General features: G+C 50.2%; 1 protein-coding gene and 1 long non-coding RNA gene across 2 annotated transcripts; one reads left to right on the top strand and one right to left on the bottom strand.

The window, feature by feature from the left end:
* Positions 1–16,793: 16,793 nt before the first annotated feature.
* On the bottom strand, positions 16,794–67,687 carry TSPAN15 (tetraspanin 15). Its single transcript, XM_072823400.1, has 8 exons — positions 67,487–67,687; positions 38,885–39,070; positions 37,505–37,579; positions 27,782–27,877; positions 25,132–25,248; positions 19,884–19,931; positions 18,140–18,256; positions 16,794–17,610 (listed from the first exon to the last, which is right to left on the bottom strand). Exons 1-8 carry the CDS (start codon positions 67,580–67,582, stop codon positions 17,461–17,463), a joined length of 885 nt encoding a protein of 294 aa, XP_072679501.1. The 5' UTR covers positions 67,583–67,687; the 3' UTR covers positions 16,794–17,460.
* Positions 50,397–52,059, top strand: LOC140631957 (uncharacterized). The gene is made up of 3 exons (XR_012029490.1): positions 50,397–50,675; positions 50,822–50,886; positions 51,891–52,059. It is a non-coding gene; the product is annotated as an uncharacterized lncRNA (long non-coding RNA).
* Positions 67,688–71,060: the final 3,373 nt, after the last annotated feature.

The raw sequence follows: 71,060 nt of genomic DNA, 5'->3' as shown, positions 1-71,060 counted from the left end.
ATCACAACAGATATTCTCTCTTATCAACTGAAATAAGTTTAGAAAGCAATAGTTCCTTTCATTTATTGTTTGGTTACTCCATGGTACTTTTCATATAAGGAAATTAGTATAAATGCTTGATTATTTCCATTTATTTATCAGATTTTAAGACAATGAATTGCTTTTCTGTTCCTTCAAAAGAAACAAATTAATTTTGTGGGGTTTTTTTTCTTTCAGTATCATTATGAACTCATGAGTCAAGCATCTGATAGATTTCAATCTGCTATCTTTATTGTCCTCACTGAAGCTCAAATTGTCCCGTTTTGGCCAGTGGAGGACTCTTTAAGTTGGCTCCTGGGTTCTTTTGACATGGCCTCTCAGTAGCTTGATAAATTTCTATCTGGTATAACAAGATGCTCCAGACTCATCTTAGATGTTTCCTGTCCCAAACTAGGAATCTTCTATCATCTCAAAAACCCTGATTTCCTTTCATGGGAAATGGGAAATGTTGTTACCTGGGTCCTAGGAATACTCATTGCTGCTGGGTTAGAAGAAAATGAGGGAGAGAAAATGTAAATTAAAAATACAAATATATAAATATTTTAAGATAAAATATTTCAACAGTTTTGTACTGGCTCTTCTGATTCAAATCCAGCATAACAGAAGTGTTATTTAACCTCTACTGTATTACACCTGTATCTCCTTTTTCCATATCAAGATTTCTAGTTCCCAATACCCAGATGATGAAGGATTAGAATAGCCCATAAACATTGGCTATACCACACTCTGCATACACAACAGTATCAGAAGAGCAGTACTAATATTACCACCACCAATAAGATGATTGATGGTCTATCTTTGCATATGGTCTCACAGTCTCTTCCTGCCCCTGTGATCTGTTGTAGATGGTGGAAGGAACATAGAACCTTAAAGTACCCCTGGGAATCAGCCACCCACCAATGAGGAACATCTGTTTGGGTCTTTTTGTGAGTAAAAACCAAACTTCTATTGTGTTAAACCCCTGAGATTTAAGGAGGGAGTTTACAGGAGGTAGTATTACCGTATAAATACTGTAATTAACTGTAAAATTATCTAGACTTGATGCATTGCTAAGTCATACATCTTCTAGTAGTTTATTGAGATATAATTCACATACTATATGAGTTACCCATTTAAAGCACACAATTCAATTGTTCTCTGTACATTCGCAGATATGTGCAACATACCATCACAATTTAAAACATTTTTGTCACCTCAAAGAGAAACCTCCTATCTGTAGCTATCACTACCTTAATTCCTCTGCCCTCACCCCTAATTCTCAGCAACCTCAAATCTACTTTCTGTTTCTGTAGATTTTCCTATTCTGGACATTCCGTATTAATCAAATCACGTAATTATGTGGTCTTCTGGGACTGGCTTCTTTCATACAATGTAATGCTTTAAAGGTTTATCCATATTGTGACCTGTATCAAAATTTCATTATGGTTTATGGCCAAATAACATTCCATTACACGGATGTAACACATTTTATATATCCATTCATCCATTGATGGACATTTGGGTTGTTTCCACCTGTTAGCTATTATGAATAATGTTCCCATAAACATTCATATACAAATTCCTGTGTGGACATATGTTTTTATTTCTCTAGAGTATACATGCAAGAGTAACATTGCTGTGTCATGTTATTCTATATTAATATTAATTCATGTGAAGAACTGCCAAACTATTTTCCAAAGTGGCTGCAGCATTTTCCATTCCCACCAGGAATGCATAAAGGTTCCAATTTCTCCATATCCTCACCAACAAATGTTATCAGCTGGCTTTTTGATTGTAACCATCCTAGTGTGTGTGACATGGCATCTCATTGCCATTTTGATTTGCACTTCCCTGATGGCTAACGACCTTGAGCATCTTTTTGTATGCTCTTTGGCCGTTTGCAGATCTTCCTTGGAGAAGTGTCTATTCAATTCTTTGACTGTTTTTATTTTTTTTTTATTTTTATTTATTTATTTTTTTTATTTATTTATGATAGTCACAGAGAGAGAGAGAGAGAGAGAGAGAGAGGCAGAGACACAGGCAGAGGGAGAAGCAGGCTCCATGCACTGGGAGCCTGATGTGGGATTCGATCCCGGGTCTCCAGGATCGCGCCCTGGGCCAAAGGCAGGCGCCAAACCGCTGCGCCACCCAGGGATCCCCCTTTGACTGTTTTTAAATGGGGCTATTTGTCTTTCTATTATTGAGTTGTGTTAGTCATAGAACTTAATTACCTTTTTAAAAATATTTATTTATTTATATAATTTCTACACTCAATGTGGGGCTCTAATTCGCCATCCTGAGATTAAGAGTCACATGCTTCTCTGACTGAGTCAGTCAGGTGCCCCAGTCTTTTAATCTTACATATTGTTGTAGGCCTATTCAGTTTTGGGGAAGGGATGAATCTGGGTAATTTATCTTCTTTTTAAAAAATATTTTGATTTATTTATTCATGAGAGAGAGAGACACACACACACACAGGCAGAGGGAGAAGCAGGCTCCATGCAGGGAGCCCGATGTGGGACTCGATCCCAGGTCTCCAGGATCACGCCCTGGGCCGAAGGCAGGCGCTAAACCATTGAGCCACCCAGGGATCCCAGTAATTTATCTTTTAAAAAATTATGCATTTCCCTAGTTCTTTTTTTTTTTTTTTTTTGCATTTCCCTAGTTCTTTAAATTTATTGCCGTAGAGGACACCTGGGTGGCTTCATATTGCCATGCAGTTGGGTATCATATTCATTTGTAATTCTTTTCATCTCTTTCATATGTGTGATTATATCATTTTTCTTGCTCCTAATAGTATGCATTTTAGCTTTTCTTCCACTCCTCCCCAGTCTGATTTAGGCTTGTAAGAGGTTAGATTTTTCATCTTTCATAAAAGCCAACGTTTCATTTTATTAATTCATTTTTTTACTCATTTCAATTTTTGCTTTTTAGAAATTCCATATACTAGCTTTGCGTTTTATTTCTTTCATTGTTATTTATGTTGGCTTAAGTCATTTATTCTGAAAAACAAAAACAGTAAGTCTATATATTTTCTTTTGTGAAAAGTTTTGAATGTATCCGGAAAGTTTTATATAATTTGTTAATAATTAAACATTTCAGTTTTGATCTCCTCTTTGACACAGTGGTTATGTAAAAAGTGTTTGTTCAATTGGTTACAATCTTTTTAAAATAATTTTTGCATCATTAGGGCAAAAAAATTTTAAATATTTTCACAGAATATTTTTTTATTACTCTACTCCTTGTACTATGTATAGAAACAGTATTTTTTTAAGTCCAAGAGAAAAAAATAATTCACAGATTGCTGGAATTCACTGACAGAATTAAACATCTAAATTTCTTAATTTAAATTAAAAAGTACTTTAACCATAGGTAGACCATCAGGTAGACCAGACTCCTATACTGAACTCCTATAAAATTAGGTTTTCATTGATCAGAAGTCTCTTCTTCCCAGAACTGGTTTTCCTGCTCAGTAGGTTCTGGAGTGGGTTACCACATTCCTCACTGGACCCCTGACAATCGCCTGTGGGTGACTAAGTGACAGTTCAATCAGCAGAGTGTGCAAGTCTTGGTCTTGAGGTCATGAGTTCAAGCCCCATGTTAGGTATGGAGATTACTTTAAAAAAATGTTTAAAAAAATTAAGAATAAAAATAAAAATAATCTTTTTATCATCCCAATGAATTAAGAATAAGTGAATATGGACTATAAAATCTCTACTTTTTGAAATTTAATATCTTTGTGACCAAGAATACATTTTTGTTAATGTTTCATATAGTTTTATATGAGACAAAACGATTACAGATGCATATATATGTACATATAAGATGCATTTATGTATGATCTTGTTGTAATTATTCAGATCCTCCACTTACTTGCATAATTTTGTCTACTGAATTGTCAAATTCTGAAAGCTTTGTATTTAGATCACCAGCGTGACTATGGGGTTTTTTTCAGTTCCTTATTTTTCAGTTCTATTTGTATTTCTAGAAGTCTCTGCTTATTTAACTGCCATGTAGTTTAGCACATAAAGGTTTACGACCTTTTTAATTCATGAGGAGGGAGTTTCTCTTTTAGAAATGGGTGTTGAGAGATGCCTGGTGGGCTTAGTGGTTGGGCATCTGCCTTCAGCTCAGGTCGTGATCCCGGGGTCCTGGGATCGAGTCCCGCATCAGGATCCCCATGGAGATCCTGCTTCTCTCTCTATGTCTCTGCCTCTCTCTCCGTGTCTCTCATGAATAAATAATAAAATCTTTTTTAAAAAAGATAAAGAAATCGGTGTTGAAATTCATCTATTGTTACACTGTAGCTAAATCTCCTAACACTGAACTATCAAATGAAGCTGTTCTGAGCTCTAATACATGAGCTTTGGTTCCTTAATTTTCAGTGCAAGTGTAATATTCCACTGCAGGACCATAGCATCAAGTGTCTTCTTACTCTCTTTTGGTAAACACTCAGGATTTTCCTCATTTTTCACTATTACAAACAGTGCTGCAAGGAATGTCCTTGTAAGTGCTCCCAGGACACATATGTGAGTGTCTCCAAGGTGCACAAGCAGGCCTGGGGTGGGAGGCACAGGCAACTGGGATTCTGGTCCCTGAAGCCCAAGGGCCTGGGTGTCTTTACCCCTTACCCAGGGAACTCATAAATATTATAACTCTCTCTATAAGCAGTGAGGAAAGTTAGGAAGAATTGCCATACAGCTTACACATTTTTTTTTTAAAGATTTTATTTATTCATGAGAGACACAGAGAGAGGCAGAGACAGAGGAGGAAGCAGGCTCCTCGCAGGAAGCCCAATGTGGGACTCGATCCCCGGAGTATGGGATCACTCCCTGAGCCGAAGGCAGACGCTCAACCGCTGAGCCACCCAGGCATCCCCGGCTTACACATTTTAACTCTACTGGGTTTTCTCTTTTTTCAATCAAGAGTTTACTTTTTTTTTATAACTTTATTGCCTGTTTCCTTTATTCCCCCCTCCCACCCCATCCTCTGTGTGCACATGCTTGTGTATGTGCCCATGCAAGCATGTCTGGTGAAAGGCAGAGAATGCCTGTCACTCAGGTGAGCCTTCTGTGGCCCTCATCCTTGTCTTCTCAGTAATGCTCTGTCCTTAGGCTTTTTCTTTGCATCCTGGAAATGTTTCTCCATCAGTCCTTTGTATCTTTCATTGGAATTTTATGCTTTCTGTTTGACCCACTATTGCATCCAGTTCAAATCTAATCCAGCCACCATATTTTTGTTCATCACAGTCTCTTACCATGAATTGCCCTTACTTCATAGAAGAAGTATTCTCTTGCACCTTACATGGAGCCTGAATATTAGAATATTAGAATATTACAAATATTCCAATTTTGCCAGTAAAATCTGTTGCTGCGGAAGATTATCCTCTGGGTTATGCATTTATTTTCCATCTTTATTGAGCACCTACTATGAGTTTGTGAGGTGTTAGAGCTACAGTGATGATACGATATTGCCTTCACCCTCCTGTCCCCTTTCCTCTCTGCTGAATCCTTTTCTATGGGCCCATATTTTCCCCCTGAGGACTCTTCCTCTAACAAAGAGTTCTTTCTCGGGATCCCTGGGTGGCGCAGCGGTTTGGCGCCTGCCTTTGGCCCAGGGCGCGATCCTGGAGACCCGGGATCAAATCCCACATCAGGCTCCCGGTGCATGGAGCCTGCTTCTCCCTCTGCCTATGTCTCTGTGCCCCTCTCTCTCTCTCTCTGTGACTATCATAAATAAATAAAAATTAAAAAAAAAAAAAAAAAAGAGTTCTTTCTCAGTCCTTGTCAGATGCTTGGATTGCCCCAACTTCCATACAGGACCCTCAGACCCTGATGGAATCTTCCTCACTGATCTAAGGTGGGAGATGTTGGGGTGTGTGGTACTCAATCATGCCCTGGTCAGTATTCTCCACATGCTGGTTCCCTTTCTGGGTGTGATACCTCGTGCTAATCCTCCCGGCAACATGAGCTGGGAGCCTTTGCATGAGAGCGTCTCCTGCTCCCACTCTCCCCTCTCTGATTGGGCAGCTCTTCCCATTGCAGTTGGTTCTGAGACCCACTTTTGCTGCCACAGGGTCCAAATGGGTCTGAAGGGACCTCTACTGCCTTGCTCCAGAGGCTCCCCAGCATTGCCCAGGTCAGCATCAGGAAGATGGCTAAGCCAGTCAAAAAACTCCATCCAGGTGGCCCAGCCCCAACCAGCCCCTCACTAATGGCAACTTAATCTGGGTCCTTGCTAGAAGCTGCTACAAGATCTGTCTCTGGCACAGGCTCAATTTCTTAAGTTGATACAGGTACTGTTTTTATTTGTAGCCACCCAGGTTTTTCATTAGGTATTGGAAAGGGGAGAGGAAGCTATGAAATATTTACTTTGGACATGTAGGGAAGGACACAGGAGCAGGGAGTGGGAGGCAACAGTGCAGCCATCGGCAGGGTGATAGGTGGGGTTAAAGAGCATCCTTACATCTGGCAGGTACCTTAGATGTTCCCTCTGGAGAGGAGAGAGAGAAGCCCTAAGAGGGACGTAGATTTGACCAGGCTGACAGCCCTTGGCCCTGTGGGGCTCGCGTGTGGAATGCCCAGGGCCCACTGAGTCCTAGGAGCTTGTCCAGCACAGATGCCCTATGCTCCTGGCCATTTCCCTTCTCTCAGCCAGCACCTGCTGACAGAGCACCCTCCGTGCATGAGGCACCATTGGCTAAGCACTGGGGGAGACAGCAGTGCAGGAAACAGAGCAAAATCCAGCCCGTGAGCCGAAGAGACTGCAGATAAAAAAATAAATCAGTAAAATAGGTAACACACTCAGTGACCACTATGTTATGACTGTCGCTTGTTAGCCTAGCATGCTCAGTACAAGGGGCAAGGGTTTGACCCCAAACCCGGTTGGGTGCCGAGCCCTCACAGGGCAGCGACTTCACACGAATGGTTTCATGTGACCTGGTGACAGTGACCTGGTCACCCTCCCCAGGCTCATTCCAGGCCCTTCCGTGGCCATCTAAAGGCAGAGGCTTCCCTCTGGTGGTTGCAATGCGAGGGGTGCTCAGGCCCTGCTGCTTGGGCAGGGGAGGGGTCCTTCACCTGGGGTCCTGTTCGGGTTGGAGGAGGAAGAGGCACTGGAACCAGCAGGTGGCCCTGCTCTGACGCAGGCAGCCCTTCAAACCCTGGCTCTTCCCCTTATTCCACTACCAGGTCTCTCTAAGCCCCGGTGTCCTCATCTGCAAATCGGGAGACAACTAAACAGGATGAAGAAGAAGATACACTAAGCATGTGGACAACAATAACCAATTACTAGGGTTGGCATCGGGCCTCTGTTCCCTAGTCTATAAAACAGGGTTGGAAAATCTCGTCTATGCCAGCCTCACAGAATGTCACTTAACGACCGTTTATTTATTGACCGCCTGCTCTATGCGGGCACCTATGGCATTTTAGGCTCCCTCACCCTGAGGCTCGCTCCTGGGACCGGGGAGGGGGCGCCCTGGCTGCAGCCCCAGCTCCCCAGCTGGGCCACTCAGGCTGGGAGGGGTGCACCGGGTGGAGGGCGAGGGCTGGGCTCAAGCAGCGGCCGGCGGCGCCACCTGGTGGCCACACGCAGCCCTGCCAGGTGACACAAGACGTGCTTTCGGCCTTTCTGGGGCTCTCAGGACTGCAAAACAGGCTTCCTTCAGGGGCTCGCAGACTGTGGGGAGCCAGGACCCGGTGCCAGAGCCAGCGACCCCATATTATTTCTGGGCACTTCCCAGGCCCCAAGAGGGTGGTAGGCAGAGCAGGGACTTGGAAGGAGCCAGGCTTTGGGGTTGCTGGCAGTGCATCTTGGCATACAACCTACTAAACTAGTCTTGGTTTCCTTCAGGCTGGCACAGTGTGTGGATGAAGGGGATGCTTGGGGTTTATCTCCCCGTGGAGCATATGTCCCCAGCTCCTCCTTTCTTCCCCCTCCTTTAACCACTCTGAGCTGCTACTGTGTGTCAGGAGTTGGGCTGGGTGCTAGAAATACAGTGGAGCCCAGAAGTCCCCCCACCCCCCTGGTGCTGTGTTCTGTCCAGAACTACCTTACCTCCAGCCTGCTCTGGGGCCATGGGCCTAAAATGCCTGCTTGGACTCAGGTGTGCACAATCTAATGTGCAGGGGAGCTCATCCCTGTGGGCCGCTCTTGACTATTGGGAGCTGATGGGGAAATATCTCTCGCTTTCATCCCCAGGTGGAGAATTTATTCCCAAGCCTTTTGACGGGGTCCCAAGGGAGTTAGCAACCCCACCACCATGGGAGGCAATTACACATTCTGGCATTAGCTTTCTCTACTTCCTTGCCTTTTTTCCCCTTGTTCCTCACCCCTGTTCCCAAAGAAATTACCTGTATGAGGCATTTGTCTCAGCATCAGCCTTCAGGAGAACCCAAACTAAGACAAGTGGTGAACAAAACACACAAACATCCCCACCTTCACGGAGCTTTCACTCCAGTCGGAGACAGGAAATAAGGCCGAAAGGCGCAGAGCAGCTCCACCGTGGAAAGGGCTGGGAAGAGGACGAAGCCAGGCAGGGGGGCAGAGAATTCAGGAGGGAGACAGCCGTTTTATCAAGGGTGGCCGTGGACCTCTCACCAAGCAGGCAACATTTGACCAGATGAAACCGAGAGCAGGTCTTGTTGACATCTGAGCACAGAGCCTCCAAGGCAGAGGAAGAGCAAATGCAGAGGCTGGGTGCATTCCAGGAACAGTCAAGTCTGACTCCAAGGTCTTTGGTCTAAGCAACTGGAAAGATGGAGTGGTCAGTCCCTGAGATGCAGGTATGGGAATGTCTGCATGTGTATGTGTGTGTGTGTGTGTGTGTGTGTGTTGGTGTGCGTGCATATGTATGTGGGTATGGGAGTATGCATATACATGTATGTATGTTTGTGTGTACATATGTGTATATATCTGTGTGTGTATATATGTATTGTGTGTGTATATATATATGTGTGTGTATATATGTATACACATACACACACAATGAAACATTATTCAGCCATAAACAAAGGAGGGGTACCTGGCTGGCTCAGTCAGAAGAATGACTCTTGATCTCGGGGTTGTGAGCCCGAGTCCCATGTGGAGTATAAAGATTACTTTTTAAAAAAATCTTAAAAAAAAAAAAAAAAGGAAGGCAATCTTGCCATTTGCAAAAAAACATAGACCTTGAGGGCATTATGCTAAGTGAAATAAAGCAGAGAAACACAAATACTTTATGATCTTACTTATATGTGGAATCTTTTTTTAAAAAACCCAATTTAGGGATGCCTGGGTGGCTCAGCAGTTGAGGGTCTGCCTTTGGCTCAGGGTGTGATCTGGGAATTCCAGGATCGAGTCCCACATCAGGCTCCTGCAGGGAGCCTGCCTGCTTCTCCCTCTGCCTCTCTCTCTATGTCGCTCTTGAATAAATAAATAAATCTTTTTTAAAAATTAAAAGTAATTTAAAAATTAAAAACCCAATTTATAGAAACAGATTGGTGATTGACAAAGGTGAGGGTGGGAGTGGGCAAAAGGAGTGAAGGGGGTCAAGAGGTAAAAACTCCAGTTAACTATGTCCTGGGCAACATACTGTACAGCACAGTGACTATAGTTAATAATACTGTATTGTTTGAAAGTTGCTAAGAGAGTGGATCTTAAAAGTTCTCATTACAAGAAAAAAAAATGTGACTATGGGGTGTTATGGATGTTAACTAGATTTATTGAGGTGATCATTTTGCAATGTATACAAATAGCAAATCACCTTGTACCTCTGAAAATAATGTTAGGTATTGCTGTGTATATGGAATATAATGCTAATATAATGTTAAATGTCAATTATATCTCAATTTTTAAAAAACGATAAGTGAGGTGATGGATGTGTTAATTAACTCAATGGTGGGGATCTTATCATGGTGTATATCAAATTATCACACTGCACACTTTCAACATATTAGAATTTGTACATGTACATGTATGTACATACACAAATTAGACAATAAACTTTGTCAATCATACTTCAATACAGTTGGAAAGTAAAGTTATTAATAGAATGAAGAAATAAAGAAGTGAATCTGAAAAAAAAAAAGTGAGAGGAGAGGAATCAGAGTATGGACACTCTTTCAAAGTGGTTGTGGTAGAGAGAAAGCCAGATATCGAGGGGTGGCTACAGGGGAAGTAAGATCAAGAGAGGTTTGCTTGTTTGTTTCCAGATAGGAAGAGCATAGCTTGTTTACACACTCATGAGAATGATCCAGCTGGTTCTTTGAGAAGATAAAACTGACAGACAGACCCTGGCTAGACTCATTAGAGAAGAGAGAGAAAAAGTCAAATTACAAATACCAGAAATAAGAAAACTGTGATCAATATGTATTATGCAGATATTAAAAGGATAATAAGAGAAAGTTCTGAACAATTTTATGCCAATAAGTTTGATATCTTAGATGAAATGGAAAAATTCCTTGAAGGACTAAACTGCCAAGTTCTCCAAAAAAAAAAAAAAAAGAAGGAAAAAAGAACCTAAATAGCCTGATATCCATTAAAGAAAGTGGAATTATTATTATTTTTTTAAAGCTTTTATTTCTAAGTAATCTCTACATCCAACATGGGGTTCAAACTAACAACCCCAAGATCAAGAGTTGTATTCTCTGCAGAAGGAGCCAGGCAGGCATCCTGAGAAATTGGAATTATTATGTAAAATTCTTCTACAAAGAAACTTCCAAGTCCAAGTAGCTTCCCTGGTGAATCCTATCAAACTTTTAAGGAAGAAATAACACCAACTCCACACAAACTCTCCCAGAAAGTTGAAAAGGAAGGAATACTTCCCAACAAATTCTATGAAGCCAGCTTTCCTTTGATACCAAAACCAGACAAAGACATTACAAGAAAATTACAGCCCAACATCCCTCCTGAATTTTAGTGCAAAAACCCTAAACAAAATTCTAGCAAATCAAACCCAATAATTATTAAAAAGTGAGTGGAGCTTATTTGAAGAATGTGAGGTTGATTTAACATTTGAAAATCAGTTGGGGTAATTTGCCATGTTAAGAAATTTTAAAAGATGCAGCAAAAGTGTTTAACAAAATGCAACATCCATTCTTGATAAAATTCTCAGTAACCTAGAAATACAACAGAATTTCCTCAACCTGATAAAGGACATCCATGAAAAACCCACATCTAACATTATATTTAATGATGAAAGACTGAACACTTTCCCTATAAGATCAGGAGTAAGACAAGAACATCTGTTTTCACACTTTCTATTCAGCAATGAATGAAACAGGACAGAAAATCCAGAACAAACTCACACATATGTGGACAACTGACTTCCAGCAAAGGCAGGTTGGGGGAGAAAGGACCATCTCTCCACAAGTGGTTCTGGATCAACTGGATATGCATCCACCAAATAAATGAATTTTGATCGATACCTCACACCATATCAAACAATTAACTCAAAATGGGCCAATGGTTTAAATGGAAGAGTTTTACATAATTATAAAACTGCCAAAAGAAAATATAAGAGAAAACCTTTGTGACCCTGGGTTTGGCAAAGATTTCTTAAATGTGATATCAAAAGCACAATGTACGAAAGAAAAAAATTAATAATTGGATTTCATTGAGTTGAAAACTTCTACTTTTTGAAAAACACTGTTCAGAGAATGCAAAAATGAGCCATAGATGGGGAGAAAATACTTGCAAATCATCTATCTGGTAAAGAACATGTATCTAAAATATAGAAAGAATACTCAAACCTCAATAAGAAAACAACACAATTTTTAAATAAAGATTGATGTTGTTGGGACAATTGGACAGTCACTTGAAGAAGAATGAGACTGGACCATTTCCTTACACCACACACACAAAAATAGACTCAAAATGGATAAAAGACCTAAATGTGAGACAGGAATCCACCAAAATCCTAGAGGAGAACAAAGGCAGCAACCTTTGTGACCTCTGCCACAGCAGCTTCTTGCTAAACATGTTCTCCAAAGGCAAGGGAAACAAAAGGAAAAATGAACTATTGGGACTTCATCAAGATAAAAAGCTTTTGCCCAGCAAAGGAAACAGTCAACAAGACAAGAATGCAAGCTACAGAATGGGAGAAGATATTTGCAAATGTCTTATCAAATAAAGGGCTAGTATCAAAAATCTATAAAGAATTTATCAAACTCAACACCAAAGAACAAATCATCCAGTCAAGAGTTGGGCAGAAGACATGAACAGACATTTCTCCAAAGGAGACATACAAATGGCCAATAGACACATGAAAAAATGCTCAACATCACTCGGCATCAGGGAAATGCAAATCAAAACCACAATGAGATACCAACTCACACTAGTCAGAATGACTAAAATTAACAAGTCAGGAAACAACAGATATTGGTGAGGATGTGGAGAAAGGGGAACCCTCTTACACTGCTGGTGGGAATACAAACTGGTACAGCCACTCTGGAAAACAGTATGGAGGTTCCTCAAAAAGTTGAAAATAGAGCTACCCTATGAAACGGCAATTGCACTACCGGGTATTTACCCCAAAGATACAAGTAGAGTGATCCGAAGAGGCACCTGCACCCTGATGCTTATAGCAGCAATGTCCACAATAGCCAAACTATGGAAAGAACCCAGGTGTCGATGGACAGGTGAATGGATAAAGAAGATGTGGTGTATATATACAATGGAATACTACTCAGCCATCAAAAATGAAATCTTGGGATGCCTGGGTGGCTCAGCGGTTGAGCAAGTGCCTTCGGCCCAGGTTGTGATTCTGGAGACACGGAATCGAGTCCCACATTGGGCTCCCTGCATGGAGCCTGCTTCTCCCTCTGCCTGTGTCTCTGCCTCTGTGTGTGTGTCTCTCATGAATAAATAAATTAAATCTTTAAAAAAAATGAAATCTTGCCATTTGCAATGACATGGATAGAACTAGAGAGTATTATGCTAAGTGAAATAAGTCAATCAGAGAAAGACAATTATCATATGATCTCACTCTTATGTGGAATTTAAGAAACAAAACAGAAGACCATAGGGGAAGAGAGGAAAAAATAAAACAAGATAATTTCAGAGAGGGAGACAAACCATAAGAGACTCTTAAACATGGGAAACACACTGAAGGTTGCTAGAGGGGAGGAGGTGGGGGGACAGGATAACTGGGTGATGGGCATTCAGGAGGGGGTGTGATGTAATGAACACTGGGTGTTATATAAGACTGATGAATCACTGACCTCTACCTCTGAACCAGTAATACATTATATGTTTTTATTTTTTAAAGGTTTTATTTATTTGTTCATGAGAGACACACAGGAAGAGACAGAGACAGAGGCTGAGGGAGAAGCAGGCTCCCTGCGAGGAGCCCAATGCGGGACTTGATCCCAGGACCCTGGGATCACACCCCAAGCTGAAGGCGATGCTCAACCACTGAGCCACTCAGGCGTCCCACATTATATGTTAATTAATTGAATTTAAATTTTTTAAATGTTGGCAGAAAAAAAAGGAAGATTTGAACAGGTACTTTAAATAAATTCGTGAATAGTGAATACATCCGTGAAAAGATATTTAACATGATTAGTTATTAAGGAAATGCAAAGTAAAACCACGATGAGGTATCACCACCACCACCCCACACACACAACAAGTACTGGCCAGGACATGGAGCAATGGGATCTCTCCATGGCTGGCGAGGTATAAAATCATACAACCACTTGGGGAAAATACTTTGCATTTATAAATAAAGCTAAACATCACTTATAATAAAGTAATGTTTCTTATAAACATCACTTATAATAAACTGATGTTTCTTATAAAGCTAAACATCACTTACCATATGATCTGGCTTTTCCACTCCCAGGAGTTTACTCAAGAGAAACCAACGTGTATGTCTATATGAAGACATGTACCTGAATGCTCATAGCTGCTTTATGTGTAATACCAACCACCACCAAAACCTGGAAGCAACATAAATTCCCATCGATGGGTGGATTGATAAATAAACCCTGGCATGTCCATTCAATGGAATATTGCTGAGTGGTTAAAAAGGAATGTACTACTGATGCATGTTACAAAGTGAGCAAACCTCAAGGTAATCATGTTGAGTAAAAGAAGCACAACAAGAAGAAGAGTATATGCCATATAAATTCACAGATGTAAAATGTTAGAATACACAAAATAATGTATGGAAATGGAAAGCAGACCCATGATGGCCTGGAGATGGAGCAGGGGCATGGTGGGGAGGGCTGTCAAGAAGGGATTCCCTAAAAGTCCAGTTACAAAGAAAAAAAAAAAGGGATTCCCAAGGGGCAAGAGGAAACTTTTTTTAGTGTGATGAAAATGTTCATTATCTTGATTGTGGTGATGGTTTCCTTAATGATAGGTTTGTCCCTTTAAACATGTGCAGTTTAGGGCAGCCCGGGTGGCTCAGTGGTTTAGCGCCGCCTTCAGCCCAGGGTGTGATCCTGGAGTCCTGAGATCGAGTCCCATGTCATGCTCCCTGCTTGGAGCCTCCTTCTCCCTCTGCCTGTGTCTCTGCCTCTCTCTCTGTCCCTGTGTCTCTCATGAATAAATAAATAAAATCTCTTTTAAAAATGTGCAGTTTAGGAGCACCTGGGTGGCTGAGTCGGTTAAGTGTCTGCCTTTGGCTCAGGCCATGATCTTGGGGTCGTGGGAATCAAGCCCCACGATGGGCTCCTTGCTCAGTGGGGAGTCTGCTTCTCCCTCTTCCTCTGTGTACTCTCTCTCTCTCCCTCTCTCATTCTCTCTCAAATAAATAATAATCTTTTACAAATGTGTGGTTTGTTTTACACTGAGTACATCTCAAAAATAATTTTGGGGGAATATTATATTTGGAAATTGCCTTCAAAGCCCGCCTTCCCAAAGGCATTTGAATGTTCTGTTTTTCTTATAATTGCATAACAACAAAAAAGTCCAAAATTAAAGTCTACACATCTCCTCCAGTTCCACAACTGTTTTGGGCTGCGACAATATGGCCATTTTCTTTTATGTGCCGTGGTGAGGGAAAAGGATTCATCTCGAAGGTCATTCTTCCATTCCTGTGAGTTGAGGGGTCCAGGGGCCCCCTTTGGCTTTGAGCACCAACAAGTGCAAGATGAGGAGCATCCCAACCACAGGACCGAAAAAGTCCTGTGTGTCCTCCCCACTGTGCTTTCTAGAGCTCAGCCATCTGTAGCCACCCACCCAGGACCCCTGCCCCACACCAGCAGCAGTGTCAGGTAGAGGGCTGTCTGCACAGGTGGCACAAAGAGGGAGGATAAGGTGACCAGAGGTGTTCAGGTTACAGGGTGACAGGACCTGGGATGAGCACACTCAGCAGTCCCACAGCTGCTCGGTGCCTTGCCAGCTTGCTGCCCCTAGATAGCTGCCCGGAGACAATCCTCGGAGAATTAGCTGGAGCCGGAGAGTCCAGAGGCCCCCAGCCGGATGCGAGTATGACCTGGGCTCACGTGCAGAGGTCAGAACGGGGACCAGGCAGAGAGCAGCAGCTGCCGTGTCCACCCCGTGGGGGCAGCTGCACTAGTAGCCATCGGTGCTTTGCACACCCACCCGGTAGCATGCCCGTGTGCACACCCAGTGGCAGAGGCAGTGAAACACAGGGGCCTGGGCCCCCATGAGATTCCTCCCGGGTTCCCAGCATGGCTTGGCCGCCTGCCGGCTGGGTGCACAAATGACTCAACATGCCCTGGTTTCTCCATCAATATAATGGACATAGCAAGAGGGACCCCACGCGATCTTGTGACTTCCAGGGGCCGGTAGCTGTGAAGTGCTCACATGGGCTCGGCACCGAGGATGTTCGCGGCGTGATTGCTGTTGTTAGCTAGTCTGTGCTTTCACAAGGCCGCTCTTGCCCTTTATTTTTTGTTTTTTTTAGATTTTATTTGTTTTATTCATGGGAGACACAGAGACAGAGAGAGAGGCAGAGACACAGGCAGAGAGAGAAGCAGGCTCCATGCAGGGAGCCCGACGTGGGACTCGATCCTGGGACTCCAGGATCACGACCTGGGCCCAAGGCGGCACTAAACCGCTGCCCGGCTCCTGCCCTTCACCACACCCACCAGACCACTCAAGCCTCCAACCTCTTGACTTCTGGGCGTGCGTGCGGCTCCCTGGCTGGCACCCGCAGACTGCGTTCTTCAGGCGTGGGGCTCGCCCCGCTGCAGTCTATTGCTCTAACTGCTAAGACCCTCTTGGGAAATCTGGAACCCAGGTCTTGGAGCAGGAAGGGGGGTGGGGGCTGGCCCCTGCAGGTCCTGCCATCTCCAGCAGAGGGCGACGGGCACCAAGCTTTGCCAGGCAGGGAGCCACCGGCCTGCCCCGGCCCCCTTACTGCTGTAGGGTGGGGCTCTCAGGATTCAGGGCTGCTGGTGGGTTTGCAGGTGCAGCTCCTCGCCAGACCCCTAACTTTCCTAGTTCCCACATGCCTGGCTTCCCGGAGGAAGAGGAGCCTCTTGCCAGGAGTGGTTTTGCCTCAGTTTCCCAGCGTGGTCATCTCTGCCTCCCCCCACAGGCAGATCCCTAGCAGGAAGGCCAGGCAGGGGAGGCCCCAGGCCCAGCCCACAAGCACAGCTGGGAAAAGCCATTCCTGTAAGAAGCTGCTCGGAAGATTGGGACAGGCCATCCCAAACCCAGAGCTGCTGTCTCCAGGCAGCTGCTAATCCCCCAGGGCCACAGGGTCACTAACTTTCCCAGAGCTTGGCCCCAGAGTGCCCCCTTCAGTCCTTGCTTCCAGGCCCAAGCGGAGGACTTCCCCACCCCCTCCTGACCCAAACAGCACAAATGAAACATTAAAAAAAAAAAAAAATCACATCTTTATTGTTTGATTAATAAACGGGCTTGGAGGGGCAAGAGTGGGGCGTGTGGGCAACACCCAGCTCTGATTAGTCAGAAACTCCTGTTAACTGTGTACAAAATGAATGTTACAAAAATCACGTAAAAAACGGGGTCAGCAAAGCAGCAGCCTTGGGGAGGGCTCAAGGCCCCTGGGAGGCTGTGAAATGCGCCCAATCTGGCCTCTGGGTCGTGGCCGAGGGACTCCAGGGACCCTGGGGCCCACACACCTGCCACCACACGTGCTCTCCTCCGTGCTCACTTTTTACTACAAGATTGCCCTCACGGGGGCCGAAACACCACAGGCCACGGCACTGCCAGAAACCAGATGGGCCCTGGGCTGAGCGCTCGGCACCCCCTTCCCGGGGGCCCAGGCCTGCTGAAGGGGCGTCCTTGCTCCCCACGCCCAGGAGGCCGGGCAGGTGCAGGACCCGGCCCCGGGGAGGGCCTCGGCTCCCCCGAGAGGCAGCGGCCGCGGGAGGCCTGAGCAGGCCCCCCAAACTCGGCTGGGGCTTTGGTCAGTGCCCAGTGTGGGGAGAGGACCCACAGTCCCGTCCAGCCACCGTGATGTGGCCCGAGCGGTGCTGTCGCGGCACGGTCCTGCCTGAGCTGCTGGCCCAGACGGGGGCGCTAGTTGGGGTAGCACATGCAGCATCCTGTGCCTGCCGCCTCCACGCTGGGCTTGGTGCCAGGCCCCAAGAGCCCATCGGTGACCGAGTGCTCCATGATGATGTCCTCCACCCGGGTGATGTACAGGAATGTCAGCAGCACCCCCAGGAACTGAGGAGAAAGGGCAGGGTGGGTGCGAGCCTGCTGGGGACCCAGGTGGCTCTCCCTGGCGGCCCCCAGCCCGGGCCCTTCTGTACACGTCCCAGGAAATCCCAGAGACCCTCCCTTGGGAGGAGGCCCCTCCATCCTGGGACTCCTGTCTCCATGCCAGCAATGCCGCTCCCTGTCTAGGGGACCTTGGGCGAGACACTGAACCTTGCCAAGCCTCAGTTTCCTCCTCTGTGAAATGGGCATGATGATGGTATCTACTCTCAGAATGAAGAAGACCGTGCCTGTGAAGCACTTGGAAGAGCTTCACAAGCAAACCTCTTGCCAGTTGCCCTCTCTTGCCAGCCCTCCCGCCCTCCCGCCCTCCACCCCTCCCACGGTGAGCCCAGATGGTACAAGAGCCTTCTTCACCCCACCCCTTTGTACCTCTTCTGCTCTCTGTAATCCCCAAGCCACACTCTGAACCGGCACCCTGCCCACCATTCCACTTCCAGCTCCCCTCCCTGGGTGAGGGGAGGGGAGACCAGCCCACCTGGGGGAGCAGGATGCCCAGCAGGAGGCCTGCCATGATGGTGTAGTTGTCCATGAACCAGATGAGCACGGCGTTGGTGCAGCCCCGCACGTAGATGACGTCCTGCACGCTGAGGCGCTGCACGAGGAGGAGCCTGGCTGACACCTCGCCTCGCAGAGCCCCGGTGCCAACTCTGCTGCTCACTCGAGGTCCAGGCAAGGCCCTCCACCTCCCTGAGCCTCCAGTGTCTCACATGCTATAGGAGCAGGTGGCTCTAGACCATTGGGTCTCCGCGGGCAGTACTGTTCCCTAGAGAGCACTAAGGACAGGCTGGTGGCACTTCTGGTTGTCACAGCAGTTGGGCTTGGGGACTTGAGGGACCGTGGAGCTAAGGGCAATCCTACTTCACAGGCAACTGCCCTGTCTACCTGCCTACCTGCCCCCTGGGGGCACCTAGACGGCTGAAAACCCATCCAGAATTAGCTGAACCAAAAGGCCAACTCCAGGGGCTTATAAAAACCAAAGTGTTTTCTGCGTGGTTTTCCCGTGCACAAAAACACGGCACACACACATATCTACTGCATATAACTTTGCAGAAATACTACTAAATTAAAGAATGTAAATTAAAGAATGATTATATTGCAGTTTGCTTGGAATTTTATCAACAATTGTCCACCATTTTTAAAGACTATGTCCATGGCAAAAATAATACCCATGAGGGAGGCAAACCATAAACGACTCCTAACTCTAGGAAACAAACTGAGGGTTACTGGAGGGGGGATGAGGTAACTGGGTGATGGGTACATGATGGAATGAGCACCAGGTATTCTTTGCAACTGATGAGTCACTGAACTCTACCTCTGGAACTAATGATACCCTATATGTTAATTAATTGAATTTGAATAAAAATTTTTTTTAAATAATGCCCATGGTATTCATGTTGTCAACACAACTCCCCCCCTCCCAACCCCAGCCAACCAGGTGTCAGCTACATCTTGTGGTACAAACACCTAACTGCTTCGATGTGTCTCCTGTTGCATCTAATGCCTGAGCATTTCCACATGAAATGTTATATGATAGTAAATTGTTCTATTTCTCTTTCTACTTCAGCTCTGTCACTTGTTCTGAAGTTAGGTGTGTGGGTAGATTATATTGTCTGTGAATTTCATTTCGAGATATCACTAAGGCATTACTAGATGATCATTATAAAACCTGGCCATTGGGTCTGATGGCTTGAGAACCCCCGCCAGTCTATGGCTCTCCAACCAGAATGTGTGTCAGAAGCACCTGCTGGGCTCCACCCCCCAAAACGTGCATTTCTAATACGTTCCCAGGGTTGCTGTCACTGTTGGTCCAGGGGCCTCACTTTGAGACTCAAAACTCACAGGCATCTCAAGTCATCATGATTTTTAGCTCCCTTCTCAGCATCACCCTAGCGTCACTCCTAGCCCAGCAGAGCCCCAAGGCAAGCTGGTGTGGGCACAGCTGGGCACACAGGCATGCTGGGGGCACCGGCAAGGGCTTGGTGGCCTCACACAGAGAAGCCCTCGTAGGTGCTCAGCAAATGCAGGCGGGCAGGCTCTCCCAGCCTGGGGGACTCTTGGCTCCCTGAGTCCTTCGGTGTCTGGGCACAGTTGGAAAACTCTGGCAGTCCCTGACTCCTGTTCCGAGCCAGGGGCCCCACCCCAGAGAATCCCGCCCATCACTCTGGTGATGGGACAGGAAGAGCGACCCTTCTCAAGGAAAGAGATTTCAAAGACATTACCTCCTTGTCAATAGTTCTGTAGCCGCACATGGTGTTGATCACTTCTGTCTGAAACAAAAATGTGTATTAGCTGCCGCCTTACACAGGGCTTCCCATGAAGGACTAGTATTCCCCCCTTTTTCCTGACGTAAGAATTGGGGCACAGAGTGGCACTGCCAGTATGGATGGAGCTGAGACTCCCACCCAGGCAGTCTGGCTGGAGTCTGCATCTTAACCTCCCTCTCCCAGCACCCCCCTCCTCACCTAAAAAATGCCCAGGAGGAAAGATGGGGAGGCTAGGTCTGTGGCATTTGGGTGGGAGGACCACTCCTGCACCAGCAGCAGCCCAGGACCCCAGAGCAAAGCGCGCTGTCCCAGGCTCCCCCGCTGCAGGCGCCCCAGGGCCGGGGCTCTGCTGACAGGGTGATGCACAGTCTCAGAGGTCGGGGCCCGGCTGTTCTTGCTCCGCTGGCTCTTATGAAGGAAAACCCCAGACCACAGCCGGGCCCCCAGCCAGCTGTGGTTTCCCTGAGGACAAGGCCGGGGCCTCCGACCACACTTCCCGCCCCGGCAGACTGCCATCCTACTGGTCCAAGTGCCACCCATAGCCTTCCTGGGAAGAGCTGCTCTCAGGAGCGCCCGGCTGCTGCCTGCCCTCGGTGCGGGGAAAGCTGTGGTCGGCCCTGGACGCCCTGGACGCCGTCAAATCCCTTCCCAGCAGGCCTAAGTCGGGGGCGGGGGGCAGGGGATGGTACTTCCCCTCACTGTCCGTGCCCTGTATGGTCTCCCCCTCCTCCTACAAAGTGAGAGGAAGCTAGATGCCCCAGTCCCACCCTCCCACATGCAACTGGAAGCCGCTGTGGGGTGGGTGCCCCGGGTGCCAGCAGCGATGCAGGAGCAGCAGAGTGGCCAGCGCGGCCTCTGGTATCATGTTGCCTGCTCTGGATCCTGCTCTGCTACTCAGGAGCTCAGTGGCCAATCCCAGATGTGCTGTCCCAGGACACTAGATAAGTATTTGTTGAATGAATGAAAGAATGAATGAATGAATGAATGAATTCCTCGGCCTCTTCCATAAAGCAGTGGTGCTCAGCGAACCCACATCATGGGGCTGTCTTGAACATACAGTGAGATATACTCATCGAGGCCTTATCTCAGGGCTGGACACAGAGGAACACAGGGGCGCCGGCTGGAGGGACTCTGGACATGATCCTGGCCCCTGGAGGGCAAGGAAGGCGGTCTACTCTCCTTCCAAAAGAGTGAGTTGGACCTCAGGCCTCAGCTCAGTTGTCAGGACCTGGCTTGCGGGCAAAATAAACTCCCTCAGTCTAGACTGTGCCCCAGGTAGACCCAAATACACCCAGCATCCGCTTAACATGGGCCGACTTTTGTGACTCCTCTAGGTGGTGAACCCGACCCCCACGGAGAGGGTCAGGCCTGGGAAGCAGGTGCATGACAGCAGGACGGGAACGGTGTTTTCTACCTTTCGTGTTTGTTCTTTCAGTCGTTCCCTGAACAAATATTAACCGAACACCTGTTATGTGCCAATCACTGTTCTAGGTGTTGGGAATGTAGGGGAACGAAGAATGTCTTTGCCTTCATGGAACTGACATTCTAGAAAGGGAAACACACAATGAACCTAATAAGTGAGTCAACCACATGGTACATAGAAGGTGACAAGAGTAACTACTCTGCACTGTGCTTCCAGTTCTGGGGACAGAGCCCCAGGTGGGTTCTCCTTAGAAAAGAGGGTGTTCCTCTTGCCTTCAGGGAGCAGACGTGCAGCTGGCAGAGGCCTCCTTGCCACTGCCCAGAGCCCGGACCCCTCCTCCGGACTCGCCTCCCCTTCCAGGAGAGTCCCCTCTAAGGAGGGCGGGACGAGGCATCCATGCTCTTTCCTAAAGGTAAAGCCTGCTTAGGTTTGATCACAGAACCGCTCTTCTCCAGAGGCTCTGCTGATGGTGCACAGGTCCTGAGAGCCGCTCTGCGGTGGCCTCTTCCACCTGGGACAGGGCCACGGACAGGCGGTCAGGAAGGGGACTCCCAAGCATCCCAAAGCTGGACATGGCAAAGTTCACAAGGGTTCTTCATGTGTGCTTCCTCTCACTCTGGCACAGGCCTGATGAGCTGGGTTGTCTGAGGTCTGAGAAGCCAGGGGGAAGGGAAAGAGAGGTCTGCAGGGACAGGCCCCCAAAGGGTAACCAAAAATGAGAGGGTGGATAGCTCTAAAAATTGGACACAAGAGCTCAACAGGCATGGCTGTCAGAGGCCGTTCAATGTAGAGGCAAACTGCCCTCCACACCAGCGAGTCTTGGGGACATCCTGCAGGATAAGCACATTTCGCAAGCCTGTGTGAACTCTGTTGCTTCAAATCCTCTGCAGGAGACGAGCAGAGACATTCCTTTTAAAGCTGAGAGCTAGGGGGAAAAGTGACTTTCCCTGAAGAACGGGTCTGCTTTCTTCTGTTGAACAGTAGCAACGTAACCGACCATGTGTCCCCTTTTCCTCTGGCTACCAGGAAGCTCTAAACCACCAAGCACAAGGCTCTATTTCTAATTTTTTTTTATTTTTTTTCTCTTGTGTGTTCATTCAGATCTGTGGCTAAATGAAAAGAGTGTACAATAAATAGATTGGTATACAAATTCACGCACAGATTCACAAAGGGAGGAAACACCCTCTTTTCTAAGGAGAACCCACGGTGGTTTTGTAGTACAGGACCACAGGTACCCCAGTAGGTGAGCATCGCGTCTCCACCTCGGGTTCCCACCCAGATGCCGGCTCTATAGTCCATTTCTCTGCGGGTGGCATCCGTGTTGATACTCCCCGCCTGGACTTGTCTCCCAAACACCCTAGATCCAAGTGCCTCTTTGACATCACACACAGTCTACCTGTCCACACTGAGCTCATCCCTGCTGTCCTCCCCTTTCAGGCAGTGGCAGCCCCATGTTTCCTTGTGGCTCAGGCCAAAATCTGGGAGCCCTCCTTGATTTCTCTTTCTCCTACTTCCCGCATCTGATCCGTCGGCAAATCCTGTTGCCTTATATATAAAACAGAGCCAGAATCTGACCAAGTTTTACTACCTCTGCTAAAGCCTCTGTCTTCTCTGGCCTGATGCGATGGACTTCCAGTTGCTTCCTGGACCCCCCGCAATGGTGGGAGCACATTCAGCAGGAGACTTGGCTGCCAGTCTCCTGTGGTGATTGTCACATGCGGTTAATTTTATGTGTCAACTAACCTGGGCCTTGGGGTGCCTAGATATTTAGTCAAACATTATTCTGGGTATTTCTGCGAAGGTGTCTTTCAATGAGATTGACATTTGAATCAGTAGACTGAGTTAGGCAGATGGTTCTCCCTATAGTGGGTGGGCCTCACCCAATCAGTGGAAGGTCTGAATAGAACAAAAGGGCTGTCCGTCCCCTAGGGAATCCTTCCTTTCTTGCTGCCTGCCTGATGCAGACCTGAGCCGCCACACTGGCTCTTCCTGGCTCTTGAACCTGCCAGCCACATCTGCTCTCCTGGTTCTCGGGCTGTTGTACCCAGCCTGGAACTAAACCCCTGGCCCTCCTCGATGCCCAGCTTGCTGACTCAACCTGCAGATCTTGCTTGCCAACCAGAATCTCAGGGCCTGCTTCCCTGACAGCCTGGGACCTGTGACACATGGACCGCTGCAGACTCCCCATGTCCACCTCTGGCCCCCACAGCAGTCAGAGGGACCCTGGTAAAGCCTGAGTCAGATCCGCCACCGCTCAGCTACTAAAGCCCTTCAATGGACACCTCACCACTCATGGGAATACCAAAGTCCTGACCATGGCCTTCAGGAACCCGTCATCTCCCTGACTTCATCTGCTACTGTTCTCCGTGACGCCCGCTCTGCTCCAGCCACATTGGTCTCTGTGCTTTTTCTCAAATGCACCAGGGCAATTCCCACCTGAGGGCCTTTGCACTTGCTGTTCCCTTTGCCAGGAATGTCCATCCCCCAGATATGCATGGCCCACTCCTTCACTTCCTTCGGGGTTTTACTGAGAACCTACTTTTTCGGTATCTAAAATTGCAATCCTCCACCCCCCTGCTTTATTTTTCTCCTTAACATTTACCACCTTCAAGCATACTGCCTCTCACTCGTGTATTTTGTCAGTCTTCCTGACTAGAACACCAGTTCCATGCAGGCAGAGAGTTTTCCAGGTGTTTTCTGTACGTACCCCCAGAACCTAGAATCACATCTGGCATGGATGGCCTCGATGAATATCTGTTGAATGAATGAATACATGTAGGCTTGGAGAGCTTGACATGGACATTCAGGTGCCACTGTCCTAGGGGCTGAAGTTCAGGATCACACCCCACAGGCTTCTCTGAAAACGCCAGGCTCTTACCCAGCACTCCCCCTTCCCAGAAAGTTATCCTAAAATGGCAGCTAAAATTTCTAAACAAATCTTCCCTCCTGGTCCAGGCTTTTTTAGGGCTTGTGCACTTGGCACCGGCTCCCTGACTCATGGCCGAGGCCTGCACCCCCACTGGCAGCTGCGTGGTTTACAGAATCCAGGAGTGGGCACAGAAGGGTAGAGATGTTCGAAAAGAAATTTTCCATGACTCTTCAGGGCATGAGTAATTGCAAAGCTCGCCACCTCATTCCAATCCAGAGACGAGGCAGTTTTTGGACACATGAGTCCAACAACACAGAGGTCTGACGAAGCCACTCATCAGTAAGTGGGGACTCCGTGGGACAGCCCCCCAAGTGGTCATGGAGGTGAAGAGCTGAGTGGGGATCCTGCTGGGGAGAGGCAGGGCTGGCATGTACATCGCCAGACCCCTTCCCAGGTGCCCTCCAGCGAAGGCTGCGAGCCGGCTCCCTGCTAAGCTCCCTCTGGCCTGGACCCTCTCCATGCCTCACCCGACCCAGGTAGGAGTCCAGAGCCCAGGTGCCACGATGGTGGCCTGCATTTCATCCCAGCCCCGCCAACCCTGGGCGAGGCAGGCACCTGACGCTCTGGTGTCCCCACTTCTTCATCTGTGCGGGGGGCAAAGCAACAGGCCCCACCCCACGGTGCTGTGGAAGGAGCTGAATGTGTGATGCTGCTGGAGAGCCCAGGACGGGCCTGCGCGTGGCAAGTGTTCAAAGACCATTAATGGCCACTCCTGGCAAAGCCGGCCTTCCCCGCCCGCACCCCCGCCCCCACATGTAGCCCTTCCCACGGCCTGAGTCTCCAGGGCCACCGCCTCCTGCCCCCCCATCCCACTTCCCGATGGGCCGGGTGGCCCCAGGAGCGGCAGGTACCGTGTTTCTGACGCAGCAGGTGTAGGGCACCCCGCAGGCCAGGGGTCCGGGGGCGTTGCAGTCGTGGTACTGGTTTTTGCTCCAATCCCGGTAGTCTTCCCCACCACAGCACTTAAACTGAGAGGAAGGCAAGTGGGGAGAGGGCTGCTGTCACCATGGGGTCCCAGGCCCACGCCAGGAAGGGGCTCCACCGGGACACCCTGGGGTTTACGCTCGGGTCACCCGGGGGCAGGGGGGCCCCCAAGGCTGCAGGTGTCAGATACTCCTGTGCTTCCTGGCCCAGCTGCCTGGGAGGTAATGAGCACCCTGTCACTGGAGAGGCGTGCAAGCCAAGGCTGGGCAGCCTCTTGGGCAGGGGGCAGCTACCAGCAGGACTAGATACTGGAGGGAAAGTCTCCCTTGATGCCTCCATCTCCACGTCCCAGGGCAGTGGCTCAACCCTCGAAGGTCTCAGAGAGAAGGAGTCTATGGATGCCCCCACAGCCCAGGAGGCATCCCCAGGGGCCCCTAGCACCCCCTGCCCCTGCCCCCAGCCCAGCTCTGTCTATCAGCCCTTAGCAAAGGGGCACGCACCCTCCTCACGTCCTGCCTCGGGGTCAGGGCCAAAGGGGCAGCAAGGTGGGCCTCATTCCCCCCTTAGCTTAGCTTCTCCCCACGCTGCCCCTCTGCCCAGGGAAGCAGTGACTCCATTGAGAGGTGGGTGTGTGCCAGTCGTGCTTGTGGGCACTGTGCTGGGGAGTCAGCGAGTAACTGCTGCATGGAAAGGCCAGTGGGTAATGCTGTGTGCCAGGGGCGCAGGAAAGGGGAGAAGGGAACTGGGGGGGCAGCTGTATGTTGGGAGGTCAGGAGAGGCCCCCCTGAAGAGATGACATTTAATCTGAAACACGAATAGCAGGAAAAAGCCAGGCAACAGTGCACAGGCCCCGCATAGGATGAGTGAGCTGTGCGTTGGTGGCAGGCACGGAGGCCAGGGTGTCTGGAGCGGGGCGAGCAGGAGGGGAGGGATGAGGTGGGGCGGCCGGCCTAGGCCACACCATGCCAAAGTCTAGCCGGTCAGAATGGGTGGGGAGCTGGGATCATATTCTGTGATTGGGGGGTCACTGGAGGGTTAGCTACGGGAGTGAGAGGGTCAGAGGTCCCTGCAGAAACACAGAGCCCTTCAGGCTGTCAGCTTCTGAGACCTGGAAGCTCCCGCCCCCCGCCCCCCAGCCCAGCTGGGTGCAGTTCCAAGGGCATTGGCTTTGCAGTCCATTCAATTCCTCATGCTACCATCCGTCGCCATGTGACTCTGGGCAAGTCGACCAGCCTCTCTGGGCTTCACGGCCTCATCTGCAAAGCAGGAGGAGCACTGCCAGCTTTGCACAGCTGAGCCGAGGATTACCAAGTCAGGCCACGCATGATGCACTCAGCCTGGGGCTTGGCACCAAGCATGAGTCACCCCCCATCCCACCCCAGGAGAAATGAAATCCCAAGCCACTGGAAGGCCGGTTCCAATAAAAACATCACATTTCACCCGATGGCCAGAGCTGGCCGACACACCCCTGGCAGAGAGGGGCCTCCCGGAGGCTGCACCTGTTGTGACTACAGCGAGGACCTGAGCCAAGGGAGTGGCCACCACGGGTGGCCCTGGGCGCGGTGAGGTTTGGTTCTCACTGAGGGCTAGCACGGGAACCAGGCCAGCCGAAGCCCCCAAAGCCATGTCCCAGGAAGCACTGTCAGGGCCGAGTGGGCCCACGGCCCTCACCTTCTGCTTGCCACCCCTAGAACGCGGCAGCGGTACTCAGGACAGGTCTTCCCTGTCACTGTTCTAAGGTGCCTGGCACTGCTCTAAGGACTTCCCTGTCACCGCTCTAAGGTGCCTGGCACTGCTCTAAGGACTTCCACGTTGAGTCAAGGCAATGTCACAACGACATCAAGACATCAAGAGGAAGGGACCACCTGTACCCCCCCGCTGCAGTTGAGAACCTGAGGCTCAGGACTAAGTGAGATCGATGTGTAGACGCCATCCCGGGCAGTGCTGGCCTGCCACTGCTATTATTATAACACCAACAGACATGGGTGGACCTTAGTGGGGAGGGTCAGTGTCCCCAAATGATAATCACTGTATTCAAAAAATGCTATGGAGGAAAAGGAGAAGTCATGTTTTGTTCCTCTATGCAGGGGGAAGCAGAATCAGGAAAGAGTGCTCTCTACCTCAGGGCTGTCCCTGACTTGGCAGGGAGTGAGCTCCCTGTCACTGAAGAGATTCAGCAGAACGGTGTCTGAACTGAGCACCTTGGAGGTCTTTCCCACCCCAAGGAAGAAGTATCTCTGCCCCTTGGAGAAGGGTACCCTGGGATCCTGCAAAGTGGCTTGTGGCTAGAGCTGATATTCTTTTTTTTTTTTTTTTTTGGATGGGGGAATAGCTAAGTAACTAAAGAGGGACACAGACGGTAAGGATATTCTGGGCAGAAGAGTGGTTAAGAAGGTCAGGCCCCGGCCTTCACACCCATCCACGGCCCGCCATTGCCTCCCAACTTGGCCAGCCACTTGCTTTGGGAATGGATAAGCCACTGCTCCCTCACCCTCACCCTCGCCCTCTTGAGCAGTGTCCCGAGCCAGGGGCAAAGGGCTCGGCAGGTGCACCTCTGACCCACGGCACCTATCTCACCTCCTTCTGAACAAAGTCCATGATGTTTTTGAAGTCCAGATCATCGTAGTAGTTCTCGATTCCTCTTCGAATGTTGTCATTCAGAAGGTCGATGGTCTATTTTGAATGGAGACATTACAAAAAAACCCAGGCCACACCCCACCCCCTCAAAGTCCAACCCAAGATCTCCCAGAACTCGGGCCTGGAACAGGGTGCCCACATGGCCAAGTAGCCCCCACCCCACCTGCAGGAACACCCCACCGCCTCCCTGCCCACACACCCTCTCCCCGCCCCGGTGCCCCTCTGAGGCCTGGGTCCCTTTGCCATGTCTGAGCAGGAGTGATTCACCCCCTTTCCTATACAGATCAGAGAGCCCAGGCCCCAAGAGATGGCACCCGGCCAGAACTGGGCAGATTCCGGCCTGGTGCCCTTTCCTCCGCCCAGAGACAGGCCCCAGCTGAGTCTCTGTGCTCCAGACCCCTCTGCACTTTTCTCTGCCCGAGCTCTTGTGCTACGCATAAGGACACTGAGGCCCAGAGAGGGCGGCTGACTCTCCTGGGGCCCAGAGCAGGCTGGGGGGGGGGGGGGTGTCTGGCCAGGACTGGGAATCAGCTCTCCTGATTACCCCATGGGCCATGCTTCATCGCTGCAGGGCCCTGGCCAGGCCCCCCTCCGAGCTCAGGCGGGGCCCAGCCCCATGGGGAGCAGCGCTGGCACATCGCCCTCTCCCGGTCACGCTGGGCCTTCTGGATCAACAGCCCGGCTGTTGTGCTGAAATCCAGGAGCACAAAAGGCCCCACAGCGGGAAGGGGCGGGGGCGGGAGTGTGGGCGGCCCAACCCCACACTCTGAGCCACAATCAGGGCTTTCAGAGCAGGGAGGCCCTCGGATCACCAGAGATTGTGCTGGCACAAAGGGGGCATTCTTGGCTCTGGAGCCAGACGATCCCCTGGGGAGGCGCCTGCAGGCGCTGCTGGGCAAACAGGGCCCTGGGTCCCAGGCCTGGTCCTGCCACTGCAGGCTCCACCCCAGCTATTTGCCCTCTCTGAGCCTCAGTTTCTCACTTGTGAACCACACCTGCAGGTCTATCCTTGAAATAACCTCCAGCTATGAGGATCAGACTAGGCTGAGAAGGACCATCAAGCCTCATGGTCAAGAACATTTCCAGCAGCCACCCGGGCCTCAGATGTCCAAGCCTTTACTTCCTCACCTGCCAGGTGGAAGCCTCTACTTCCTTTAGCATCCAAGCCTCTACTTTAGCATCCAAGCCTCTACTTCCTCACCTGCCAGGTGGAGAGGACAACCTCTACCTCGTAGGGATTTGAGTCTAGATAGACTAAAGCTACAAATGTGCTCAGCAAGGTGCCAGGCACATAGTAGGCCATGGTATTATTATAGGTCTTTCTCTCCTTTTCCAGGAGGCACACACCCTATAGCATTGCATCATGAGTGGAAACGGCTAATCCCAAGGTTCAATTTGGGGTAATCTCCCCCAAACCACGTCCAGTATCAGGAAGAGGGGGACAGTGTATCAGCTGCCTCCTTCCCAACACTCACAGTGCTCACAGTCAAGGCAACAAAGGAAACCAGCTCAGGGAAATCTGTCTCCGTGGCCAGGAGAAAACCTTCTGCTCAGGAAGATCAGCCACTCAGAGGTGGACAGGGGAGCCAAGAACCTAACAGCAGCCCCGGGGGGCAGAGGGTAGGCCCTGTCACGTGTGAAAGACCATGCACACACTTGCTGGCCTCAGTCCTATATTGACCCCAGGGCAGGGGCTTGCTGGTCACATAACCTGAGCAGAGCAGGGACCCCGTGGCCTCAGGGCCACCCTTCTCAGAGGCCCCCAGGTCATGAAACTTTTCCAATCTGGGGTTCCTGCTCCTCCAGGGGATGAAGGGACAGGCCAGCCAGCTGGGGCATGGTTGGAGGCACCTAAGAAACAAGATGCTAGGGTGGGGTCAGTCCACTCCCCAGGACAGGGCAAGGGAATGAGCTCATGGCACTGAATGGTATGGGAGGGGGTCATCAGCTGAGCACAGGTGCAGGGGGGTGATCCAGGAGCACACGCATAGGGCTGTGTCAACTTCTTGCAGTCCACTCTCAGGGCCCTGCAGACACAGTCCTGGTCTTCCATGTCCCTCTGCACCCCAGCCCAATGGTCACCTCTCAGCCCCTCCCCTGGGTCACATATTGTTTGGACTCCCCCAGGCCTGGAGATAAGGAGTCAGGGAATGAGGGCAGGAGGCCAGGGCAGGGTCAGCAGAGGGGATCCCCAGTGGCCTGATGGGGAAAGGCTCTTCCTCCCTCTTCAGTAAGCAGCTCTGACCTTTCTCTCCAAACTTACTCAGTCTCTGGGTACTTTCCAAACATGCTAAGCCCAAAAAAGGCCTCTGTGACAATCAGGCCTTCCATCTGGTAAGCTGAGCTGGGCCCCCACAGGGAAGGGAGGCCCCGCTGGAGGCCCCTCGAAACGGGCAGGAGGAACAGATGGTCCCAGGCTGCGTGGACAGCAGCTGCCCCCGGCCCCTCGGGGACCTCTTTGGATCATGCTGGCTCTTGTGCTCTTTTGTGTGTGCACTGCCTTTGGCACCATGCATGTGCGTGTGTGTGTGTGTGTGTGTGTGTGTGTGTGTGAGGGGGGTATATACCAGAGATGTAAGGATACTTCAACGGTCCTTTTGCCATGATAAGGCTGCAGATGAACGAGTGAGACAAGCTGGTTGCATGGCTCATGAATTTAACTGTGAAGTGCTCTGCTGTGTTCAGCTACGTTCTGCGGGACTGGGGGAGCCACTCTGAGGATGTGTTTTGTGGACCCCAGCAGGGAATCCTGACTCCTCTGCTGCTCTCAGAGACCAAGCACCCAGTGCCCGCCCCCCACCCCCAGCCCCCCAATCCAGCTCACAGCAGCAAAAGCAGCTCCAACTAGGGCGAGAAAACCCACCTCGCATGCAAGGCTGGTGTGGCCTCAGGGGCCACAAGGCCTGGGCTAAACCAGGCAAAGAGTAAGCAAACATCAAAGGCCACAGGATTTTCAGAGCACATTGTTTAAACCACCAGAAGCAAGCTACAAAGAGCTGTCCTTTCTAGTTTGTTCTTTTAAATCTAGTTTTAAAGCTATCCAAAGCCTCCACAGCAGGGCTTCCAGTAAAGGTGCTCAAGGGGGTGGGGTAGGTGGCCAGGCTGGGAGGCTGAGGAGCAGGGGGAGGAGAGGGGGGTGGAAGGGCAGCAGGGGGAACCTCCCTCTTGGCCTCCCTGGAAGGAGCTTCCGGGGCTTTCCCCCTGAGACCCAGGCTGCAGAGGCCCGGCTGTCAGCAGCCCCGCTGACACTAATACCAATCAGCCCAGTTCTCACGGTGTACAGGGGGTGCTTGGCCTAGGACTTCCTTCCTTCCCTTGCACGTGAACCAAACAAGCATCTCTGGGCTTCCCTCAGTGCCCCAGACTGTGGGGATGGGTCCTATTGCCTCCAGTACCGAGACGGACTCAATCTAACAACCAAGGCCTAAAGAGAACCCAGGGAGCAAGAAAAAAGGAAGAGAGAAAGCTACAAGGTTCTTTGGAATATTTGCTAGACCCTTCCTCCAACCTGGCCGCAAGTCACAGATTTAATCCTGGCGGGGAGAAGAGGTCTGCTTCAGCTTCGCAGGTACCTGGGGCTCCAGCTCTCACTCCCACATGCTGTCCATGGTGGAGCACACGAGCTGGGAGAGGCTGCCCAGATCTCAGTGCAAAACCTCCTCTACTTTGCTGCATCGAGTGGCAGGATATATGTGTGTCCTGTGCTCCACTGAAGGGGCCACAGTGTCATCTTTTTCCTATCTCTGGCTTCAAGGATATGTCCAGAACCATCTAGTGCCAGGCTGGGTGCTGTCCACTGTTCCCTGGTTCCATGTTGGGGGATCAGCAACCTCTGATCAAGGCCAGGAAAGAGACCACTCCTCACCCTTGCCTTGGCAGTAGAGGAAAGATAGAGGCCAGGAGGCCAGGGCTGGGGTACAATGTACCAGCTACAGCCTAACACCCTCTGGGTGTCCCGCTCAGCTCTGCCTAACTGGGAACACATGGGCAGGAGCTGCCCTCCCCCAACACCCCTGGTACCCTCAAGAGAGGCCCCAGAACAAGCTGGAGAGTACTGGTCAGTCAAGGTGAGACCCAGACAGTTGTGGAAGTCACTCAGGTTCACCTCGTACCATCAGGACACTGCCCTTCTGATGCCCGGGCCCTTGGGGCTCCATGGCGGGCTCCCCAGAGCACAGCCAGTAGACTCCCTACAAATAGAGAAGCCACTTGAGTCTGACCATTGAGTCAGGCCTCCTAGCAGAAACCTTGCCAAGGGTCAGGGATGGAGAATCTCTTCTTTATGTCCAGGCACCTGTTGATGTTTTGCTGCCAGTGGTGGCCATGGCCAGTGCCCCTTCCTGAGAACCGAGCATGAGGTCATTAGCCTAATTTGTCCTCATCTGACACCACGAGTGGATTTGTAGACTTAACAGGTAGCCTATGGGGCCACCCCTGTTATAGTATGGCTCAGAGAAATGCTTCTCCTCCTCTTGGCAAGGAGGAAATGGAACTGGGAACTCACCTCCCCCTGGCAGCTGACCTTCATTACCTCCCGCCTTTTCTCTCCACGCTGCCCCTTCCTGCTGCCATCAACAGCCAGGCTGCTCCCCTAGCCTCAGCATTGGCCAGTCTTATAGTTTGCATTAGAGTTGGAAAGGACATTATTTTTCCTTATATGGTATTTTCCTCCATGATTATAAGGAAATGAAAATTGGAGAGCTAAGGAAAAAAATATCAAAAAGAAAATAAAAAGCACAGCCTGGGTGGCTCAGCAGTTTAGCACTGCTGTCAGCCCAGGGTGTGATCCTGGAGACCCGGGATCGAGTCCCACGTCAGCCTCCCTGCATGGAGCCTGCTTCTCCCTCTGCCTGTCTCTCTCTCTCTCTCTGTCTCTTCCAGGCCGATTTTTTTTTTTTTTTTTTTTTTTTTTTTTTTAGGATAGAGCTGTTACCACATTTATAGTTTTATATATCATTTTCCAGTTATTTTGAATTATGCACCATGGACATATGAGAACATGGCTTCCATGTTCTCATGGAAAAGCCGAGAGGCCTGATGGTGAGAGTCCTTCCTGGGCTGCACACAGAGATCCTCCCCTGACAGGACCCCATGAGGGGGACACCCCATCCAATCCTCAGGGTTTGGGGTTAATGAGATAATGAGAAATTCTCAGCCCTGACCTCAGCCCACAGCATCCTCCAGTGAAGACTAGAGAGCTGACCACCCCCACTCCACCCACCATGACTACAAGAAGGAGTGGTGGGTGTCCTGGCCCCTACTGACCCAGGGGCACTGGAAAGTGACAAATCAGCCCACCTTTGTGGAAACCAGACTGCTGCTCATTTAGGGGATTGTTCACCAACACAATCAATGCTGCTGACCAACCTGGGGCTGGGCTCTAGCTAGGAAAGCACTAATCCATAACCTCTGCAAAGCCACAGGCTGGCTGGGAGCCAATGGCTGCCCAGAAATGCGGCCCCATGAACAAATGGAATGAACATCTCTCTCCCCTCAGGCTGCCGAGACATGAACCAATACCCTGACCTTCCAGCTTGGAAAGGATGATCTGAAAGGAGAAAAGGGGAAAAGGGAGGAGAAGGTAGTGACACTAGATTGAAAAGACAGCTACAGGGCTAAGAAAAAAGGAAATAAAAGAATATTTTGAAACAAACAAAAATGGAAACACAACATACCAAAACTTGGGGAATGCAGCAAAAGCAGTTCTCAGAAGGAAGCTTATAGTAATAAATATCTCCTTTAAGAAAAAAAAAGAAAAGAAAAAGAAAAAGAAAAGGACCTCAAATTAAAAAAAATCTCACTTTGCACCTCAAGAAAGCAGAAAAAGAAGAGCCAATTAAGCTCAAAGTTAGCAGAGGGAAGGTAATAACAAAGATCTGAGCAGAAATAAACAAAATAGAGACTAGAAAGACAATAGAAAATATCTGTAAAACTAAGAGTTGATTTTTTTAAGAAATAAATAAAACTGACAATGTTTAGTTAGACTAGGAAAGAGATAATTCTAATAAACAAAAGCAGATATGAAAGAGGAGATGCCATGACCAAAATCTCAGAAATATAAAGGGTCATAAGAAACTATGATGAACAATTATCCACCAACAAACCGGGTAACAAAAAAGAAATAGAGAAATTTCTGGAAACATACAACCTGCAAAGACTGAGTCATGAAGACAGAAAATCTGAACAGAACAATAACAGGTAAAGAGCTAGTAAACTAGTAAAACTCCAGGGCCAGATGGCTTCACTGGTGAATTCTACCAAACATTGAAGGAATAATTAATAGTAATCTTTCTCAAATTCTTCCAAGATATTGAAGAGGAAGAAACACTTCCAAAGTCATTATGAAGCCAGCATTCTTCTGATACCAAAGCCAAATGAGGACACTGTAGGAAAAGAAAATTATAGGCTAATATCTCTGATGAACATCGCTGTAAAAATCCTCAATAAAATATTAGCAGACCAAATTTAACAGCACATTAAAAAGATCATACACCATGATCAAGCAGGATTTATCCCTGAGATGCAAGGATGGTTCAACATCTGTGAATCAATCAGTGAGATACACCATATTAACAATGAAGGATATAAATCAAACGATCCTTTCAGCAAGTGCAGAAAAAGCATTTGACAAAATTTGGTATACTTTCTGATAAAAATGCTCAACAAATTAGGTATAGAAAGAATGTACCACAACACAACAAAGGTCATACATAATAAGCCCACAGCTGACATCATTCTTAATGGTGAAAAGAGAAAGCTTTTCCTTTAAGATCAAGAAGAGACAAGTGTCCACTCTCGTTACTTCTATGCAACATAGTCCTGGATGTCCTAAGCCAGAGCAAGTAAATTAGGTAAGAAAAAGAACTAAAAGTCACCCAAATTAGAAAGGAAGTAAAATTTTCTGTTTGTATGACATGATCTTATATATAGAAATCTTAAAGACTCCTGGGGTGCCTAGGTGTTTTAGTTGGCTGAGGTTCCGACTCTTGATCTTGGCTCAGGTCTTGATCTCAGGGTTGTGAGTTCAAGCCCCATGTTGGGCTCCATGCTGGCCATGGAGCCTACTTAAAAATGAAAAGGAAAGGAATGATAAAGATCCCAGCAAAACTGTTAAAACTAATAAACGAATTCAGTAAAGTTGCTGAATACAAAAATCAACATACAAAAATCAGTTGCATTTCTACACACCAACCATGAACTATTCAAAAAATAAATTAACAAACCCATTTACGGGATCCCTGGGTGGCGCAGTGGTTTAGCGCCTGTCTTTGGCCCAGGGCGCAATCCTGGAGACCCGGGATCAAATCCCACGTCTGGCTCCCGGTGCATGGAGCCTGCTTCTCCCTCTGCCTATGTCTCTGCCTCTCTTTCTCTCTCTGTGTGTGACTATCATTAAAAAAAAAAAAAACCATTTACTATGGCATCAGATAGAATAAATTATTTAGAGATAAATCTAACCAAAGAAGTGAAGGATCTATATACCGAAAAGCATAAAAACACTGATGAAAGAAATTGAAGACAACACAAATAAATGGAAAGATAGCCCTCATTTACGGACTGGAAGAATTATTACTGAACTATTCATACTATCCAAAGTGATCTGCAGATTTAATACAATACCTATCAAAATTCCAATAGCATTTTTTCACAGAAACAGAAGAAAATCTTAAAATTTGTATGGAACCCAAGAGATTCCAAAAAGCTAAAACAATCTTAAGCACAAAAAACAAAGCTGGAGGCATCACATTTTCTGATTTCAACCTATATTAGAAAACTATAGGGATCCCTGGGTGGCGCAGCGGGTTAGCGCCTGCCTTTGGCCCAGGGCACGATCCTGGAGACCCGGGATTGAATCCCACTTCGGGCTCTCGGTGCATGGAGCCTGCTTCTCCCTCTGCCTATGTCTCTGCCTCTCTCTCTCTCTCTCTCTCTCTCTCTCTCTCTCTCTGTGATTATCATAAATAAATAAAAAAACTAAAAAAAAAAAATAATAAGAAAACTATAGTTATCAAGATAGTGTGGTATTGACCAAAAAAAAAAAACCCCAGACATACAGATCAATAGAACAGGATAGAGAACCTAGAAGTAAACCCAGTCCTACCCACTAATTTTCTATTAAAATGCCAAGAATACATAATGGGAAAATGTATGCTTAAATGGTGCTAGGAAAACTGGATATCCATGTGCAAAAGAATGAATTGGACCATTATCTTACATCATAAACTAAAATCAACTCAAAATGGATAAAAGACATAAACATAAGACCTGAAATCGTAAGACTCTTAAAAGGAAAGCATACAGGGGAAAGAAATCCTAGACATAGGTCATGACAATAATTTTTTCTTTTTTTTTTATTTATTTACGAGAGAGAGAGGCAGAGACACAGGCAGAGGGAGAAGCAGGCATCATACAGAGAGCCTGACATGGGACTTGATCCAGGGTCTCCAGGATCACGCCCCGGGCTGCAGGCAGCGCTAAACCGCTGCACCACCGGGGCTGCCCCGACAATAATTTTTTCAAACTTGACACCAAAACCACAGGCGATAAAGGTAAAAATAAGCATTATTATCATTACATTAAACTAAAAAGTTTTCGGACAGCAAAGAAACAAAAAAATTAAAAGGCCACTTACAGAACAAGAGAAAATATTTGTAAACTGCATATCTGATAAGAATATCCAAAATGTGTAAGGAAAAAAAATGTAGAAGGAAACTTTACAACTGAATACCAATGACAATGACAACAACAAATAATCTGATTAAAAATGGGCAGAGGGAACTATTAAATAGATATTTTTCCAAAGGAGACATACAGATGGCCAAGAGGGATATGAAAATATGCTCAACATCACTCATCAAATGCAAATCAAAACCACAATGAGATATTACCTAATGCCTATTTGGATGGCTATTACCAAAAAGGTAGGAGATAACAAATATTAGCAAGGAGAAAAGGAAACTTTGGACACTATTGGTGAGAATGTAAATTGGTCCAGCCATTATGGAAAACACTATGAAAGTTCCCCCAAAATTTCAAAATTGAACCATACAGTCAATCCAGCAGTCCTACCTGCGGGAATATATCCAAAGGGTATACTGCAGCATTACTCAGAATAGCCAAGATATAGAAACAACCTAAGTGTCCATGGACAGATGAATGGATAAAGAAATGGAAAAATATATCTGTTTATTTAATATATTTATATATTTTTATTTTTATGTTGTATTTATATATATCTATTACAAACACACACGTGCAATGGAATATTCGCCATAAACAAAGGAAATCCTGCCACTTGTAACAACGTGGATGAATCCTGAGGGCATTGGGCTGAGTGAAATAAGGTAGACAAACCTGGTCCACAAACCTGCCAAGCTCCCTTCTGCCTCAGTGATTCCCTCTGCCTGGACCTTCGTTTCCCCTGAGCCTCATCTGGGAGGTTCCTTTTCATTCCTTCCTCCTTCCCTCATCTGCCCCAGACGCTCACCTGTCACCTCTTCTTGTTCTCTGGTTTACTTGTTCAATGCCCAGCTCCCCAGCAGAATGGACCTTCCACAGGGAATTATCGACCCCGCCCTCTGCACACCCCTAGTTTTCAGCCTAGGGCACACACAGTGGGTGCTCAGCATACGCACGCGGCTGTCGCACGCGCCAGAGGCCCACCTGGTTCCGGAAGATCAAGGCCACCACACCACCAATGAGCTCAATTATGAGGCAAATCCCAAGGATGTACATAAACTGAAAAACAAAATTCAGAGATTCGCCTAGAGGGGCAAGAGAAGCGCCATTTGCTCTGAGGTCAAGTATGATAAGGAGGATCGTCTCTGCTGGAGCTCTTACTGGCTCCTGGGCCTTTTGCTCTTTCCTCCTGTGAGGACACAGGATGTGACAGATATTCCCCGGGAAAACCCATCTCTGGGGCCAGTCAGTGGTCAGGAAGGGTGACTCAGCTGTCCAGGCCAGATTGTTACTGAGGTGTGTCCGGGGGGTCCTCAGCAGAGTCTGGGTAGGAAACCCCCCCTCCCAGCACCACCACCGCCACAAGGAGAGCTGGTCCTCACTGCAGCTGACCCAGAGCGGGCAGGCCTGGCCTGATGGGCGGGCTGGGCCAGCATCTCCAGGTCTGCCTGCAGAACCCCTCAGAAGTGGCTTCCCAGAGCCCCCAGAGTGGGTGAGGGGATGTCTGAGGCTTGAAGGATATATACCCCCACCTTTACCCCTTATCATAGGGCAGGCATTGTCCAAACCAAGGCCAGCAACTTCCAGCCTCAGGCAGCACCAATGCTCTGCTTGTGAGGGCTTTGAGGAGCTTCCCACATGAGGGGTGACAGTGAGATCAAACACACATGTGGGTGCAGAGTGAATGGATCTGCCTACCCAGTACCCCCAGCTTTGGGGAGCCATTTCTCACTTCACAGAAAGGAGGTCAGGTGGGGCTGACCCCACCTCCTGATCCCAGACCAGGCAATTGACCCAAGTAGGCCCATCAGAGTCCTGGGACTTGGTCACAGGTTGCCAGTTAAGATTCCCTGGATCAGGAGCTGAAAAGGCCCTGTTGGCTTGAGACTGCTGGGACCACTGCAAAGATAGCGTGAGGACAAAGCCCAGTGTCCAGCCGGGAGGTGGCAAAAGAGAGAGAGCCCAAGGGCACCATCTAAACCCCAGGTCCCAGTGTGGGTTTGCTGATTACATGAGCCAAAGACTCACCACCAGTGATTTTTGGGTTTGTTTGCTCTCATTTGAGTGTGGTCCCTCCCACTGGCAACTTGAGATCCAGACCAACGCAGGGTTTAAATATAAAGGATTGTATTCAAATCAGCCTCTGCACCAAAAGTGGAGGTGGCTTGATCTCTCCTGGGCCAGCATGAATCAGGTAGGTTGATCCAGAGAACCTTCTAGAAAGTCTGGTTTGAGGCAAGAACTGAAAAAATTGGGCTGCCTAAGGGTCCAGGGCCAGTCTCTCCAGCTCTCCTGGGGACTCCAAGGACCCCCCCCCCCCCCCCCCCCCCCCCCCCCGCCTACTGGTACATGGGGCCAACTCACCGCTTGGAGAAGGCACAGGTTGTCACGGAGGGAAGCCAGCACGCCAATGAAGGAGACGATGAACATGATGACTCCCAGGAGGATGAGGATGATGGCTGGGGCCAGAAAGGCACTTTCAAGGGTTTTATATTTCTGCCGTTCCACCTCTGCGTAGATCCCCACGGACAGGACCAGGGCTCCGATCAGCTGCAGCAAGAAAGCAGGGAGTGAGAGAGGAGGACTGGCAGTCACTTGCGTTTCCTACAAAGAGTTCATCTGGGAGCTATGGTGCCTGCCTTTGGGGGGTTCACCCCCAGGTGATCATACATGAGGGAACCTGCTCTAGGCTGAACTGTACTCCCCCAAAGTTCATACGCTGCACCCCTAACCCCCGGCACCTCAGAATGTGACTATATTTGGAGACAGAGTCTTTAAAGAGGTAATTAAGTTAAAATGAGGTCATATGGGTGGGTCTTTATCCAGTATGACTGGTGTCCTTATAAGAAGAGATTAGGGCACAGACACACACAGAGGGAAGACCCTGTGAGGACACCGGGAGAAGGAAGCCATCTACAAACCGAAGAGAGAAGCCTCAGGAGAAACCAACTCTGCCAAACCTTAATCCTGGACTTCTAGTCCCCAGAGTCATGAAGAAGTAAATCTCTGTGGTTGAAGCCACAGCATCTGTGGCACTTCGTTAGGGCAGCCCTAGAAAACTGGCACAGACCCTATTTGGAAATGCCCCTTTAGAGGACACTACTGGTGAGTCAGGGGAAATGCCACTGGTTGGAGGGTCTCAGAGGACCTGGGTGTGAGTCCCAGATCCGCCACTTGCTAACCGTGGGCCTCAGACAGGTGTTGGACACAGGTCTACATTGTCATCTGAAAAATGGTATGAAGATGCTTGTTTCTGCCCTGCTCACACCCTAGGTTTTGGCAAGGCATTTGTGAGATAAGGAAAGTGGAAACGCTATAAACCCCAAAGCTTGGGGCCACTGTGATGCCTACTGCACAGGCAGGTCACCCCAAGGACATTTCAGAGCTGCTCAGAGAGACGGGCACTGTGCACAGCGTCCATACGCATGGCATGTATTTGCAGGAGGACCATTGGGAGGGTGGAGAGGTTGGAGCAGGAGGGATTTGGAGGGGATTTTTAAGTTGAATTCCTTGTTAATCAACTTTCCCAACAGTAGAAACATGACTGTTGTAGCACTCCATCGGGAAAAACCAGGCCGCAAAGCCCTAGGAGGGCCCCTCTTTTCTCTCAGTCTAAAACTCTCGTACTAAATTTCCAGGGAGTTTTATCAGTTGACACTACACCCAAGCCTCAGACAAGCCTGGGGCTACACTGCCGCCCTCGGATAGTGCCCTGATTGGCCCCATTTGGCTCATTCTCCACACCAGAGCGACCAGGCAATCCCTAATCAGATCAGGCTGGTTCTCTGTGTACCGAGCATAAAAGCCACAACCCTAATCACAGATGATAGGCCCACACAACCTGAGTTCACCTCTTATTTCCTTCCCCTTCCTCACTTGGCTTTAGCAGCACTGGGCTTCCTACTGCTGGTGGAACACACTAAGTGTGCCACCCCAGGGCCTTTGCACATGCTGTTCTCGCTCCCTAGAATGTTCCTCCTGACATCCACAGGGCTCATTCCTTCACCTCCGTCTTGTCTCTGCTTAATTGCCAGCTGCTTTGTGAGACCTTTCCGGGTCATCTTATCTAAAAGTAGAAAATCCTTCCCCCTGAAACTCTCAGTCCCATTCCCTGTCCTGTTTTTATCCTTTGCACTTACCAGTATTTAACATGCAACCTTTTTTCCTTTACTTTTTCATTTTTTGTCTTCCCCACAGAGACTATACGCTCCATGTCAGGAGGGATTTTCCGATTGCTTTGGGCAGCCCCAGCACCCATTGCAGTCCAGTCATTTAGGAAGTACAATCAGTGCTTACAATCAACGTGTATTGAAGGGATGTGAGCCGGACTTCCCATTCAACCCCCTTGGGTTTGCGTCTGACGCTGTCTACCCGTCTCCTGCCTGTCCAAGGATTCTGACTTTCCGGGCCACACATTCCTGAGGGCAAAGACAAATCGCTATGCTGGACTTCCCCACCAAGGAGAAGGTGGTGTGGGAGAGAAACCAGAACCGCCGGGTGGCCAGCTAAGGTCCGAGCAAAGGAAGTGAGGGGTAATACAGACAGGATGTTGGTGAGGCAGGCCACAAACATAGCAACCCTAACGTCGACAGCCAGAACACCAAGGAGGCCGCCTCTCCAGTTACCTACTAGCCTTAAATTGGCTCCAACGTGCCCTCAAAATAGATCCCCTTGACTTCCTTCTAAAGAGTACTAAGACTCTCCTGGGTAAACGAGGTGCCTGCTGTCTCTGAAGCTCTGACAAGCAAGTGGCCGGGATGCCAAAAGTCAAACAGAACAATCCAGAAACACCGGATAACAGAGGATTGCCAGGAAGCTGTCTCCCCGGGCCCAGGTCCGGGCCTCTGCTGCATTTCATAGCTAAATGCCATTCCCTTTGGTTCAAAAAGATAATCTGGGGTTACTGAGACACACTCCCCCTAGTCTGAAAGGGATGCCTTTCCAATACGCGGGCCAGGAGATGCGAAAGTCACCAGGTTGACCATATCAGGAAAACTGTGAGGGAAATGATGTCATCAAATTACCCACCGGGTGAATGTTTAAATTTCTAAGGCACCACACACACACACACACACACACACACACACACACACTGGAAACTTCGTACATGAAAATGGTGATCATAGGAGGTAAAATCTACCTTTGCCAGAGCAAGATCAGTCAGAGGCCATCAGGTCAGTTCACATTCCCAAACCCAGAACAAGGTGAAATCGTTGTTCAAGGCCGGCCTATGCCCTGGGGGTCCTCAGAGATCAGGAGCAAGCAGCTGTAAGAAAGCCCAGCCTCCCTCTTCAGAATCACTGGACTTCTTCGGAAGCCCTCAACCCCAACCTGGAACCAGCCGCAGAGCCCCAAAGCTGAAGATCACGGTTTAAAAAAGACCCCACACGGACAGACGCACAGATGGACAGAAGTCTTGAGAGCTCACGCAGGTACTGAATTAAATATGCAAGGACACGGTGTCCTTGAGGGTGACAGAGGTGGGGTTTTATCCTCTGTCTCGATGAAAAATGTAGTTCTGCTCTCGCTGACCCAACAAGACAACATCTTAGTACTTTCAGAATTGATTCCATATACTTCTGAGACTTTTTTGTTTCTGGTTTAAATGGAAAAAAAAAAAAAAAAAAAAAAAGGTCTTCTGGGCTGGAGGGCCCCCAGCCTGTGCCCCTCCCTCACTCCCGCCTGAGGCTTTGCTTCTGGGTTCAGGTGGCCTGCTTTAGAAACCATCTCCAAAACACCAGGGCAGAACTGACCCCAGCCCTCTCCAGAAAGGCAGTCAGCGGCTTCTTCTATTTTTACAAGTTCCCTAGAGACCCGGGGCCCACTCCAGAATGGCTTTGGCGGCAGGAAATAAAACTTCCTTTGGTGTGCTCTCCCTCCTGTAGCAAAGCGTCGCATTTTCCTTGCTAGTCAGCCTTGCAACATTTCCAGACCACTGAAGCCATAGGAAAAACTGTGGCAAACCCAAAGCCAAGCCTCCCAAGTCCCCCAGCACTGTGTGCTGAGCCATCACACACCCACTTCTCCTGGTCCAGCCAGGGGGGCTCCGGGCCGGGCAGACAACCCCCAAGGGGGGCTCCCACACAGCCTGGGCCGCTCTGGGCTCCTCATTCAAGTGCTCAAGGGGCAGTGGGCCTGGAGAGAGGCAGCCGTACCCCTCCCAGGAACTTCAAGATTTCCAATGATATTTGCATCTCCGACACTATCAATTTGTGTTTGCATTCGAGTATAAAATAAACTGTCAGTGCCAGCATGTAATCAATCCCAACCAGTCCTCTCTGCTAATTATAGCCTTTCCCCAAGGCTGGTGGTGACCACTCCAGCCCCAGCCAGAAGCAAATGGTGCCGGACAGCTTCAGCAAGACAGGGCTGGGGGCAGGGAGGTGGGGGGCTTCGAGGAGGCTGGGCACAGTCATGACCATCTGGGGCCAAAGAGGGGATGCTGCTGGCAGCCCCCAGACAAGGCCCAAAGCACCAGGCTTCGCAAGCCCTGTGGCATCTCCAATAGGGCACGCAGGAGCCCTGGGGCCCAGCATAAACCAACCTGAAGGTTCTCGCTGAGCCCTGCAGCTTGGAACCAGCTTTCCCCACTGCAGGGAGAGGCCCAGCTTCACACAGATGCTGGGAAGTGGGAGGCACTGGGAGGCATTCCAGCACCTGTGTCTCCTCCTTCGGGAAGCATCCGGTCACCATCTGCTGGCTCATCCTCAGCTGGGGCAAGTCTCACAGCAGACCTGCAAGACCCGTTTTCACCCTTTTAGGCACATACTAGCCACCTACTATGTTCTGGCTCTTGAAATGTGACTTGTGTGCCTAAGGAACTAAATTTTAAATTTTATTTCATTGTGACTAATTTAAATTTCACCACAGGTAGCTAGCAGCCACCACATTGGACAGCACAGCTCTAGAGTATCCCCCATTGAAGGCTGTCCCTCACCACTCTCCACAATGCTCCTTTCTGAAGCCACAGAGACCATCCTTATTTAAAAAGCATGTGCCCTAATCATCCGGCCACAAGCTAGAGCGAGTTCAATTCATATTCACTGACCTCATTCAGCAGAAAACAGTCTCTCCGCCCAGTTGCTCCGAAAAGCTCATTTCGGGGCACCTGGGTGGCTCAACGGTTGAGCGTTTGCCTTTGGCTCTGGGACATGATCCCAGAGTCCAAGATCAAGTCCTGCATCGGGCTCCCTGCATGGAGCCTGCTTCTCCCCCTGCCTATGTCTCTGCCTCTCTCTCTGTGTCTCTCATGAATAAATTTCAAAAATCTTTAAAAAAAAAAAAAAAGCTCACCTCATGTTGTCCCCCTCCTCTTGCCCCTCGGGAAAGCAGGACAGGCCAGATCCAGAAGTCCCTGGGAGTGCCCTCAACCCGAATGGATGTCTCCTCCAGGAGAGTGCCAGACCCACCTCCAGGACCACTGGGCAGTTCTGAGCTCCCGGGTCCCGGAGCCAGGGGCCACTGCCCTGCCCCAGCCAGCCCATGCTTAAGGAATGGGGCTCCTCCCAACCCCAAATCAAAGCCAGCCCCTTGGGAAAGCAACAGCTGCTGTCTCCTGCTGCCGGCAAAGGAGCCAGTCTCTCTGGCCTTTGTCACTGGTACTTTGTTATCAACTCTGCCTTGACCGTGAATAGGACTTCTCTCTTTTAACAAAATCTAGACATCAAGTGCGGAGCACTGGGTTAATTGCAGACCTTGGTCCATGATACTCTCTGACACAGCTCACTTTCACGTATAATGTAATAAGCACCACTGACTAGCCAGTTCTGCCCCCACTGATGTGGTGAGGTCACACGCTAAGGTCCCACATATGCGTAGGTCTGTTTGTGGCTCCTTATCCCTACCCTCCGTCAGTCTATCTGCAAACAATGCCCCCTGATGATAGCAACTACAGCTTTCTGATACATCCGGGCATCTAGAAGGCTAAGTCCCTTCCCGTCTTCTTTTGAAGTGGCTAGATATCCTTGGACCTTGATTCTTCTGTAGCATTTTGGAATCACCTTATCAAATTCCAAGAAAAAAAAAAAAAAACCTGCTGAGGTTCCACTGGATCACGTTGAACCTATAGATCCCTTTGGGGAGGAATGACATCTTTATCAGGACTTCCTGTCCATGAGTAAGGTTTATTCCTTCTTTATTAGGACAGCTCTATGAACAGTGCTTCCCAGGCCCTTTGAGCTTTTTGGGCAGAAATGGATAAAGGCCTCTAGAAGACTGGAGGGACCCCAGCTAGGTCCAGGGGTGGAAAACATGGCCTTTGGAAACAAGGTGGATACAGTGGTCTGTTTTGCTTCCCCTCCTGTCAGCAACAGATAGGCAAGAGTCTTCTTGATTTCGAAGACTCCTACATGCACACAGCACATTCCAGGCTAAGCTGGGAGGTTTGGCAGGCCCAGCTATTTGACCTGGCCAGGGCAGAGCGTGGAATTTCTAATCAAGAACTCCCCACATGTACCAAACACTGTGGGGAAGAGCTGACCCAGCTGGGACTCTCCTTAGAAAAAGTTTGGGGGCAGACAGGTGGAAGTGGTAAAACAGATAACCCGTAAGGATATTCTGAGACAAGAGGCAGAGCAATTACTTCCTCCTGGGAAATCAGAGAAGGCCCAATGGAGCCGAGCCTTGAAGGATACAAGGTAGTTTGACTTCCCACCACCGGATCCTCCACGAGTGCAGGGACCACTGGCCCAGTAAACCTGCTGGAAGAATGAATCTGAGAAATGATATTGCTTCAGATGCCCATAAGCCCAAAGAAGAAACTCTGGTGATAACATTCTAGAATGGAGCGTACAAGGCCTACAGATCAGAGTGCCCTGTGTTTAGTCTGGAAACAAGGGAAAGAGCAAAGGGAAAAAGGAAAGTCAAAAGCAGGGATCCCTGGGTGGCGCAGCGGTTTGGCGCCTGCCTTTGGCCCAGAGAGCAATCCTGGAGACCCAGGATCGAATCCCACATCAGGCTCCCAGTGCATGGAGCCTGCTTCTCCCTCTGCCTATGTCTCTGTGTCTCTCTCTTTCTCTCTGTGACTATCATAAATAAATAAAAATTAAAAATAAATAAAAAAAAAAAAGAAAGTCGAGAGCAAATCACCTCCCCCCAACACACTCCTCATCTCTGGTTTTCTTTTCCCACACTCTCCAGACCTCTCACTTCCCCTACCCCCTCACAGAACCAAGAGAGTCAGAAGCCGCCTCCCAGGGCTATATTCCCGCAGCATCTGGGTGATGATCTTCCCAGATCTCAGCCCCAGGTGGGCTTTGGCCAGGTGGACTCATTAACAGAGCCCAATTGGCACAGGAGCCACTGATCCCTGGAATGCATCCTGGATGGGTGGGCCTGGCAGTGGGGACAGGATGTCCCCCAGCTCTGGTCACTGCAGGCAGTACCCACAGGCCTAGGGTAGAGCGCTAGCTGAGAAGCCAGAAATGGGGAATAGAGACTGGGATATGGGTTTGGGGCCCCTCAGGAGGAAGAGCTCTACAGTGTGGGGTTGAGGGGGTCCTTCCTGCTGGAGTGTCCACTCAGGAGTACATCCTGTGCCAAACCACCACTGGTCACCCTCTCCCTCTGGCCAGGAGTGCCTTCCCCCCCTGCAGCAGACAGTATCCAGTGAGCAAAGGCTCTCCGGCTCAGGGCTGTGGGCTGCTGGCAGGAGTGCTGGCTGAGGCCTCCCCACCTCTCAGACCTTTTAAAAGGAGACACAGGCTCACAGGGGTGACAAGAGTGCTCTGTCCTAGACAACAGCCTCCAGTTCAGGTCCCAGCAGTCTTTTAGAGCATACACGTGTCCCCCAGCTACTGGGCCAGACATCCCCGATTCTTCTGCTGGCCTGGGGCTTTTCCCAGAAACAGTGTGGTAGTCATCCCCCAGAACCCAAAGTGGAGGTGAGAGGAACTCCAGGACCAGGGTTGGGGGATAGGGGTAGGACGAGGGTCTCATGTGACCTCACTTCTCCATGACCCTCGGGGCTGCTGAAAGGAGAAGCCCTGGTAAAGGAGGCAGCTGCATGGATGGGAGAGCTCAGGCAGGGGAGGGCAGCGGGAGGGGTAAGGAAGAGACGAAGGACCCTCCAGCATCAGTACAGAGGTGCTGAGGCCCCCTGGCCAGGCGACCACTGCCCAACGGTCATCCAGCTGAGTTGACCATATGTAAATTAAGGGTTGTCTCTACACTGTTTCATGTTTCTTATTTTTAACATTAGATGTAGTTTTATATCTAAGAAAAAATGAATCAAAGTGCTTTTTATATATATGTGGCCCTTCGCAGCGGTTTAGCACCACCTGCAGCCCGGGGTGTGGTCCTGGAGACCCGGGATTGAGTCCCACGTTGGGCTCCTTGCATGGAGCCTGCTTCTCCCTCTGCCTGTGTCTCTGCCTCTCTCTCTCTCTGTGTGTGTTTCTCATGAATGAATGAATAAATAAATAAATAAATAAATAAATAAATAAATAAATAAATAAATCTTATATATATATATATATATCCCTTGGTTCATTCTTTCTCCCTTTATCCCTGAACTAGAGTTGGAAGGGAGAGGAGGCAATCAGATCACAAGCATTAGTGCCTGCGTGTGTGGGGTCTTACAGAACAGGAATTGCCTCCACTCCAAGGACGCGTGACTCCAAACCGGTCAAAAGACAAAAGGGAAAAGGAGCAGTATCAGAATTGGAAGGGGGAGGGGACTTTAATCCCAGTCTGTCACTAACTCCCACATGACCTTGGGCAAGCCCCTCCCCCTCTCTGGGACTCAATTTCCCTGCTCCAAAAGGGAAGGGGTTGGCTACAAGCCCTAGAATCCTTTCGCTGCTCTGGAAGTCCATAGAAACTCATTACAAGGACAGCCCCACCTAGAATCCCAGCCATCAGCAGAAGGTGGCCCAAAGTCCCCTCCCCAGGTTGCTGTCCTACCTGGTCCAGAATGTCACACTTCAGTATGAGTAAAAGCCCTAGAGGGGACAGAGGTGCCCTTCCCACCCAGCCTCCAAGGTGCACACCTGCCACACTGTCCTATAGCAACAGTAGATAGGACACCGACTGTTCTTTGGAAATAGTAAAGATGTAGGGTCTAATACCCATCCCCCAAAACTCAGCTCAGAGCCCTCCTCCCCGGGGAAGCCTTTCTGGATCACCCCAGCTACAGAGGTCTCTCTTCACTTCTGATCACCTATGAAGTCAACAATGGGAAGCCCTCACCAGAACTGATATTTATCGTATTAGTTATGCTCATTGAACAAATAATGCCAGGTGTTTATTACTTACTGCATGCAGGGCACCATGGCAGGACCCAGCAACACACATACCATCCTTGACCTCAACAGCTTCAAAGTCTGCAATGTACTGTGCAAATGTGTTAGTTCCACAAGTTCACAGGTATTTTTATATATATATATAGATTTTATTTATTTGTTCTTGAGAGACACACAGAGAGAGGTAGAGACACAGGCAGAGGGAGAAGCAGGATCCACGCAGGGAGCCCGATGTGGGACTCGATCCCGGGACTCCAGGATCACACCCTGGGCTGAAGGCGGTGCTAAACGGCTGAGCCACTGGGGCTGCCCAGTACACAAGTACTTGGTGGCTTAGCTCCCAGACCACACTCTCCCCACGGAAACCATATGAAAAACAGTCAGGGCCCAAGCTGGTCCACAGTGGCGTGATGAACCGCAGGGTCCCGAAGCAGGGTGTCACGCAAAAATTTCTGGTGTTCAATAAATGCTCTTCCTCCTTCCCCAGTAAAGATATAGTACTGTTCAAACACCAACATTTTCAAATTAGATGCCAGAAACCATTTCCCCTTTTAGAGGCACTTTGCTCCAAGGATAATTCAGAGAGAAAGGAGTCCCTATTTTGAATTCCAAGGTAGCCTTCACTGATTCCACATATATTTATTAAATACCTATTATGTGTCAAGCCTGGGCATAAAAAGATAAGATGTAGGTCCTGCCCTCAAGGAACTCAGTCTAGTAAGACACAATTGCACACCAACAAATGCAGCAGTTATGAAAACACTGGGGTAGAGTGTGCAGAGGGGCCAGAGAGGAGGAGATGCTAAATCACAGGCAAGACCTGTGAAATCTGAGGTGGTATCTGGAGAAGGTGATGCTTGAACTGAGTCCATTTAATGCATGGAATAGACGAGCAAAGATTTCTGAAGTAGACGAGCAGTTTCGGATGCCCATGAAGGTACCAGGGGGGCAGCAGGTCAGCATAGCTGGAGCCAAGCACAGGTGGATGGTGGAACAGGGGGAGGCCCAGCAAGCTCACTGAGGCCAGACCACCAAGGCCACATCTCTCAGGTTAAATGGACATGTACATTCATTCAGTGTCTCTCTACTAAATGGACATGTACATTCATTCAGTGTCTCTCTACTGAGGGGATTTTTAAGCCAGTGGTTCTCAAAGTTGTTGACCTCAGGACACCCTTTTTTAGCCTTAAAGTATTTGGAGGACCCTACAGCTTTGGTTTTTACAGATATTCATTATTTCCTACATAAGAAATCAAAACAGACATATTCTAAATATTTATTGACTCATTTAGAAATAACAATATATTTACACGTTAGCCTAAATAGCATACTTTTTACAAAATATTTTCCGAAAAAATGGAGTGAGAAAGAGTGGCATGGGCTTTACATCGTTGCAAACAATGTGTAGCTGATGGAAGAGAGCTGCAGTCTCATAGCTGCTCCTCGCTCAGTTTGCTGCCATATTACTACCCCAGGCCCTGGGACACCCCACTGGACACGTCGCCCGAGGATGACAGTGGGGAAGGCAAGCAACATCTCTCTATCACTATAAAAATGGTTTTGACTTCGTGGCCTCTTGAAAGGATCTCCCCCAGGGCTCTGAGAGCAGCTATTTGGGGAACTAGAGGCAGGGGGTGGGGGGAACACAGCTAGAGCAGCAAACCAAACACATCAGCCCCAGCTTTGGGGGAGTTCACATTCTAGATGGGGAGAGACAAATAAGAAAAACTCCATATGTCATGGTTATAAGTGCTACGGAGGAAAATAAACAGGAAAGGAGGCCAGGGCGGCTCGGGGAGGGGACTGTCATTTTACATGGCTTAGCCAGGGAAAGTGACCTTTGAGCACACTTGAAGTAGGAGAGAGCTCTCTAACATCCATGCGACGTATGGACGAATGTTCAAGCAGCTCCCGGGACCTCGGAAGGTGCTCATGTGCTCACAGAAGAGCATCATCTATGGGGTGGCAGAGGGGCACAGAGTAGGAGATGAGGTCAGAGGGCAGGGCAGGGCAAAGCAGGTCAAATGAAGCTTTTCAAGCACCTGGGAGGATTCTGACTCTTGCTCAGAGTGGGCGGGAGGTGCGCAGGTTTGCAGAGGAACGTCCGACTGACCCGTGGGTAACTCAACCATGAGTTACTGGGACTGACTGACATGCTGAAAATGGACTGAGGGGGTGGAGGTGCAGAGGGAACACAGTCAGGAGTCTCCTGTGATCACTCTGATGCCAGGTGGCAGTGGCCTGGTCTAGGGTGGACATGGGGCAGGGGGTGGGAAGCAGGCCGACCTGAGATATGTTTCGAAGTTGCAATAGGGAAAGAGCTGAAATGATTTAAACAGGGAGTCCCACGCTCAGATTTGCTTTCAGAAGTCCTTTCAGGGGCCGCCTGGGTGACTCAGTCAGCTGAGGGTCTGCCTTGGGCTCAGGTCATGATCCCAGAGTCCTGGGATCGAGCCCCGAGTGGGGCTCCCTGCTGGGTGGGAAGTCTGCTTCTTCCTCTGTCTCTGCCCCTCCCCCTGTGTGTGCTCTCTCTCCCTCCTCAAATAAATAAAATCTTAAAAAAAAAAAGTTCTTTCATCAAACAGAATATTCACATAGCCGGAAGAGTCACCCCATAGCTTATTTGTCATCAAGAGGAAGCGCCTGTTGACAATGGAGGGGCCGGCGGACGGGCTTGGCACTGCAGGCCGCGCATCCTATGCCTCCGAACCCCCGGCGGTGCCCGGGCCTCCTGCCCCCGCGCAGCGCTTGTATCGGAAACGTGTGGCCTGAGCCCAGTGACCAGGAAACCGAGAAGCGCATCCAGAATCCAGACCGCTGGTGCTTTGCACATCACCGGCCGGAGGCGGCAGAGGGATCACAAGCAGCCCCGACGGCCGGGGGATTCCAGGGACACGTCACGGCCAAGACAACATGTGAGCCTTGCGTGCGGCCTGCTGGAGTCCAAGATCAGCCCAAAGGACCTTCGGGGGAACAACTGGGGAAATTTGCGGATGGGAACTGCATACGAGATGAGGTTTTGTCTTACGGAGTTTTTGTTTTTTTTGTTTTTTTTTTTCAGATGGACAATGGCAAGCTCTTGGGAGAATGCCTTTTTTGGAAAGCTGAACGCTGGAGTGTCTGAGGGTGAGGTCACAATGCCTGCAGCTTTCTTTTGGCCCAGTTGGCAAAAAAAAAAAAAAAGTGTTGTATTGAAAGAGAGAGGTAGAGAGAGAGAGATGTTAAGATGTTAGCAATTGGTAACCAAAGGCATGCAGGTGTTCTTTAAACCCTTCTTTCAACTTTTCTGTGGGTTTAAAAAAAATTTTTTTTTAAAGCTCATTTCCCCTCTCACAACTTGATTTCGGAACTACTGATTTGAGGCTTCTCCAGCAACCAGGGTTCTCCAGCTTGCAAGACAAAGAGCTTCTCCTGCCCCACCCCAACCACACCGGAAGCATCAGAGCCAGGGAACAAAAGACCACGTCCCACGTATCTGTGGGGACACCGACTTCCCGAAAACCTGCTCATGCATGCTCGGTGTTTGTGGAGCGTCCACGATCTAGCAACGCCAGGGCATGTTGGGTCTCACTAAGCAGGCCGTGGGCAGCCAGCCCTGACTTGGGCAGCAGCTTCGAGCACCTCCCCCAGGGTCTGGCACAGGGCCCAGCATGTGCGGCTGGCGATTCAGGGTGGAAGCTCAGGGAGTCCCCAGTCGGGCTTCCAATGGGATGAAGGCTCATACAGGCCCCTTCCACCCCTGCGTTCCACATCAGTATCCAGGCCCAGCAAGCCTTTCCCTATCTACTTTGTGAATCTCCCTGAGCAAGAAGAGGGCAAGGCCCCAGTAGGTCTTGGGGGATCAGGCAAAGGCAGGCAGGTAACACAATGGTCCTCCCGGGACACCAGAACATATAACATTCAGGGACTCGGAGGTACTTCCACCCATGTTTCAGATGCACTGGGACCTTTCTGTCAAAGTGAGATTCAATGCAAGGCAGGAACTGTGGTGCTGGATCCTGATTATTTTTTTTAATCCACTGTGAGAAGTACTGTAGGGACAACTGGAGAAATTTTAACACGGATCTTGTATTTCCTTAGGCACGATAATGGTGGTTATAGTCAAGAATGTTCTTTTTTTTCTTTTTCAGGAGATGCATCTTGAGATATTGGAGTGAATTGTCACAATGTCTGCAACTTACTTTGACATGGCCAAATGTTTGGATTCTGGTTGGTGGGCACCTGAGTGTTCCTTGTGTCATTCTTTCACCTTCTCTAGGTTGTACTCTTTTTACAATAAAAAGTTGAGAAAGCAAGCAAGATGCAAGTTCTATCTTTCCCAAGAGGAAGCCTGCTTACAGGTCTGAGTTTTCCCTTTAGCCTGGGCCACAGCCCCGGGCCTACTCACCAGAGGCCAGTGGCCGGCAGCTTCCTGTGGCCTGGAATTAATGCCCTAAACAGATGTATCACTAACTGCTAACTGGGGCTAAATATAGGTTATAACAGGAACCTACCGATTATGCATCCAAGAAAGCCAGCTAGAAAACAGGACCCCGAGGGCTTCAGGACATGCCCCTCCCTGTGGACTGGGGAGAGGCCTGGGGGGAGGGGGAGGGGGGCCACTCCACACCCTCAATTCCCTCCTCCTCTACTTTAAGAAAAGTAGGACAAGGGATCCCTGGGTGGCGCAGCGGTTTGGCGCCTGCCTTTGGCCCAGGGCGCGATCCTGGAGACCCGGGATCGAATCCCACGTCGGGCTCCCGGTGCATGGAGCCTGCTTCTCCCTCTGCCTGTGTCTCTGCCTCTCTCTCTCTCTCTGTGACTATCATAAAATAATAAATAAAAATTTAAAAAAAAAAAAAAAAAAGAAAAGTAGGACAAGAGAGCACACACACAACAAACTATCACCATGCAGCCCATGCAGCCCTGGTGCCAAGTGCCAGCTGTGAGAGGAGGTGAAGGCCGCATGACCGGCCACTCCCTGAGGCTGGGCTGCTGCAACCTGGCAAAGAACGCCCGCCAGCTGGAGGCCCTCCGCCACTTAGGAGCTGCATGACCTTGGACAGGCCACTTCCCTGAGGGCTGGTTGTCTCTGCTATTACCCAGGAGCACTAACACCTGCCCAGTAGTCACTCAGAGGCCCCGGGGAGACGGGGACACTCCTTTATAAACCTGTGAGGTGATGTAATACTTTTTCCTTAAAAGTCAACAGCTCCAAAGACTATATTAAGTGCCCACACCTGACCAGGAGGTGCCACTACTTTTCTTTAAATCAGCTGACTTTTCTTATTAAAAGAAATATGATCATGGGGTGCCTGGTGGCTCAGTCAGTTAAGCGTCTGCCTTCAGCTCAGGTCATGATCCCAAAGTCCTGGGATTGGGCTCCCTGCTCAGTGGGGAGCCTGTTTCTCCCTCTCCCTTTGCCCCTCCCTCCTGCTTATGTGCATGTGTCCGCACTCTCTCTCTCAAATAAATAAAATCTTAAAAATAAAGTTATAAATAAATAGATAGATAGATAGATAGATAGATAAATAAATAAATAAATAATAAAATCCTGACCTAACCTGTCAACATCTATGAGATCACAGATTTGAGGGACACCTGGGTGGCTCAGCAGTTGAGCATCTGCCTTTGGCTCAGGGTGTGATCCCAGGGTCCTTGGATCGAGTCCTGCATTGGGCTCCTCACAGGGAGCCTGCTTCTCCCTCTGCCCATGTCTCTGCCTCTCTCTGTGTGTCTCTCATGAATAAATTAAAAATTAAAAAAAAAAAAAAGAAGAAGAAGAAAGAAACTCCTAAGGAATTGAAAAAAAATATTTAAAAATAATAATGAGGGACATCTGAGTGGCTCAGTGGTTGAGTGTCTGCCTTCAGCCTAGGACATGATCCTGGAGTCCCAGGATCGAGTCCCACATCGGGCTCCCTGCATGGAGCCTGCTTCTCCCTCTGCCTGTGTCTCTGCCTCTCTCTCTGTGTCTCTCATGAATAAATAAATGAAATCTTTATTTAAAAAAACATCACAGATTTGAGATACTAATTATTTTCTTCAACACATATCACACTAATGCTATTACATTTTAAAATGTTGCCCCAGAGACCATGTAAAAGCCTCTTGTGAACTGCCAGCAATAAGTAGACGGACGCTGCTCTGGCCCAACCCCTTATTTTGCAGATGGGAATTTGTGGCCCAGAGAGAGGCTGTCACTCCCACGAGGTCACACAGCATATTAGCCACCGGATAGCAGCTGTGACCTGGGTCTCCAGACTCCCAGGCCAGTGCTCCCTCCACCACAAGCTGTCCTCCCACATCAGGAACAAGAGTTCTCATGCCCTGGCATGCCCTCCTCTGATGAAAAAGTAAAAAGGATAGTGAGGGACACTGATAGACAGGGATGCCGGCTCCATCTCTGCCTTCCTGCAGGTCCAGAGAGCTGGTGCCTTGTGCCACTTCGGGTCTGCTCGCTCCTGGCCCACGCAGGGGGATAGTCAGCCCACCTCCGTGCAGGAGTCTGGGACCCCTGCCCTGGGAAACTGATCCCCACCCTGGGGTCCTCGTTCCTCTAGCAGAGCCTTGGGGAGAACCGGAGGGCCCCCAAATGCCTCGGAAATGTTAGATGGCTGCCGGAGTCACAGAGCCAGTGAACCAACAGCTCCCCCCACCCCACCCCCAAAACAGCTCATGTCTCCGAAAGGGAAACACTCTCCCAAAAAAAAGGCCCTGAGACACAAAGGAACTGAGAGTGAGGCTGAGCATTTCCTTCCTTGCAAGTTCCCTAACCTCTCTGGGCCACTCCTTACCTCAGTGTAGAGTGAGGCAATGATAATGCTGCCTCTCACGGTTGCTGGGGTTGCTGGCTGAGTAAATAAGAGAATGTCTAGCAAACAGAGGGAGGGCTCACTGATTGTTAGCTTTAAGAGGACAAAACAGGGACGCCTGGGTGGCTCAGTGGTTGGACATCCTTTGGCTCAGGGCAGTATCCCGGGGCCCTGTGATCGAGTCTTGCATTGGGCTCCACGCAGGGAGCCTGCTTCTGCCTATGGTCTCTGCCTCTGTGTGTGTGTCTTTCATGAATAATAAAATTAAATTTTTTTTTTTTTTTTTTTAAAAAGGAGGATGGGGATCCCTGGGTGGCGCAGCGGTTTGGCGCCTGCCTTTGGCCCAGGGCGCGATCCTGGAGACCCGGGATCGAATCCCACATCGGGCTCCCGGTGCATGGAGCCTGCTTCTCCCTCTGCCTGTGTCTCTGACTCTCTCTCTCTCTCTCTGTGACTATCATGAATAAATAAAATCTTAAAAATAAAAAAAAAATAAAAATAAAAATAAAATAAAATAAATAAAATAAAAAAATAAAAAAAAAGGAGGAAACAGAAGGCACGATTGGCCTGGACAAGGGGCAGCATGGAGGGCTTCCTGGCTGCATAAAGGCAAATTCAGCTCTAAGAGAGGCCAGGCCCAAAAGAGACCTCAGGGAAGGAAGAAGACAGGGACAAACAGGCCCCACTCCTGTCATAGGGTCTGTGTGTCCCTCAGCAACTCCTGTCCTCATCTGGTTTCTGCTCTGATCATGAGTCTGTCCCCCTCCCCACCTTCTTAGAGATGGAAAGAGTCTAGTGGCCACTGCCACCCCTATAGGAGCCCAGAGCCCAAATATCCGTCCACTGCTGACTAAGTGTCCCCACCAGAGCCTCCTGGGAGCCGCTGGCTGCCCCGCCCCGATCCCACAGTGTCTGCAGCTGCTCTGTGCTCTCTGCTGGCACCAAGTGAGTGACAGCCTCTCAAGGGACAGGGACAGGGCTGACTCATCTCTCCCCCCACCCACCCAGCACAAGGCCAGGCAAACAGTGATCCTGGGTCAGAGGTGGAGCAGAAGCCAGCCAGAGGCCTGAGTTCTCTCTGGCCCTGCAGGGACCACCCTTCCCCTCTGCACACAAGGCCACACATCAGGCCTCTGTCCCCGGGGCAGGGCGGCAGTTCCCTTTACAGTGTGCACACCCATTCCCTAGATAGAAAGGATAATCCTGGGGGAGATCACCGAGTGCTGCTCAGTGTGGACACTGTGCCACTGGCCACGGAGTGTTAGAAGCAGAGGCAGCTGCTGTGTGGTTGGGGGTATTTCCTCTCCTCTGAAAGGAAGGCACCAGGGGCCCTCCACGGCCCTTGGAAGTCAATGTGGTGCATTTGTCCAGCTCTAGGCTAGGCCTGGGCCAGGAGGGGGAAACAGAAGACTAAGGTGTCCTCTTCCTCACCTGGAGGGTCAGCCCAGGAGGGAGATGGAAGCTAAGGTGGGCAGCAGCTGCCAGAAGCCAGGTGTGGCTTCCTGTCCCGCGGGGCAGCCTGGACTGTAGCAGAGCTTCAGGGTGACTCGGAAGAGGTGGCAAGGGGGCTGGGAGCATGAGGAGGCCGGGCAGAGAGGAGCACAGGCGAGCCTCAGGAGAGGGAGGGCGGTCACAGCAGAGGGACGATGACTGGACCTGGACTCTGAGGTCAGACACAACCCTTGGGAAGGCTGGGCCCGGAGGCCACACAGACCCACGCCATCAGGCACCAAATCAGGGGAAGATCACTTGGTTGATGGGTGAGGAGTGAGACTCATTGGCCACATGACCAGGGACAAGTCACCCACAATTTTCTGTGCCTCAGTTTCCTCCTCAGTGGGAAGAGGATAACTGTGCCTCCCACGGGGGCCAGTGGGCCAGTGCCTGCAGGGCTCTGAGTGGAGCGTCTGCAGGAGGCATCAGCATAGGTGCCGGGAGTAGGTATTACTGGGCAGGAGCCCCGTGCTGGGGGGGGGGGGGGGGTGATGGTCAGGGGGTGCTGGAGGGCACGGGAGGGATGCCATCATGTGCCTGCCTCACCAACACTTTGCTGCACCACTTTGGATCCTCAGCACAACCCTGTGAGCCAGGCAGATGGGGGTACTTGTTCCATTTTACAGCTGAGGAGACTGAGGCCCCTACAAGGGGAAGTGACTGGCACAAACCATCATCTGCATCCATCCCTAAGAAGAAGCTATTTCACTGTAGAGAAGTGTCTGTTGTGTTTAATTTTTTCCAAAGGGGACTTTCTCGCCAATGGAGCCATTTGCATCTTGGCCTGCAGGGAAGTAAATATTTGCATGGAGAGGAGAAGGAAAAGAGCTTGGTCGGGGTCAGGACTCAGGGGCTCAGAGCCCTCCTCCTTCCTGCTGGGAGAGCCGGAAACATCTACTCTCCAGGCTGCTGGAAGCCCCTCCCAGGACACTGTGTATGGCCGTGGACAAGTCGCATAGGCTTTCTGTGCTGTTTCCAGCCCCTTGCCAGGGGACAGGCTGTGCTGGGCTCAGTGGAGGGCAGAGGGCAGAGGCCAGCCCCTGGAGACCCCCCATTGCAGACTGGGGCCAAGCCCCCTAGCTGGAGTGGAGTGGGTGCTGGCTTCCGGGGCTGATGCCAAATTCTGAGCCTCGGTCACTTCCTGAGGTCAAAAAGACCTTCTAGATCCAGGGGGCCTTGACTATCATTTGAGGCTTCTGGCCCTGGAGCATTTTGCAAGTACACACCAGGCCCCATCTTCGGAGCTGATGCAGTGGGTATGGGGTGGGATCCAGGCACCCCCACTTTTTAAACTTTCCCAGGTGATTCTTACGTGCAGCTGGGAGTGGAAGCCAGAGCTCTGGTGGTGTCTGTGAGGGAACTCTGACTAGCCAGGCCGGATTTCCGAGCCCACTTTCTCTCCATGTGAGTCCTGACTGATAGGCTGAAACTTCCCTGGCCTTCTGGACAATCTGGACGGTATCTGTGCTCTGGGAAGTTAGCGCACCACTGGGAAGAGGCTGGCTGCTGAGGTGCCCAGACAGGAGAGAAGGTCTGGCTGGGATTAGAGAAGGGGTACGGGGTAATCAGCAGGCTCAGCCTGGGTGAGAAGGGCTGGTGGAGGCCTGTGGAGACTGCTAGCTTGGGGTGTGGGAGATGGCTCAGGAGTCTGGGCTTCTGCAGGGGACTGGGATGTACCTGGGGAGTGGGGGGTGGTCCCTGAGTTCTAGGTATTGTTTTCCTTGCAGTTATCCTTACAACATACATCCTTTCACCTGTTCTAAAGGTAACCCTTCTCTCTAGTTAACTTTGTAACTTAAAGAAGTTTCTGTACAACCAGATGAGTATTTTTTGAGTCAAGGATTCATACTTGCGAGTTGAGCTATGATGATTTTTTCCCTTAAATTATATCTTCCATTTGAGAACTACTGACGCATGGGCATCGTGTCTGGAATGTTGGTTGTGATCTCATCGTCCCACAGTTCTGACTGTTGCAGGAGAGACATGGCAGGTGGTTGCCTATCCTCATTTTTTATTTTATTTTTCTACCTATCCCCATTTTTTAGATGGGAAAATAGTTCCAGATAGGTGAGCCATATTTGCCTGGGGTCAGGGTGATGAGCTAGTGACCAGTTAGTGGAGAGAGGGGGACTCGATTTCTGACTCTGACCACTGAGCTCTGCAGTGGATTGGATGCGCCCCACACCCTCCCACCAAAAAAAAAGATGTGTTCATGTTTGCCAACGTGACCTTATTTGGAAAAGGGGTCTTGGCAGATGTAATTAGGTTCTGAACCTTGAGATGAAATCATCCTGCTCACCTGGTTGTGCCTTAAATAAAAGGTCAAGTGTCCATTTAAGAAAAGACAGAGGAAGCTTTGGGACAAGACACAGACACAGAGGGCAAGGCCACATGAAAGCAGAGGCAGGGTAAGATTTCCCCCGGAGCCTCTGGAGGTAGAAGAACCTTGTGACACCTTGGTTTCGGACTTCGGACCCCCAGAATGGCGAGCAAATACATTTCTGTTGCCCTAAGCCACTGGGTTGTTACAGGGCAGCCTCAGGAAACAGCCAAGGAACAACACAAGCCATCTCTGCTCCCCCAGGTGGGCTCACCAGGGAGGGGCCCAACCAGCAGGAAAATCTCTTCCCCTTCTGGCGGGGTTGTGCTGAAGACCCAGGAGACCCAAGACCTGGATGGGGCTTCGGGGGCGGAACAGGCCTGGCAGGCGGAGCAGGGGTGCACTATAGGGTAGGGGGCCTAAGGGGTGGGGGGTGAGGCCTACCATCAGGGCCCTTCCCTGCCCCTCCCCAAAGGTTGTGCTCCAGCACTGCCTGCTTAGGGGCTTCCTTTGTGCAAGGAACGCCTGATGCTAGGAGGGTAAAACGGGAAGGGAATGTGAGCTAGCTCTCCTGAAGGACTTCCTGGTTCTAAAAGCAGTTTAATTGAAACTGCTTGCCAAGCATGGCTGTAAAACATTTGGGATTTTCTTACAGCCTTTCAGAACAGGAGTGTCACCTGTTCCTTGGCACAGTTAGGAGGTGACGTGGACTTCCAGCCGGGCCAAACCTCCAAGGGTCGTGGAGGGCCCCTGGTGCCTTCCTTTCAGAGGGGAGGAAATACCCCGGACCACACAGCAGCTGCCTCTGCTTCTAACACTCCATGGCCAGTGGCACAGTGTCCACACTGAGCAGCACTCGGTGATCTCCCCTAGGATTATCCTTTCCATCTAGGGAATGGGTGTGCACACTGTAAAGGGGACTGCTGCCCTGCCCTGGGGACAGAGGCCTGATGTGTGGCCTTGTGTGCAGAGGGGAAGGGTGGTCCCTGCAGGGCCAGAGAGAACTCAGGCCTCTGGCTGGCTTCTGCTCCACCTCTGACCCAGGATCACTGTTTGCCTGGCCTTGTGCTGGTCAGAGAGGAGGGGCGGTGGTTGGGGGTGTGGGGTGAGGAGATGAGCCAGCCCCGTCCCTGTGCCTTGAGAGGCTGTCACTCACTTGGTGCCAGCAGAGAGCACAGAACAGCTGCAGACACTGTGGGATCGGGGCGGGGCAGCCAGCGGCTCCCAGGAGGCTTTGGTGGGGACATTCAGTCAGCAGTGGACGGATATTTGGGCTCCGGGCTCCCATAGGGGTGGTAGTGACCACTAGACTCTTTCCATCCCCAAAAAGGTGGGGAAGGGGACAGACTCATGATCAGAGCAGAAACCAGTTGAGGATAGGAGTTGCTGAGGGACAACTTTATTAAATCCTAGCTAGATATTGTGGGGGATGTAAGCTGTGAACCCGAGTTCGGTCTCTACCTGTCTGGCGTTCCCTGGCATAGGTAACACCCCACCCCGGGGACTCTCAGAAGTGTTTCTCCCAGCCCCACTACTCCAGGTGCTGGGATCAGCTCTCTGCTTTGTGGGATGCTTCTAGGACAGCCTGCCTGGACTCACATGCCCATTACGTGGTGCACAGCCTCTGCCAGTATACCACTAAAACCCCAGGAATTAAGGGGTGGGAAGGACCTAACCGCCGCCCCACCCAAGGCCATATGCATTCCCAAGGGATCAGACTTCTCAGCCTAAGGCTATTGCCACAACCATGTGCTCTAGGCAGACAGAGCAACCCCAGCACAAAGGAGCCTCTAATAAGACAGACTCTGGAAGTCCTCACATCTGAAGTCCCAGCCCCCTGTGGATACTGGCCCCTATAGGGTGCTTGGTGCCTATGCATCTCTACTCTTGCAGAAGCCTCCCCAAGGCCTCTAGCATATCCGCAGACAGAAGTTTCAGAAGCTCAGAGAGGTGGTCCTTTACGCAGGGTCAACAGCAGAAGCGGCCCTGGATCTGTGTCTCCAGCTGGCACTGCCGGACAATTACACCTCCACTTTCAATCAGACCCCACACCCCTCATACAATCAGGCCCCTGTCACCCTCTCCACCTGTTACTTGGGCCATCCCAGGCTTCCCCATCTGCTTCAGCCATACTTGCCTACCTCAGGACCTTTGTACGTACTATTGCCTGTCTGAGATACTCTCGATAGGCCTTTTCTATGGGCTGGCTCCTTCTCATTCCTTGGACCTCAGCTCCTCATAAAGGCCTTCCTTGATTGCACCATCTAAAGTAGGAAATTTCATCTCCTCCATTTGCTCCCTAATTCACTCTTTAGCACCAATCACAAGCTACATTTATTTACTGGTGTGTCTGTCTTCCAAGGCCCGGACGAAGTCTGTCTTGTTCAGTTATTTCCCAGGAAACATCGCAGTGCCTGGCATATACAGTAGGCATCAAATAATTATTTGTTGACCGAATGAGTAAAGAACCATCTCCGCTCTGGAGAGAACACAGGTCAGGACTGGACTCCCTGGCCTTCCACAAAGATGTGATTCAAACCCATTTATATCCACAGCTTCTCTCCGGGCAAGGCTTTTTTTTTTTTTTTTTTTTTTTTAAGATTTTATTTATTTATTCATAGAGACACAGAGAGAGAGAGGCAGAGACACACAGGCAGAGGGAGAAGCAGGCTCCATTCAGAGAGCCTGACATGGGACTCGATCCAGGGTCTCCAGGATCACACCCTGGGCTGCAGGCGGCGCTAAACCGCTGTGCCACCGGGGCTGCCCTCCGGGCAAGGTTAATCTTCTCAATCTTGTATGTTCTGGGCTAACCCAGAAGACATCTTTCCCCTGTACATGGAGCCAGCCGGTACAGAAATTTCATTATCAGTCTCTTATCTAGTTTACCCTGAGCCCCACCCCAGGCTGGCATTGTGAGTCACCTGGAGAGGGGTGGCAGCAGGCCAGGGAAGGAGGAGGACAGGTTGTTACTCCTGCATCCTGGGGACAAACAACAAGAGACTGTGAGGTCCCCATCCATTCCTACCATTTAAAACAATGCCTTTCTTCCAGAAAGAAAAGGGCTCATGCACAGAAGCCTAAACTAAGAGCAAAGAAACTTCCTTAAGGCCTTCATTTGTTCATCTGTAAGATGAATGCACTGGAAGATTCTCCAAATGCCTCCCAGATCTGCCTTCTTGATTCTCTGGAATTGTTAAGGACCCCTGGCCAGGCTGGGAGAGGGGACCCTAGTCTCATTGCTTCTAGATCTTCTCAGATAGTCGGTAGGCAGGGTGGCTGTTTCTCCAGGATGAAGTCACTTTTTGCTTGAATCTCTCTATTTTCTCTGTGAAATCCTTGCCTAGAATAAGGGGAAAATGATCCTGCCTAAGGATTCAAGCACAACAATAATTTTAAAAATTCAGGAAATAAATTATGTGCATGTACAAGGAGATGTCCAGATGGGTGTTTCTCGGTGTGTAACAGCGGTGCTCTCCCAGGGCCAGAACCAAAGGTGACTTTCACTGTCTTCAGTGTGCTCACAAGAATTGCCTGAACGGTTTTTAACTGAGCACACATATTATTTTCACAAAAACAATAAAGCTCTTTTCAAAAGTTAGAAATTCCTGCTGGAAACTTAATCTACTTTCTTTTTCATCTGGCTTCGTCTAGTGCCTAACTGGGAGGCCAGGTACATAGCTCTTTGCAGAAATGCTATCTACCACGCACACCTTGGGTCCTGAGCAGGGGGAGGGTGGCAAGGGGAAGAGCCGCTGGCGGTCACGGGGACACAATGCACTCAGGCCATGTGGGTCCTGCCCTCGGCCTGTCCTGAACTTGCTTTGGGGGTCTAAAGCAACTCGCTTCCTCTCTGGGCCTGTTTTCCTCGGTAAAATGAAAAGATAGCTCTAGAGGTGCTTCTAAGGACCCTTCTAGTTCTCAGTCTATGGCTCTTGAGTTCCTAGAAAAATGGAGAGGAGGGTGGGAAAAGATTAGCTAATCCTGAAGTAGTTGATACAGTGTTTATGCTAATGTTCCAGGCACTGGTGTTTGCTCTTCCTATATATTCATCCATTTCATAGTCTCAGGGACTCCCTGGTATCACCCATTTTACAAATAAGGCAATTGAGGTGCAAGGAAGTTAGTTACTCGACTTATAAATAAATACCAGAGTTGGGATTTGAACCCATGCAGCCTGGTATAGGGCCCACACTCTTAGACATTACATTATAGGAAAATATAAAGAATCACAGGCCACGCTATGATGGGGGGGGAGGGGTCCATCCATAGAGAAGGCAAGGAAGAGTTAATACTGCCTCTGGTACTATTGCCTCCCCCACCTACCCATTCCCATTTCCTTCCCACCAAGTCCTTTTTTTCCTGATTGGTCAACATCCCCCAGCCCTGACACCCTTTTGTACCCAACTGGAAATTACTCCATTGTTAAAGCAACAGGCTGATGCTTTTTAGAGGGCCAGTGCTTTCTAGAGGGCCAGTGACTCTACCATCAGCCCAGGCCACCCTGCAAATTCAAGGTCTCAGCAAATCTGACCACTGTTTACACACCAGCCCCACACACACAGGTGCCCCCACCTCAGATCCTTGCTTACAAGACACAGGTTGGGGCTTGAGCACGCCAATGCAATGAGCTTTCCCCAAGCACTTACTGTGTGCCCAGCCCCAAAACCAGCATTTGGAAGAGGATATGAACGAGCTACACCCCTGACCTCCGGGAGTCCATAGTCCAGCAAGGAAAAGCAGTTAAGTAAACAGATCTCTAGGATACCCTGTGGTCAGTGCTAAAATTAGAGGTGTGTCCCTAGTGGGCTGAGGGCACATATGTCAGAATGATTCACGCTGCATGGTGGGAAGAGGAGGCTCCAAGTGGCTCTGAGTGAGCTCATTCCTCATGGACACATCCTCCAAAATCTACCGGAAGGAGCACTGAACTGGGCATGAGATGTAGGGGCTCAGGCCAGCCTTACTAAGTGGCCCTGAAACACACCCTGAGCCCCGAGGCCCCCTCTGAAAACGAGAGGCACCCCCCCCACCGCCCGGTGTAGGACAGGAGATCTTGTGAGTGGTTCAAAGTCATATTTATATTGACTCATAGACTGAGCAAAGGCTTCATTGCTCATTTCCCTTGCCATCCTTCCCGTTGCATGCTGCAGCAAATCTGTGTGGGTGCCAGTTTGTCATTCAGCCCCTCAAACACTTGCCAGGCTGCCTTTTGAACACAGAACACAGCCTACATCACCCACAGTATCTAGCTAGGATTTAATGACGTTTTGTTTTCCCTGCACAATTTAGCATCATGCGTATTGGTTTCCCATTGGCAGTGGTGTATACATAAAGCCTCCTTTTAAAAAAATAATTTAAGGGCAGCCCGGGTGGCTCAGCGGTTTGGCGCCACCTTTGGCCCAGGGCGTGATCCTGGAGATCCTGATGATGGAGTCCCACATCGGGCTCCCTGCATGGAGCCTGCTTCTCCCTCTGCCTGTGTCACTGCCTCTGTGTCTCTCATGAATAAATAAATAAATAAATAAATCTTTTTAAAAAATAATAATTTCAGATTAAAAATGAGTCAGTTTAAAGTAATACAGTAGATAATACTATAACTGGTATAAACTCTATAATTTAACAAACACCAAAATTTTATCTTTTTTTTTTCTTTTTTTATTTTTTTTTTTAATTTTTATTTTTTTTTAATTTTTATTTATTTATGATAGTCACACAGAGAGAGAGAGAGGCAGAGACATAGGCAGAGGGAGAAGCAGGCTCCATGCACCGGGAGCCTGACGTGGGATTCGATCCCGGGTCTCCAGGATCGCGCCCTGGGCCAAAGGCAGGCGCCAAACCGCTGCGCCACCCAGGGATCCCCCAAACACCAAAATTTTAAACGCACGTACAAAACCAGGCAAAACGCTTCTGTGCCATGAGACACCCTGACTGTGATTACCACTGGAGGGAGGGAGTGATGACCGGAAGCGGGCACAAGGGAGGCTTCTGGCTTCTGTTCTCTCTGTTCTAGTGGTTGACCTGGGGGCTGATCACTCATGTGTGTTCATTTTGTAAAAATCCATCAGGCCATATACACTTACGCCCAGTGCATTTCTGTATGTCTATTACACATTCATGTATCCTGTAAACCCACCAGTTCTCTTTCTAGAAATTTCCCTGCAGATATACACATGCATGTGCAAAATGACAGGTTCAAAACTGCTCACTGCACTGCTGCTTACAGTAACCAAAGATCGGAAACAACCCAAGTTCCCCAGGTGGGGACGGATTGAATGAGTTTGGGCATAGCCTCCAGTGAGTTCTATGTAGCCATCAGACAAAACGAGGTGGCCACTACCAGAGCTCCAAAATTCACATGGACTTACATTTCAGTGAAAAGGTAAGGGTAGGACTATGTATACTGTGCTACTTCATAGGGAAAAAAAACAGAATACATAATGCAGGTACACGTTCACCTAGGGCATGCTATGGCTGGGATGTTACCTCAGAAGTGAAGAATAAGAAACTGATCATAGATGTCCCCTCTGGACAGGGCAGGCCAGGGGAGAGGGGCAGGAGGGAGGCTGGTCACTGAGGACTTCACTTTGGTACTTTAAAATTTTGTACAGTGTCCTTGCATTTCATATTTGATAATAAGATTTAAAGCAGAAAGTCTTCCAAAAGGTGTGTGGCTAGGGTAAAACTTACAGTCCTTTCCAGACCTAAGTCTGAGACGATGGTGTTAGTACTTTGGGCTTATAAAGCAAGTAACCCTTGGCCCCACTCCTCACCCCAAGGGATGGTAGCAGAGATAATGGGCCTTCCTATAATGGGTTTCCAATTAGCAGCAAAGCCAGTCTAGAACAAATTACTTACTCACGCTGGGCCTCCACCCTGCAGGGAAATCTGGCACCTAGAGCTGCCCTGGGAGGGTTGGCAGGTGGCTGAGTCCTTGGCATGGGTAGGGAGGTTTTTAAGCAGAAATACTTCCAGGGATGGGAAGTCAAGGATTTGGGAAGACAATCTCAGTTGGCTGGAGAGGAAAGATTCCAAGTTCTGAGTCCCACTCTGCCCCAAGAGAAGCAAAGCGAGGGCCATTGAGTGGTCTTGCCCGCAGGCTATAGGGGACAGCGACAGAAGAAGGCCTTGACAATTCTGAGTTCAGCTGTAACCCACATGTCACTATCTCCCCATATCACTAATCCTCAAACCAATCCAGGGAAGTGTGGGGCAGGGTATCAGTTACCCATTTCACAGATAGGAAAATGGAGGTACAAGGAGGTTAAGATACTGGTCAGTGATACACAAGGAGAGAAGGGGTAAAGCCAGAAACATAGGCCCCACCTTCTGACTCCTGGTCTTCCATTTTCTCCTTACCTACCCGCACCCCCCACCAACAACCTTAGCCTCCCCTCTTTCAACTCTGACCTCCAGAGAGAAGAGCTCCTGCAGCCAGACAAGTAAGGGGCAGGCAAAGAATCCCAGAATCAGAACCCAGGGGCCTGTGAGACCAACAAGCCCAGCAGTTTACAACCCTAACAACAAACTAGAACCACCTGAGGAGTTTAAATAAATCTCTGTGCCAGGGGCCAGGCATCTGTAGTGTTTTTTTAAAGTCTCTGGCTGATGCTAATACAACTTTGGGAGCAAATCACCCCCACCCCAATCCCACATACAACCTTCTGCCTCCCTGAGGCTTCCACCAACCTCTACTTCATCCTCTGGCCCCCAAATGTGCTGCCCATCTCTCTCCCATCTCTAGAGAGCCAAGTCATTTAACAGCTCTGAGGTCCCAAATGAGGAAGTGACTTGCCTAAGGTCTCCGAGTGAGTCAATAACAGAACGAGACTAGAATCTGGACCTCTAGACCACCAGGCAAGGGCAGATCCATAGAGCAGTCAAATGGGAAGTCAGACCTGTCACCAGGCAGATCAAGCTGTTCCTGCTAATAGAATAGAACCGCTGAGGGTCTGAAGAGAATACAGTGAGCCTATGTTTGGGGAGGGTTGGGAGCCAGGGATCATTCCCCACCCCCACCCCCGCACCCCGTCCCCGAAGTCCCAGGGCAACTCTGCCCTGTGGCTACTGGGGAGCAGGGGACTCTTCTAGAGCTGCAAGGCTGGAGCTGGCCTATAGAAAGATGTCCTCATTTCTAGGTGGGGGTCCAGCCTCACCCAAAATCTTCATAAAGAAATCAGTCTCTCTCTGAGCCTACCGGGAGGGCCCAGCTTCCCAGTCTACAAAAATAATAGTCGTGGCTCACACTTCTTGAGCTCTTCACGGGTCGCGGTGCTCACCGTACTTGGCCTACCTCATTCAATCTCCACGCCCGTCCTTACAGTTGAATATAATTACTGTCTCTATTTGCAGACGAAGAAATGACGGCCTAGAGACTTTAAGTAACTTCCCCAAGATCACTGACCAGAAAGTGGTAGCGGCAGGATTCGAAGCCCGGGTCTCGGCCCCCCACTGCCACCCTGCAGCCAGCACTACACAAGAGGAGGTAAAGCCCAGCGGCTGCGGGAATTTACCCGACCTGCAGGTGCTGCCGGAGGCCACCCCAGGGGTGATGCAGTGGAATCCTCCAGACTCCGCGGACATGGCAAGCCCATCCTCCTTCTACCGAAGAGGAAACCGAGGCACGGTAGGGAAGCCTCTCGCTCCGGGACGTCCGCAAGTAGCCAGTGGGGACAGGACCAAGAGTCCAGGTTTCCCCGCCCAATCCAGCCCACAAAGCCCGACCACGTCTTCTCCACCCGCTGATGGGGAGGCAAACTCTGCAACCCCCGCGGGCGGGTGGGCGCGGGCAACGCGTAACCGCCGCGAGCGCTCCAGCCCGAGCGCAGCAGACGCGGAGACCCAGCGCTCCGAGCAGGTGCGCGCAGGTGAGCCACGGAGCGCTCCTTCGGCTTAATCCACGGCTCTGCCGCTCCGGACCCGTCGGCTCTGAGATTCGGGCTGAGCCGGAGCGCCGGGGTCTCCTGCTTCCCGGGGAGAGGGGGACGAGGAACCGGGCGTGCAGTCCCCGCGCCCTCCCTGGAGCAGCCAACCCCGGACCCAGGCCCGGGTCGGCGTGCGGGCGGTCCAGGGAGTGCCGGCACCCCGCCAGGTCAGGGTCCCCCCCGGGGTCACTCACCCAGAACACCGTGGAGTAGACGATCAGCGAGAACTTGAGCCAGAGGTAGGAGAGGCGCGCGCAGTAGCGCACCTGCTCCGAGTCCCCGCGCGGCATCCTGGGCTCTCTCCGCGGGGCCGCGGGGCCCGGGCTACGTCCCTCGCCGCGAGCAGCCCCACCTGCGGCCGCCAGCCGGGCCGCGCGCCCCCGCCGCCCGCGCCCGCTCCGGGACTGACATGGGCTGGCCGCAATCACAGCCCCGGCCGGGACCAGCCGGCTCGGCGGCCAATGGGCGCGAGGCCGCGGCCCAGCCCCTCGAGGGGGCGGGCAGGGGGCGGGCAGGGGGCGGGGCGCGGCCCGGGACCCGCCGGAGGCCCAGGGAGGGGAGGGGAGGGGGCGAGGGTTATGCAAACGAGACCCGGCGCCGCTGCGAGGGCGCGGAGGGGCGTGGGAGAGAGCGCGGAGGGCGCGCGGCGGGAGAGCCGGCGGGCCTCACCCGGGGGCCTCACCTGGGGGGGCCTAACCTGGGGAGGCCTAACCTGGGGGGGCCTCACCCGGGGGCCTCACCTGGGGGGGCCTAACCTGGGGGGGCCTAACCCGGGGGCCTAACCTGGGGGGGCCTAACCCGGGGGCCTAACCTGGGGGGGCCTAACCCGGAGGCCTAACCTGGGGGGGGCCTAACCCGGGGGCCGTGCAAGTGCGTGCTTCCCGCTGTTGCCAAGAGGAAAGACCGTAGGAAGAGGGCAGGAATTAACCGCTCAGGTGTTCAAGGTGTGGAAGTGAATGTGCAAGACGTGAATGGAACCAGGAGGTGAAACAGCTCCGCCTGAGGCGGGGGAGGTCCGGAGGTAGTTAGGCAGGTGTGGCAAACCGGGGCGGGGCTACGAGGCTCCCTCGGAGCTGGGGCTGCGCGTTTACTTTTGTCACAGATCCCCCAACCAGCCTTTCTCCTACAAGTTTCCGGGAATCCCTTTCTCTGAAGCCGCTTGAGTTCCCAACCGTGCCCACTCCCCACCCCAAGCCCGGCCTCCTCCTCCGGGAAGCCCTCCCCCTACCCATCCTCCGGCCAGGTCTGTGGCCCTGGCCCTTGCACACACTCAGCCGTGGTCTGACCCGGCCTCTTCTCTCCCAGTGTTTCCTCTCCCTGCGGTCAAAGTCTGTCTCCCGTGCACACATACAGGCACACACCCACACACCCAGCCCACGTCTGACCCAGGCCGAGCTCAGCCTGGGGCTCGCAGTCAGGCAATTGTTTGTGGCCTTCAGTGATTAAATGTGTGGCCCAGAGGTCAGGAGCTCAAGGCAGTGCTGGATGGGGTCCCTGGTGGTGACTGCAGGAATGGCGCCCTAGTCCAAGTCCCCTGCCCCGGACTCCCAAGCCTTCCATATACACACACTCCCAGAGAGAGACCAACACCAAGACAGAGACCACGCGGGCTCCAGCCCCCAGGGCTTTCCCCTAGAAGGAAGAAAGATTGGGGTACAGAGTGTTGGGGAGCAAGAATCTCCTGTCCCCTTCAAGGTCCTTCTAGCCAGACTAAGAATCAAATTGACATGAGGCAGATTAACAGGAGAAAATCAAATTTAATAGAATACGTACGAGGAATCCACACAGATGTGAAAGATCCAAGACAGGCAAAATGAGGTACATGTGTCGCTCCGAATTAAGGAGAAAGTGACAGGGGTCTGGGGCTTCAAAGAAACGCAATTCACAGGAAGATGAAAAAGAGTAAATGTTTGATAAATGAATGTTCGCTGGACCTCTCAGGAACAATGGGACGTGGAGGACTTGGCTGGAACAGGCCTTGCTAGGTTCCTCCCTTTGACCATACCTACTTTATTACTATTATTGTTTTTGGAGAGAGGGGGAAGGGCAGAGGGAGAAGGAGAGAGAATCTTAAGCAGGCTGCACACCCAGCACAGAGCCCAGCGTGTGGCTCGATCTCATGACCCAGAGATCATGACCTGAGCCAAAATCAAGAGTTGGATGCTCAACTCTTTACCCTCTTTACTGAGCCCCCCAGGTGCTCCTACATACCTATTTTATGTCATACTGTAGTTATCCGTAGTTATTCACCATTTAAATTCTTTTTAGGCAATTGAGAGGGAGATAAAGAGCTTTTCCTGAATCTACTGGGTTTTGATGCTTTTTAATTTGCAATAATCTTCATGCCAAAGTGGCCCATCTTGGGGCAGCCAGCCCGTGGCCCTTACAGTTGGAAGGCAATGCCTTGCGCAGAGAAGTATGGGGAATTCAGTGTCCTGGTACAAAAGGAGCAAATCCTACAAGGGTGTTTGCATTAGGTAGGGACACAGAACCGGGGACCCCTGCACATGACCTGAAAGCAGTAGCCAAGGGCTACCAAGACCTCTTAACACAGTGTTATAAGTTGTCCTTTGAGGAGGAGGATGCTCTTTACCCTTATGTGGGGGACTAGCTTCTCCCCCCAAGCCCTGCAGAGCTAGCCTTACACCAGCTCTCCCTGAGGGGCTGTCCACCTCCCTCTCCCTGGGGGTGACTCGCCCCACTGGGGTTTTCTTTCATTACCCTTGGCCTTTGCTAGCTGCACTTCTCTTCTACTTCAAGTCTTCCAGAGGGAGGAGGCTGTGACAGCCCACCTTGCATGGAGCCTGGAGCTCTTTGGGACTAGCACACTCTTACCTGGGCTCCTGAGCTCCTATGTTGCCCTTCCCCATCCCTAACCTGGCCCCGAGTACTGTGGGCTGCCCCCGGCCACATTTGCAAACACTGAGACTTCAGAAGGGACACCTTATTTTTAACTTTGCTCTCTTTTTGCCAGGAGCTCTGGGCTAGGGGTCAGCAGGACAAGAGCTAATCCTGGTTTTGCTGGGAAACTTTCTGAGAAACCATTAAAATGTATGACATAGACAGTGTGACATACAGGTGTAAGCATGGCACTGGCTGCAGTTTATGACCACCTAGTGAGTTGTTTTTTTTAAATTTTATTTATTTATTCATGGGGCAGCCCAGTGGTTGAGCATCTGCCTTTTGCTCAAGGCCTGATCCTGGAGACCTGGGATCAGGTCCCGCGTCAGGCTCCCTGCATGGAGCCTGCTTCTCCCTCTGCCTGTGTCTCTGCCTCTCTCTCTCTCTCAAATAAATAAATAAGTAAAATCTCTTAAAAAAAAATAAATGTGTGCTGATATCCTAGTTCAGAATCACCACCAACAGGGACCTGGAATTGGTATTATCTTAAAGGTCCCAAGTAATTTCTAAAGTGCAGCCAGGATGAATCTCATCAGCCCAGAGGTCATCATGTGGGGGAGATGGTCATTTTGTCAGATAGGCCACACACCAGAGGTCACCCAGCTATCCAGTGGTGTGCTGGTAAGGGTTTAATATCTGTCTCTCTGTTGGTGGGGGGTTAATGGGAGGGTCCCATTGCCAGTTTCCAGAATGTGAGTGCTTCCACCTGTGGATCCTGGGTGCTAAGAAGAGACATAATCACACATACAGCTCCGCTCACCACTGCAGCTCTCCCTCCGGCAGGCCACCTCTGCAACTCTACCCATTAGCTCCAAGAACCCTGCCCATAGTGATAGAAGGCACCTATGAAGTTCATGGCTCATTAAT

The sequence above is a fragment of the Canis lupus genome, chromosome 4 (genome assembly GCF_048164855.1).
Source record: "Canis lupus baileyi chromosome 4, mCanLup2.hap1, whole genome shotgun sequence".
Classification (NCBI taxonomy): Eukaryota; Metazoa; Chordata; class Mammalia; order Carnivora; family Canidae; genus Canis; species Canis lupus.
This window is presented reverse-complemented; position numbering and strand designations above follow the sequence as displayed.

What these genes read in the sequence shown, in the direction of transcription:
- TSPAN15 (XM_072823400.1), bottom strand. Translation starts at nt 67,582, where the DNA reads ATGCCGCGCGGGGACTCGGAGCAGGTGCGCTACTGCGCGCGCCTCTCC. An exon ending in CCTGCTGCGTCAGAAACACG is followed by an intron (nt 19,932 to 25,131) that starts GTACCTGCCGCT and finishes TTTTTGTTTCAG; the next exon opens with ACAGAAGTGATCAACACCAT. An exon ending in TGGGCATCCTGCTCCCCCAG is followed by an intron (nt 17,611 to 18,139) that starts GTGGGCTGGTCT and finishes CTTTCTCCTCAG; the next exon opens with TTCCTGGGGGTGCTGCTGAC.